Here is a 72,089-nt window from a genome sequence, read left to right as displayed (position 1 = left end):
TATTAGATTGTAAGCTCTTTGAGCAGGGACTGTCTTTCTTCTATGTTTGTACAGCGCTGCGTATGCCTTGTAGCGCTATAGAAATGCTAAATAGTAGTAGTAGTAGTAGTAGATCTAATTGGCAATTCAACCAAGTTTTCAACAGATCTGAAAAAGAAAGCAAAGCTGCATTAATTAGAGGGTCCTTTTACAAAGCAGCCCTGAAAAACGGGCTGCGGTAGTGTAGATGTGTGTTTTGGGCCCGCGCAGAATCATTTTTCAGCGCACCTGTAAAAAAATGCCTTTTTTGGGGGGGGGGAGGCCAAAAATGGACGTATGGCAAAATGAAAATTGGCGTGCGTCCATCTTTGGTCTGAAACCTTACCACCAAAATTGGCGTGCATTGGGTGGCATAGGCGCTTAAGCAGCTTAGTGAAAGGGCCCCTAAATAAGGTGGACATTTATCCAGTGGGCAATAAGCAGATAAAAAATCTTCATCCTGAACTAGAAAAAAAAGTCCCACCAATATCTATCTACTGGGATACCTGACTCTGTTTTTTTGTTAAATCTCAACTGTCTCCTTAAACTTCTAAGGATCAGTCATCTTCCGTATAGTGTTCATTTTATCTTGAAAATAGTTAGCCAGCCTCCGAGAAGAGATGGATCCAGTTTCTTCCTCCTGCATAATCTCTTTAGCTCCACTAAGAAAATTCACTAGATATCTGAAACAATTTATTTTGATTTGGTAACTCTTCACTAACCAGCTGGGAGTAATAACTTTTTGTCTTCTGTCTCATAGCTTGTTTATAAATTCTAACAGCTGTTCTCCAATTATTTCTATTTTCCTATATGCTGGTTTATGACAGTATAAATTCTTATCCTTCAAATCTGCATCAAACCAGGGGTTAGCCGTTTTATCCCAATCAAGTTTTTCTTTACTAAAGCAATTGGATCCAAGATCTTTCTTATTCCAATTCATTACTAAGGCAGTATCTATACTTTCGTTTTCCACCATTAAATTGATCCAATTTATTCCAGAATTCCATTATATCCACTTTGCCTCTTGAATAATAATAAGGCTTCCTAAATGTCTTTTTCTTACCTCTCTTTTTCCATCTCAGTATAAACTCTAATTGGAAATGGTCTGACCAAATTAAAGGTTTCCATTCTATAGAATCAATACCAATCTCCTGTGAATAATGATCTGTAAAAGCTAACAAGCAATTCTTGGCACAAGCAAGCTAAAAGCTAACAAGCAATTATTGACACTAATTAAATTTAATCGAACTTTACGCACGTACATTTAGGCACAAGATCTATGCCTAAATTTTACACAAAATTTGATAAAGGGAGTGAGGAAATGGAAGGGTCATGGATGGAACAGGGCATTCCTAAAATTAACGTGCGTTGTTAAAGAATAACAGAAATATGCAACTAGGGCCCCTTTTACTAAGCCACGAAGGCGCCTACACGTGCCCAATGCGCACCAAAATGGAGTTACCGCCCGACTACCACGTGGCTCTTGCGGTAATTTCATTTTTGGCGCACGTCCGATACGCGCGTCTGAAAAATATTTATTTTCTGGCGCGCGTAGCAGACGTGCGCCAAGTGGCATCTGACGCGCGGTCATTACTGCCAGGTCTATGGATGGTGGTAAGGTCTTAGACTTTGCCGCACGTCCATTTTCAGGGAAAAAAAAGAAAAGGCCTTTTTTACAGGTGCGCTGAAAAATGATTCTGCGCGCACCCAAAACCTGCACCTACACTACCGCAGGCCATTTTTCTGTGCCCCTTTGTAAAAGGACCCCCTAATGTAGGTGCATACATTTGCATCACATTTCAGCTAGTGCAAAAGTCATGCGTAAAGTTAGGCATGATTTCCGGGTGTAAGCACTATTCTATAAACTGCACCAGCATGGCCTAGTTCACCATTTTTTTGATATCATATGTAGAATCTAGCTCTTTATGTATACCCATTCCATTCCATTCATTATTTTATAGATCTCTGTTATATCTCTCTCTTCTCTTAGCTGAAGAGCTATAACATCTTTAGCCTTTCCTCACAAAATAGTTTTTCCATCCCTTTTATGATTTGGGTCGCCCTTCTCTGTAACTTTTCTAATTCAGCTATGTATTCTTTTTTTTTTTTTTAACAGGAAGCTTTATTTTATGAATCCACAGGACATACAGTAGCAAACATTAACAATGGAAAACCACATGATGTACAGATTCATTACAGCTGAGGAGCCTACCAAAAGTGGCTTCGTCTTATATATCAATAATATTCCCGTCTTTTTGTATTTAAATACAAAAATAGCGAACACTGATATGCAATGCGGAAGATGTTCGCTATTTTTGCATATCCTCTCCTGAAGAAGCAACGAAACAGAATTGTACGACTGTTGAGAGAGAGATTGAAAGGGAATGAATGAGACTTTCTATATGTAAGACCATTTCGTCAGAGAATTTTTGGAGGCGCCTCTCGGATGTGGATTTTTTTCCTTCCCGGATTTGAAGCTAAGTACTCTCTTTGTCATTGTTTTTTTTTACATTTAGTTTTCCCTTTTGGAAATATTTTTCATTCTTCCGACATATATTATAATTACAATCTTTTAGGCTTATTTGATATTATCTGTGCCTATAGTCAATTTATTACTGATATATTATAGCCCCACTCCGTTTTTTACTACAGATTGGTTTAGCTATTTCACTCTGTAGGTTTTTCGGAGGTGGTGGTTGGCCCATGATTGAAGCCTTAACAGGTGTGTCCACTGAGTTGGTACCCTTGGCTATTGAGGCCCTTTATTTAAATCACTTTTGATATATTCTTTGATCATAGCACAGATAATTCTTATAACGAATTAGAGCTAACTTTCTTTAGTTTCTTATCTTTTTGTCTCTAAGCAGATTTGTTAATTTTTTTGAATTTCCTACATCACAGTGTCGTGAATCTTTACGTTTTGCACTTATTCAGAAGTCTCAGCAGCCACTTTAATCAAACAGCTGCAGAGAGAGGATTGGCGGCAGTGGGCAAGAAAGAGTGGGGATCTTTTCTGCCTCACTAGATCATCAGGAGGTACAGAGGTATGCTCGGGGAGGGCTCCCAGGACTGGAGGGGAGGGGAGACATCACTCGACTCACCAACACTTCTGCAGGATCCCTGCAGGGCTCAGATCCATCCCCGTGGGATCTCCATAGGGTCCGGGTCCATCTCCATAGATCCTTGCAGACCTGTGCCCATCCCCACGGGATCCTTGCGGTACCTGCGGGATTCCTGCTAGCCCCATTCCCGTGTAGTTCTCTGGTCCAAACACTGGCCAAGGACCATGCCTACCATTAAATAAGTACAGCAAAATGTCCAGGGCCACCCAATGATAGGGGCTGCCTCAGGGCCAGTGCAATCCGGTATTTGTAGTAAACATGGCAGGGGAGTGCTGCCTCTGGAGGGTTCCACAAGTCATACTTACGGGCAGCTCACAGTTCCAGCTGAAGCCCCCCTCTCAGCTGCTAGTTCCACCCTAACACAGCCCTTGGTGACCATCTGTCCGCCTTCAGCTCCTGTGATAGCCGCCTTCTCGTTCCTGCTGCCCTGCATTTTAAAATCTTTTACCTTGAATCAGCAGCATCTGTGAAGGAGGAAGGGCTGCCTTGAGCCTCCTCTGATGTAATTTCCTGTTTCTGCAAGGGAGGGATTGTGAGGGGAGCCTGCTTCCTTCACCGGTGCTGTCAATTTGAGGTAAAAGATTTTCAAAATGCAGAGCAGTAGGAACAAGAAGAAGCTGTCATGGGAGCTGAGGGCAGGCAGGTGAGGACTGGGGGCTATGTCTAGGTCTGGAACTAGCAGCTGAGAAGGGGGCTAGGAATGGATCTTGGGGGTTGAAAAGGGGGGCTCAGATGGGAGAAGAGGGCTGGGGCTGGAACTGGGGGCTGAGAAGGGGCAGGTGGGGAAAGGGGCTAGGGCTGAAACTGGGGACTGGTGAGATAATGGGTCTGAAACAGGGGGCTGAAAAGGGGGGCAGATGTGAGAAGGGGACTGGGGCTAGAACTGAGTGCTAAAAAGTGGGAGCTGGTTGAAAAAGGGGCTGGTGCTGGATCTGCAGTATACATTGCTCAACAAGCAATCAGAGAAGGTGTATCGAGCTGAAGTGATACGGTATAGGCATGTTCAAATTTTTTTATTTATTTATACTTTATTCAAATTTACATTTATGCAATACAACATAAATCAATCAAGATAAAAAATAAAGGAAATTCAGTCAAAGCGGAAATTTTCAACATTATATCGACCACAAATTATGATCCAAGATCTAGGAAAATAACTAAAATCAAAAAGCAATCAGTTTAAGTGAACAGAGAGAGATGGCAGAAAATCGCAGCCGAATAGCGCTTAATACAGTGCCTATTACAACATTATTCTTTAGAGGTAATAAATTATTGTAGTTTTTCTGGGTCAAAGAAAATATATGATATAGAATCAATAGTGATAAGACATTTACAGGGAAACCTCAATTGAAAAGTTCCACCTAAGCGGAGAACTCTTTCTTTTAGTAACAGGAAAACTTTTCTTCTTCTCTGGGTATCCTTGGAAAAGTCTGGGAAAATCTGTATTTTTGACCCAAGAAAAGTGGAGTTCATATGGCGAAAATAAAGTCTCAAGATGTTATTACGGTCTATTTGCAGTGCAAATGTAGCAAGCAGTGTGGTTCTCTCAGTTATGACCTCCATAGAACTTTCCAGGAAGTCAGTTAAATTTGTAGCAGCTTGAGAATTTTGAGGAATATCACCCGTTCTTGCACCAGAAATATATTGTACTCTAATAATAGGAGGGAATCCCTCAAAGGGGACACCCAGTATCTCATGCACATATTTCCTCAACATTTCCAGTGCTGGGATGAGTGGAGATTTGGGAAAGTTAAGAAAACGTAAATTATTTATGCGAATTTGGTTTTCAAGGAAATCTATTTTACGCTGCTGAAAGTTGAAACTTTTCATCAACATTTCTGTTGAAGATTTCACTGCTTTAAAGTCATTGTCCAAAACATTCATTTTAATTGTATGCTCTGCAACTTTAAGAGAAATATCTTTTTGAGTTTGCTTTACCTCTGCCAGTTCTCCCGTTAGGATTCGGGCAATCTGTTGTACGTTGGAATTTAGGCCTTGTATCGCTTCCCATAAAACTTCTAGGGTAATAGCTGTAGGTTTTTTCAAATCTCCCAGCACGACAGAGGACACGCTCAGATTCACTGCAGGCAGTACACTCGCCTGCATCGGTGTTCCTTCTGGCATTGAGGAAGCAGCGGGGTCTCCGCAAACAAGCGCAGGGGACCGACTTCCGGATGCCTCGCTCCGTTCCACCGCTGAATCCTGCCTCGCTCCTGGCCTTGGGGGTACAGCCGTTGGGGGAGGGCTCAACGAGGCTCCCTCAGCGCTCAGGTCTGTAAGATTATCCGGACCACCCGTAGCGAAACCGCCAGCTCCCGTCGTCAGCAATCCCATCTCTGCCAGAGTCATCTGCCGCAATGGAGCTGGTTCCACCCTGCGCGCAGAGACAAGTGCACTGGGTTTACCTTTTTGCTTGCCCATAGCGGCAAGCGAATCTCCGTGTGCAGGTTTCAATGGAGAAAGGAGAGAGCTCGGCGCACGTCCGTTCAACTAGACGCCATCTTGGATCCAAAGACCATAGCATGTTCAAATTTTTAATTCTCACATAGGCACTATTTGGGACCTTGGGTAAGTCACTTTCCCCCAGGTTCAATTTTGGTGCAGAGTGAAGATATATGCACAAATAATTTTACGAGTCATTAATTAGCAATTAATTGACAATAATTAGGATTTGCGTGCACATTTGTTTGCATGCTATTCTATAAGACATGGCACCTAAATCCCCTAGTATGCAAGTCAAAAGGAAGCATGGGGAGGGGCAGGGGAATTCCAACAAGTTGCACACAGTTTTATTGAATACTGCCATTTCTGTGCCCAAACGCCATGAGTTGGGTGCTGGCATTTACATCAGCTGGCATAAATACCAGGGCCCAATTTTGGGCACAGGAATTAGCTTTAAGCCCTAGTCTATAAAGGACACTCAACCCACAGTACCTTTTATGGATTAGTACTTATTGCTGATTCTAGCACCAAATTTTCAGAGCCATTTATAGAATTTCTCCCCTTTGTTTTCTCTTGTCATAAAGGGCAATTTCACCAAATGGGTTAGTTTTGCGCATTCCATGTCCAGGAATGAACCTCACTCCTAAGCTAAGGCATGTGGAGTATGATCTCAAATTTACCGCTAACGCTCACCGTAGTACTTGCATTGTGCCAAAGAGAGCTTCTTCCTGGAGTTCATAAGATGTAACATGGATAGGCAACTCATCCAGGTATGCTTGGAATATCTTTTTGATCAAGCCTGTAGCACCCAAAATGATGGGAAATATTTCAGTATCTTTCAGCCACATTTTCTTGGTCTCAGGCTACGTTTCTTGGTACTTGAGAACCTTCGGTCTCTCCATGTGATTCACCAAGGGGTCCTTTTACGAAGGTGTGCCGAAAAATGGCCTGCGGTAGTGTAGGCGCGGGCTTTGAGTGCGTGCAGAATCATTTTTCAGTGCACCTGTAAAAAAGTCCTTTTTTAAAATTTTTGCTGAAAATGGACATGCGGCAAACTCAAAATTGTCGCGTGTCCATTTTAGGTCTGAGACCTTACCGCCAGCCATTGACCTAGTGGTAAAGTCTCACACACAGTGATGACCTATGCACGCCAAATGCCTCTTGGCGTGCGTCCAATATGCGTGGCAGAAAATAAAAATTATTTTTCGGCTGCGTGTATCGGACGTGTGCCAAAAATGAAATTACTACAAGAGCCACACGGTAGCCATGCGGTAACTCCATTTTGGTGCATGTTGGGCATGCGTACACGCTTACATGGTTTAGTAAAAGGGGCCCCAAGCAAATCTGGTGTTTTTCTCTTTTACTACTATATCTGTTTTGTTTTTTTAATTAAATGTTTGCATCCAGTCCTCCGAGGGACACCACCTTGTAGTGGTGGAGGGGCTTCTGTGTTTCAATGACTCAGAGGGCTATGCTGAAGGGTTACCCAAATCAGACAGGCCTCTGAGGAACAACCAGACAAAGAGTGTCCCAAACTGGGGAGAGTGGAGAGATGGTGACCTGAAGCTCGTACGCTCAACGACTCAGCTGTCCTCTGAAGTTCTGCTTTGATTACCTGAATTTCCTCTTTGCAATTGCAATTACCTTAACTGAGAGGAAGGGAACAATCGGGGATCAGCCGCCGATGGCCAGCGTTTTCTCCTCTGTGCAGCAAGTGTGGGACCGCTGCATGACGAGCTGCCCACAGATGACTAGGTTCGTGAGTCCTTTGATTAGCGCCGGCGAAGGAGCGTCAACGCTCTTGGACCTGGAAACAACTTCATCGCTCTCGAGTCATTTAACCACCATGTCCAAAGGAGTAGAGGAGTGAGTTAGGAGTCCATGCTGAAACGGAAGTCGTTTACAGCTGAACCTGAGTCGGCGGTGCCACTCCTAAACCCATAAGAGCTATCAGCTTGGAGTTTTTGGCTCCCGTGGAGGTTACATTGAATATCATCTGGAAGGCGCTCCAGGACCTAACGGTTGTAGTAAATAACTTTGCTTCAGATATAATCTTATTAGTGAGTTACATGGATAACCTAATTGAACCCTTTGAGAAAGAAAAATTGATACAGCAAATGAAGTTCTACAGGAGCGGGAAACGGTTAAGATTTTGAAAATGATAATAGACCAGAAATTTGAACAAAATGAATATTATTACAGATGATTAATATTGAGATTGTTGTTTTCCCAGAGTTCCGGGTATGACTCCTAAAGATTTCCTCAGAAATATTTCCTGAAAATTTTGTTATTTTCCTTTGTAATGATTCCGCTTAGTAATATAAATTATTACTTAGTAATATTAATTCAAAAGGAATGAAGCCTGTGAAACTGGGATTACCTTAATCAGTGGGAATTGGATTAGAGACTCAAGTGTTTGCATTGTTAAATAATTTCTGGTTTTAAAAGAGAAAAAATGAAATTAGGTGTATTATTTCTATTAATATAGGACAATAAGTATGTTTCCAACGAAATAAATTGAATATACACCGTTTTGGGTTTGAAGAAGCCAACTGGACGATCAATGTGGAATAATAATTCAGATAAATAATAACTGGAGATAATCAGGTTAATACCACGTTTTTTCTGTTTACTGTTGTTTAATTGATCTCCTTGTCTTGTTTCACTCTACCTATTTTGTGGTCTAAGGAAGAGTATAGAATTACCTGATTGAAATAATTCTTGTGTATTACTTTCTCTGTATTTCTGGTAAGTTATTTTATTGCTTGTAAATTTAAATTCTTATAAATTAAAAAAAATCATTAAAAAAATGTTTGCAACCAGCTTTTTATCAGTCGGGATGGGGATGTCCCAGGTGATCATAACCTTTTTGTTTTCTACAATTATCTTAGCATCATGATTCCAGTGCTTTTCTGGTACACTGATGTTGTAATGCTTACAGAGTTTCCAATGAATGTCCTCTTGTGTCTTTCTGTATAAAAATGTCCACCATCAGCACTTTGTAGCCAGCCACAAGATGAATAAATGTTTCTAACTCGTTCTTACAAAATCTACAGATGTCTAGGACTTGCTGTATCTGTAGCTTTTTTTTTTCACCAAAGGCATGGAAAAAGATTCTAGGCACTGGCCCCCAAATTTTGTAAAGGGCGTCTTAAGTTGTGGGCCGCATGGCCAAACTGCACACACAACTTAATTTATTAACAAGCCAATCTGCGCCGATAGTTGGTAGTTAAGAACCAATTGGTGGCACTAATTGGCTTTAACACACACAACTTTCTAGGCAGATTCTATAACGCGATGTGAATTGGCAAACGCCACTACAATATTATGTAAGCCACATTGAGCCTGCAAATAGGTGGGAAAATGTGGGGTACAAATGTAACAAATAAATAAATTCTAATGTGCACAGTTGAAAAGGGGGCATGGCCATGGGCGTGGAATGGGTGGGTTGTGGGCATTTCAAAAAATGTCTGCTATTATTGAATACACCCGATCTTAGGTGCATCTAAATTTTAGTTGCAAGAACAGCGCATGAGCATATTCTATAAACTATGCCTAAGTTTAGGCGTAGTTTATAGAATTGCGCTAACCATGTGTTTTTACAGCGCTGATTTTTAAGGCACCATATATAGAATTTCCCCCAGGAGTACCTACAGTGGCCCTTGTCACTATGGGAGAGAATCTATAAAACATGTTAACTTTTACAAGTGCTCATACATGCCAAATTTCTTCCTATGTGCTATTATGTAAATATGCATGTATCTTCCAAAGTGCATATTTGCAAGGGGGGGGGGGGGGTGCATACACATGGACAAAGCCTGTGCAAGGCTAGTATTGGACAAACTTCTACGGTTTATGTCCTGCCTAGATCAAAGGTACATATTTTAATACCCATTGGCATTTAATACATTTGATCAAAGGTACATATTTTAATACATAGTCAATAATGGCAGATATACACCTGAATGGTCCATTCAGTCTGCCCAACAAGATAAACTCATTACATATGGTATGTGATACTTCATATGTATACCTGGTCTTGATTTGTCCTTGCCATTTTCAGGGCATAGACCGTAGAAGTCTGCTCGGCATGGTCCTTGTTCTAAACCTTCTGAATTTGTCATCAAAGCCCCACTCTAGCCCATCCAAATCTGTCCAGCCGCGATCAGGACACAGACAGTAGAGCATAGGCGTAGACTGGGGGGGCGAGGGGGGGCAGTGCCCCCCCAAACGACGCGAGGCGCTGCCGCGCCATTAGTTAAAAAAAAAAAAAACACATGCAGGCACGCGCTCCTCTCCGTCCGATTGGCTTCCCTGCCCTCTCTATCTGCGTCCCGCCTTCCTCTGACGTCATTTCCTTTCGGGCGGGACGCAGACAGAGAGGGCAGGGAAGCCAAGCGGACGGAGAGGAGCGTCTCCGTCTACTCCTCTCTCTTCCTCCCTCCCTCCCTCCGGCGCAGGCAGCAGTCTTTTCCAGCGTTCCTGGCAGCTGTAGCGATATACACGCTGCCTTTGGCTCTGCCCCGAAGCCTTCTCTTCAAGTTCCTGTTCCCGCATAGGTGGGAACCAGTGTTGCCAGGTGGGCGGTTTTACCGCCCAATTGGGCGGTTTTCCGCGACCCGCCGCGGGAAATTTTTGCCCGCGGCGGGTTGCGGTTTTTTGGGCTCCTTTTTGGCTTCGGGGCGGTTTTTTCGCCGGCTTTTGCGGTTTTTTTCGCCGGCTTTTTTCGGCCGCGGTGGGCGGGGTTAATGACGTTTCTGGGCGGGGTTAGTGACGTGGGAGGCGGGGTTAGTGACGGGGGAGGCGGGGTTAGTGACGGGGGAGGCGGGGCCGATGACAGGGGAGGCGGGGCCGATGACGGCGGGGGCGGGGGTGATGACGCGGGGGCGGGGGTGTCAGGGGCGGGGTTTGAGTTTGGGCGGGTTTTGGGCTGGATTTTGGGCTCCTTTAGGCTGGAAAAAAATTTTCCACCTGGCAACCCTGGTGGGAACAGGAACTTGAAGAGAAGGCTTCCGGGGCAGACCGAAGGCAGCGTGTATATCGCTACAGCTGCCAGGAACGCTGGAAAAGACTGCTGCCTGCGCCGGAGGGAGGGAGGAAGAGAGGGGGTAAACGGAGTCACCATCTTGGACCTCGCGCCGGGGGGAGGGGTGGGGAGCAGAGGGAAGATGGATAGTACTGGGAGGGGTGGGGAGCAGAGGGAAGGAGCAAGAGATGGATGGGACTGGGAGGGTGGGAAGCAGTGGGAAGGAGCAGGAGATGGATGGGACTGGGAGGGTGGGAAGCAGTGGGAAGGAGCAGGAGATGGATGGGACTGGGAGGGGTGGGAAGGAGCAAGAGATGGATGGGACTGGGAGGGGTGGGTGGGGAGCAGAGGGAAGGACCAGGAATTGGATTGGACTGGGAAAGGAGGTGAGCAGAGGGAAGGAGCAGGAGATGGATGGGACTGGGAGGGGTGGGGAGCAGCGGGAAGGAGCAAGAGATGGTTGGGACTGGGAGGGGTGGGGAGCAGAGGGAAGGAGCAAGAGATGGATGGGACTGCGAGGGGTAGGGAGCAGAGGGATGGACCAGGAGATGGATGGGATTTGGAGAGGTCAGGCACAGCAGAGGGAAGGAGCAAGAGATGGATGGGACGGAGGGATGGTGAGCAGAGGGAAGGAACAGAAGATGGATGGGACTGGGAGGGGTGGGGAGCAGAGGGAAGGAGCAAGAGATGGATGGGACTGGGAGGGTGGGGAGCAGAGGGAAGCCTACTGGAAAGAAGACACTGCATAAAACAGAAGACACTGGGATCAAAGCGAATAGAAAAACTACATGATCAGACAACAAAGGTAAATAAAAGTTTATTTTATTCATAATTTATTAATTGAAATGTCAGCTTTTTGAAATGTGCATCTGTGATATTTTGCCTGTAAATTTCATTTCCTTCCTCCATATTAGCATATTCATTTGCATATGTATATATGCAAATGATATGCTAATATGCTCCGCCCATTTTTTTGCCCCCCCAAATGAAACAGTCAAAATACGCCTATGAGTAGAAGTCTGCCCAGCACTAACCTTGTTCTAAGTTTCTGAAGTTGTCGAAGCCCCTGAAAAACTCCACTCCAGCCCATCCAAATCTATTCAGCCACGATCAGGGCATAAACCGTAGAAGTTTGGCCAACACTAGCCTTGTTGTCCAACTTCTGAAACTGAAGCTGAATCTGCCCAGCCACAATCAGAGCACAGACTGTAGAAGTCTACGTAGTACCGGCTTTGCTTCCCAATTACCAGTGTTGCTTCCTAAACCCTACTAAGCTTCTTTGGATCCAATTCCATCTAAACAGGATTCCTTTGTTATTATACTCTTCTGTTATTTAACTTCCTACCGGCCCTGTTTGTACCTCCTGTTGTTTGTTCCCCTCCCAAGATGTTCCTTATTCTCTGTTCCGACCTTGAATTTGTATGATGTTCTTTTCATAAATGCTGTTAGCCACATAGAGCCCGCCATGGTGGGAATCTGTGGGATATAAATGTTCTAAATAAATAAATAAATAAAATTATCCCATGTAGTTTTGAATTCTGTTACCATTATCATATCCACCACCTCAAGTGGGAGGGAATTCCAGGTATCTACCACCCTCTCTGTGAAAAAAGTACTTCCTGACATTATTCCTGAGTCTCCCCCCCCCCCTCAATCTCAATTCATGCCCTCTAGTTCTAGCTCCGCCTATGTTCCTTTATAGAAAAGGGTCGTATTAAGCACCCTGAGCTCACCTATTTCTAAGCACCCTGTTTTAAAATTTCCCTTCATATGCAAGAGGGAATCTGGGAAAGAGCTCCCTGTGCAACACAGAAATGTCATAGGTCACGAGCGATGCCTGTGTGAATACTGAGCTTTTAGGAGGTAAAACTACAGCCGTGCCCACAGAAATAATTCTCCATAAAATCATTCAGAAGTATGCCAGTTAATGATAAATGTCATCTTATTGTAGTAATGAATTTTTAATCACATTACCATAATCTGATTATTCAGCTTCAAAGCACCTTTTTTCATCTCAGTTTACTCATAATTTCCTATCTGGTGCAAAGGGAAGGACCCAAATTAGGATTTATGATCAAAAGCTAAAAGCTGTACAGACAGAAGAATATCCTATTTTGCATATAAACTATTCCTGAAGTGCAATAGTGCCAAAAAAGATGCCTCCCAAGAGAAGACAAAATGTTCCCATAATTGAACAGTAATATTATTTTGACAAAAGATAATCAAATGTCTTCTGCTAGTTTTTTTTCCCAGTGTGTTATGTTCAGTTGCATTGGGAATTTCATTTAATAATTCAGTTTTCTTTTTAGAAATATTGTAAAATAACGAAAATAACTTGAGAAAAACATGTTTCACTATTTTTAGTACTAGTAGGTCAGTTCTTTGATGTTTTTCTCCTTTTAGTAGCATGCCATAACAATGCAGCACTTCAGGGGCACTTGCCTAGTCAGACCCCCTAACTCTGTTGAATGATTCTACTAGCATTGTTCATACTTTTATTTTGGTCAAGTTCGCCTTAAAGGGGGTATACAGGACTAACTTGCTGTCTGAGTAATCTGTGAGAGATTAAGAGCATAAGTATTGCCATACTGAGACAGAACGAAGGTCCATCAAGCCTAGCATCCTGTTTCCAACAGTGGCCAATCCAGGGTACAAGTAACTGGAAGATACTAAAACAGTACAATGCATTTTATGCTGCTTATCCTAGAAATAAGCAGTGGATTTTCTTCAAGTCCATTTTAATACTGGCTGATGGACTTTTCTTTTAGGAAGCTAGCCAAACCTTTTTTAAACCCCGCTAAGCTAACTGCTTTTACCATATTCTCCAGCAATGAATTCCAGAGTTTAATTACACGTTGAGTGAAGAAATATTTTCTCCAATTCGTTTTAAATTTACTGCTTTGTAGCTTCGTTGCGTGCCCCCTAGTCCTAGTATTTTTGGAAACACAAGCAATTCACGACTACCCATTCCACTCCACTCATTATTTTACAGACCTCTATCATATCTCCCTTCAACCGTCTTTTCTCTAAGCTAAAGAGCCCTAGCCGCTTTAGCCTTTTCTCATAGGGAAGTCATCCCATCCCCTTTATCATTTTTGTCACCCTCCTCTGTACCTTTTCTAATTCCACTATATCTTTTTTGAGATGTGGTGACCAGAATTGCACACAATATTTGAGTTGCGGTCGCACCATGGAGTAATACAAAGGCATTATAACATCCTCATTTTTGTTTTCCATTCCTTTCCTAACAATACCTAAAATTCTATTTGCTTTCTCAGCTGCCGCCGCACACTGAGCAGAGGGTTTCAAAGTATCATCAATGATGACACCTAGATCCCTTTCCTGGTCGGTGACACCTAGTGTGGAACCTTGCATTATGTCACTATAGTTCAAATTCCTCTTTCACATGCATCACTTTTCACTTGCTTACATTAAACGTCATCTGCCATTTGAATGCACAGTCTCCCACTCTTGTAAGGTCCACTTGTAATTTTTCACAACCTTCTTGTGATTTACCAGATTCTTCCATTACAGGAACTAAAGGAAACAGAGAACAATAAAGGTAAATAAAGGCCATATGGCCAATTCAGTCTGCCCATCCATGCAATCTATTATCCCTTCCTCTCCCTTAGAGATCCTTTGTACTTCCCCCAAGTTTCTTGAATTCAGAAACAGTTCTTGTCTTCACCACTTGAACCAGGAGGCTGTCCCACAAATTCATCACCCTTTCTATGAAGAAGTATTTCCTTAGGTTACTCCTGATTTTGTCCCCTTTCACCTTTATCCTACACCCCCTCGTTCCTGAGCTTCCTTTCAGTTGAATGAGACTTGCTTCCTGTGCATTTACGCCACATAGATATTTAAACGCCTCTATCATATCTCCCTTCTCCCACCTTTATTCCAAAGTATATGTATTGAGATCCTTAAATCTGGCCCCCATATGCTTTACAACAAAGTCCATTTAAATAGCCACCCTCTGGTCCAACTCCATCTTATTTATATGTTTTTGAAAGTGTGCCCTCCAGAATTGTACCCAATATTCTAAATGAGGTCTCACTGGAGTCTTATACAGGGGCGTTATCAACTCCTTTTCTCTACTGGCAATTCCTCTCTCTATGTACCCAAGCATCCTTGGTGACAAAGATGATACAGGGGATGGGATGACTTCCCTATCAGGATAGGCTGAAGAGGCTGGGGCTCTTCAGCCTGGAGAAAAGGCGGCTGAGGGGAGATATGATAGAGGTCTATAAGATAATGAGTGGAATGGAACGGGTCGATGTGGAGCGTCTGTTTACGCTTTCCAAAAATACTAGGACAAGGGGGCATGCGATGAAGCTGCAATGTGGTAAATTTAAAACGAATCGGAGGAAATTTTTCTTCACTTAACGAGTAGTTAAACTCTGGAATTCGCTGCCCGAAAAGGTGGTTAAGGCAGTTAACTTAGCGGACTTCAAAAAAGGGTTGGACGGCTTCCTGGAGGAAAAAGCCATAGAATGTTATTGAATGGACGAGGGAATAATACAGTATTTCTAGGATGGGTGGGACAAATTGCTTTTTCTTTTGGCCGCTGTCGGTGACAGGGTGCTGGGCTCAATGGACCCTTGGTCTGTCCCAGCATGGCAATGCTTATATACTTATGTACCTTTTGCCGTCAACTTTTCTACCTGTTTGGCCATCTTAGGATCATCACATATGATCACAACCAAGTCTTGCTCCTCTTTTGTGCACAAATGTTCTTCACCTCTTAAATTATACTGTTCCCTTGGGTTTTTGCAGCCCAAATGCATGACCCTGCATTTTTAAGCATTCAATTTTAGCTGCCAAATTCCAGACCATTCCTCTAGCTCAGGGACGCCGAGAGAGGGGGGCAGGGGGGCAAAATTCCCCGGGCTCGGGCCTCCAAGAGGAGCCCGGCGCTGGGGTCAGGCCACCGGTGCTGCAGTCCCTGGTCTCACCTGCCTGCCTCCTCGGCTCCGGGCCCCCTGCATTCAAAGCGGCAGTCGCAGATCGCCTCTCTTCTGGCCTTCCCTTCCTGTGTCCCGCCCTCGCGGAAACCGGAAGTTACATCAGACGAGGGCGGGACACAGGGAGGGAAGGCCAGAAGAGACGCGATCTGCGAATGAAGGGGGCCCGGAGCTGTGGAGGCAGGCAGGTGAGACCGCGGACTGCAGCGGCGGGGGCAGTGACGTGGGGCGGCAGCGGCAGGGGGAGCGACGGGAGGTGGCAGCGGCAGGAGGGCGGAGGCAGGGCGGCCTTGCCCCAGGCCCGGCCTAGTCTCTCGGCGGCCCTGCTCTAGCTTTGCTAAGTCCTTCCTCATGTTATCCACACCATCAGGGGTGTCTACCCTATTGTAGATTTTGGTATTATCTGCAAAGAGGCAAACCTTACTAGACAGCCCTTCCGCAATATCGCTTACAAAAACGTTAACCTGCCCAAGAATTGAACCTTGCGGCACACACTGGTAACACCCCTTTCCTCAGAATGAACCCCATTTACCACTACTCTCTGTCACCTTCCACTCAACCAGTTCCTAACCCAGTCAGTCAGTTTAGGGCCCATACTGAGAGCACTCAGTTTATTTATTAGTTGTCTACGTGGAACTGTGTCAAAGGCTTTGCTAAAATCTAAATACACAACATCTAATGCTCTCCCTTTGTCCAGATTTGTCTGACAAGACCTGCCTCTAGTGAACCCGTGTTGCCTCGGGCCCTGTAATCGATTGGATTCCAGAAACTTCACTATTTTCTGTTTTACTGAAAATTATTTTTATTAAGTCAAACAGCAGCATACAAATGCACAATAGTGTACAAACGTTTATGAGATAAATTCACCCTTACTCTTGCCCTCCCTTTCCCTTTCTTCACTTCCTCTTTCCATCCTCGTCTCCTATATATTCTGCTTCTACATAATACAATTTATTTATTTGTTACATTTGTACCCCACATTTTCCCACCTATTTGCAGGCTCAATGTGGCTTACATAGTACCGTAATGGCGTTCGCCAAGTCGGTTGATAACAAATACAAGGTTATATTGTGGTCTAATGAGGTAGGTGTGTATCAGGCACCATGAGGGTCGAAGGGAATGAAGATTGTATATTGTCCAGTACGATCCTTGGTTATGCTGTGTTGCTGGGTGTGGGGATTTACAGCGGATCGGTGGAGTAAGCCTTTTTGAAGAGGTTGGTTTTTAGTGATTTCCTGAGGTTTAGATGGTTATGGCAATGCAAATTAAATCAGTTCAAATTCAGAGCTATTTACCGAGGGGTCCTTTTAGCAAATGGCAGTAAGAAGTGGCTTTACTGTGGCCTTATATGGGTCATTCCAACATGCTAAGACCATTTTTACCAATTGGATAAAAGGCCAGTTTTTCTATTTTCCTTATCAATGGCCATGCGCTAGTTTTACCTTTAGTGTGTGACTCCCTACCACCACCCATTATATTTATTTATTTGTTACATTTGTCTCCCACATTTTCCCACCTATTTGTGGCTTACATGCTACCGGAGAGGGGTTCGCAAACTCCGGTGAGAGCAAATACAATATATATACAGTGCAATCCGCTTAAGTACAAGGGTCTGGGACTATATAGGCAGTAAGGGCTCACATGCTAGTCGTGTAACCAATTAGTGCAGAACACACTCACTCTCTGCCCCCAGACCCTCCTCCAGTGCTAAAAAAGAAGTTTTATTGTTTAGTGCAGGGGTAGTGTATGCACATCCCAAAATTACTGGATGTGCGTGCGACCGCACCTCGAGTATTGTGTCCAATTCTGGTCGCCGCATCTCAAAAAAGATATAAAGGAATTAGAAAAGGTGCAGAGAAGGGCGACGAAAATGATAAAGGGAATGGAACGACTTCCCTATGAGGAAAGGCTGAGAAGGTTAGGGCTCTTCAGCTTGGAGAAAAGGCGGCTAAGGGGTGATATGATAGAAGTCTACAAGATAATGAGCGGAGTAGAGCTGACAGATGTGAAACGTTTGTTTACACTTTCAAACAACAACAAAACCAGGGGACACAAGACAAAGCTAGAATATGGTAGATTTAAAACAACTAGGAGAAAGTTTTTCTTTATTCAGCGGTAAGTTAGACTCTGGAACTCGTTGCCGGAGAATGTGACAGCAGCTGGCCTTACGGAATTTAAAGGGGGTTTGGGCAGATTCCTGAGGGAAAAGTCCATTGAACATTATTAATTTTTTTTTTTTGGAGGGGGGGGGGGGGGTTGCCAAGTTCTTGAAGCCTGGATTGGCCGCTGTCGGAGACGGGATGCTGGGCTTGATGGACCCTTGGTCTTTTCCCAATATGGCGGTGCTTATGTACTTATGTACTTATACCTCAGCACACCCCATGGTAATCACACATTAATGCTTACCTCAGCTTTCTAAAAGAGATCCCGAGTTATTAAGTAGCGCACTGCACATCTGGGGCGTGAATGAATCCAGACACGGAGACCGTAGCTGAATAAATCGGAAGACCTTCCGATTTTCCTTTTTCAAATATTGGTAATTGCGTCATTCCCGGGCTCTGCACACCAATTCTGCCTTGCCATAGATTCTGTGACTGGTTGCAGGGGCTCTGACTATTGTGGGGTGGGTCCCTCAGTGATCATCCCACCCCTGAAGAGTGGCCTAGCATTTGAGTACCGGCACCTTTTTGATAGCAAGAATGCACTGTCTATAATGCTGACTGTAGTGCTCCAGCAGAAGGAACAGTAGAGGGAGGAAAGACAATTTTTGGCTCTCCCTGTTCCAATGCCAAATGGGATTCACAGCTTGTAACCCTCCAACAGTAATGCTGCAGCAATCTGAATTATCTAGTGCTGATTAGATCAACATAGAGTATTACAGTAGTCTAGCCATGGTATTTTCCCATGACATAGAATACTGTGATCAGATCTGCTTTCTTGATATATGAATAGAAATCAAACAAAATAAAACATGGAAAAGAAAATAAGATGATACCTTTTTTATTGGACATAACTTAATACATTTCTTGATTAGCTTTCGAAGGTTGCCCTTTTTCGTCAGATCGGAAATAAGCAAATGTGCTAGCTGACAGTGTATATAAGTGAAAACATTCAAGCATTACTATGACAGTCTGACAGGTTGGGAGGATGGGGGTGGGTAGGAGGTATGCATGGGGACATCAAAGCATTTCATTGATATTCTAACAGGATGGATGTGGGTAGGTGAGAGGAGGGTGATAAACAGAGAAATACAACTTTATGGTTTATAATGGGCTAGAAAACCCAGATCACTGGTGCAGTGTCCTGGTCTTGTAAAATGCTGGCCCACCGGGGTGGGAACCTGACTAGCACCGGCTATCTTCATGTGATGTCTGTGCAAATTGAATCTTGTCTTAAGCATCTGGCCTGTTCCTCCAATATAGCATCCTTCGTTACATTTTTTACACTGAATGACATATACCACATTGGAAGATGAGCATGTGAAAGATTCCTTTATGTTGAATATTTTTCCTTTGTGAATGACTGTGGGGTCCTGTGAGATGTTTTGGCATAGCTTGCAGCTGGATATATTGCAGGAAAATGTGCCCTTCTTTTCCTTTTCAGTCTGTGTTGGAAGTTTGCTTCTGATTAGCTTGTGTTTTAAGTTGGGTGGCTGTCGGAAGGCAAGCACTGGTGGGGATGGGAATATCTCTTTCAGTAATATATGATATATATGATATATGAAGACAGAGAGATTTTGCAGTTACCACACATAATAGAAACGATTTTTAAAGGTTGCCTGAATCTGAGGGATCAAAATGAGTCTAGCAGTATCACCTAATTCCTGACCTGTGATTTTAGGGGGAGTTCATAATTCTCAAAAGGGATTTGTTATTAGGTACCTGTTTTACTTGGGTTCAGATAGAGTGTGTCCATTCTTGAGTTGATAGTATGCAGATAATTGATTTATGCAAAGCTGTAGATAGATTGGGTTCAATGGGTATGAGTAGCTGTACATCACTGGTGCAGAATTTTGTGTGTGAATACCTAATGGATTTGGTGATGTTAATTAATATGCATTAAATATATTTCTATATGTTGGGCACCTATGGTATACCTACTAAGAAGTGTGTCCTTGCAGCAGGATAAAAAGTTTCATGAGAGGATAGATGGCTTTACTATTTTTGCCACAGTATCTCTATTTGAGGTTGCTGCAATGATTTATTCCTGCTTTCATGATAAGGCACTGGCATCTGTGTGGATTTTTGATTTAGACCCTGATGTAAATGTTTGACTCCTGTTCCAGTTCTTGAAATATGCAGACCCAAAGCTTTGCTGAGGAGCCTAAGTTTGGGGTGGGAGATTTACTATTAGTTTCACTTTCTGTGGCTAAAGATTATCTTATCACTGTTAATGTTTGGTTTGAAGTGAAATTTTTCCACCATTCCTTTACAGGAGAGAAGATAGAGGTTACCAAGATATGAATAATAACTTCTGTTCTAGAGCCTTGCCTCTTGTGAGAAAAGAATGGTACTATTTTTTTTGTATGTGTGACTACAAGTTTCTTTAAAGTTTTAGAAATGTTTCTATATGTATTTATTTATTTATTTATTTACAACATTTGTATCCCACATTTTCCCACCTATTTGCAGGCTCAATGTGGCTTACATATTTCCGTAATGGTGATTACCAGTTCCCATGGGCGTAGTTTGACTGTTTCATTTGGGGGGGCAAAGGATGGGGCAGAGCATATTAGCATATTCATTTGCATATATATATATATATATATATAGCATATTCATTTGCATATATATATATATATATATATATATATATATATGCAAATGAATATGCTAATATGGAAGAAGGAAGGAAGGGAAAAAGAGCTGGCTTTTTTGGGGAATAACCATAATGAATATGTATGAGATATCAAACCAGCTCTTTCTCCCTTCCTTCCTTCCTTCCTTCCTTCCTTCCTTCCTCCTTACCCAGCACTCCCTCTTCCTAGGATGAGGCACCATAAAAAGAAGGGCGCCAAATCAGATCCAGAAGGGAGCTTGATCCAAGACTTAGTATATATATACTACATGCCTATCTGGACTGTGTTTTTTTTTTCTGGATGCTACACACAGATCAATGCTTCTGATCAGTTATTACACCAGAGTTACAGAAGGGGTTCCTTAAGTGCATTGCTTACTGGAGTAATTGAAGAACGGAAAACCTGCATTCATGGATGTGTTCAGCTTTGGGAAAATCGCCAAGCTATCTGGGTAGGTCCAGTGTCTTTTGATTTTGTGAATGGGGGAGCATATTGGACCAGTAGCGGTATCCATGATAAGAGGCAAAGGGTCATACCATGCAGAAAGGAGAGAGGTACAGGCAAGCTGCTATGAAGGCTTTGCAAAAGAAAAAGAAAATCAGTGAAGCAGAAAGATTCTGAGCAATGATGAAACCACTGGGGTTATACACTGTACAACTTCTCTGATTGTAACTGCGGGTCTCTGGGTTTCTGGACTAGTTTAAATATCTAAGCAGCTGGTATGACTTGTCTTAAAATGTATCTTAAAGGTGGGAGGAGACAGGAGAGGATAGAGGAGAACTGAATGATATGGGTAATCACAATTTGAAATTGCTTAACAGAAAAAAATTGTCACACACACACACCCCCCCCCCCCCCCGTAAGCAAAAGTCAGCTTAGCATAGATTAAAAGAGCTGCCTTAAGAGTTTCAAACATGGCTTAAATATCATAACAGTCGGAGGCAACAGCTAAGCGAATATATGCTACATGGCTGCACGAGGAAGTGGAAATCAAGATTAACCAAATGGCTTCCTTACTTACAGTGGACTAGATAGTCTGGCTCACTCCACTCCCGAAGTTGCAGCGGCGAACGGGCGGGCGTAAAAGCAGCAGCAAGCAGCCAGGCTCGACTCCGTCTCCGTCCTTCGCTTCCTGCCCTCTCTGCGTCCCGCCTTCCTCTGATGTCATTTCCTTTCGGGCAGGCGGGATGCTGAGAGAGGGCAGGAAGCGAAGGACGGAGACGGAGTCGAGCCTGGCTTCTTGCTGCTGCCTTTACGCCCGCCCGTTCGCCGCTGCGGGCAAGAAGATTATAAGTCATCATCGTTTGAGGGGGCATTGCCCCCCCTCGCCCCCCCCAGTCTACGCCCATGCCAGTTCCGGAAAAAAAGAAATACATAATTAAGGTAGAGGAGATAGAATGGAGTAGGTATTCAGGAAGGAAAGTTCATCTTATAAAACAAATCGGGATAACTTAGTTTGAAACAATCATGAATATTAAACATAGGAAATAAAGAATTAGATATTGTGGAGACATCCTAAATCGGGTTTCGATTATACCAATTTGGACGTCCCTGGGAGAAGGAAGTCCATCTTCCAATTTATGCCGAAAGATGGACATCCTTCTCTTTCGAAAATGAGCCCAATAATATAGCTATTTATGCGCTAGGCACTAACGGATAATATTCAGCCGGAGATAACCATTATCTCCCACTGAATATTAAGGGTTAGGTGGCAAAATGCTATTTAACCAGTCGGTGGCCGTGTCAGTAGCAAGTTAATTAGCTTGGAATACTGGGGGGGCCTATGGTAACAGGCCACGATACCAGTTACTTAGTCCCAGAGTACCTGTTCAATGGAAGAATCAGGAATAAACTGCCTTGTTATCTATTTTTGGAATATTATAGATACTTTACATATTGGGTAAAAGAGCAGAGACCAGTCTGGGCTGATGACATAAAAATGTTCGAAGAGGAAAACATAGGTGAAGCAAAAAAAAAGGAATGCGGAAGCCATAGAAAACTGTACATCATAGTCGCCCACTTCCATATCAAAGATGACTTCTGATGATCGTGATGAAGGTAACATAAAATTGTTCTACCTGCACGTGAACTTATGATAGTTTTTACAGAGCCTAACTAAACTGCGGAATTCTGCTTAGAAACACTGTCTGCACTGAAACAATTCCTTGGTTATACAGATTTCTCCATAGGCAGGGGCTACTTGTGATGCTGACAGCTCATTTATTTAGTCCCTGCACATTCCTTTCATTCCCCACCGATGAACGTGGACAGATACCACAGCCAATGAAAGGTCAAAGGGTCACTAAAAGATGAAAGCATTGCATTCTGTGATTTGTAGACCTGTCAGTGCCCACCATTAGATCCCATTAGAACTAGTACAGGCCTTTGGATCCAATATACAGTACACAAGGGCCTAATCAAAATAAATCTTACACAGTTCAAAAGAGCCCCCCCTCCCACCACCACCACCACCAAATAGAGGAGATGGAACTCTTCTTTCATCCTTCTACTTATCTCCTACTCTGTCACAAAAAGATCTCTTCATTATAAGAATAGGAATGTGTATTCATTGAAATGTATTTTCTTTTCATTTAAAAAAATAAAGGTTTTATCTAGTTTTAGCATGTGTTGTTTGAAAGCAGCACACGCTAAAACAAACCCACCTCTGCCAAAAGAAAAGACCTTATTAACGTATGCGTCATTCCTATCCCCCCCAACCCTCCGTAATTTTTATCCCATCTGACCATCCATAATGGCTCCTTTTCTGTTTCTGCTGTGCTGGTGTCATGATATGCCTGACAATGCTTCTAAAGGAAAACTGAGCTACACATCTAGGTGTATTCTGTTACTGTACTGATTTTAAATGTTTTGTGATCTCCTTTGAGCTAACATAGTAACATGCAGGGGGATAATCGAACGGGGCGACCATCTCTAAGGGCGCCCATCTCTAAGGATGGCCCCACAAAGGGGCAGGACAATCCGTATTATGGAAACAAGATAGACGTCCATCTTTCGTTTTGATAATATGGTCGGGGACGCCCAAATCATGAAATTTAGGTCGACCTTAGGGATGGTTGTCCCCGGTTTTCGGCGATGATGGAAAGTGAGGACGCCCATCTCAGAAACAACCAAATCCAAGGCATTTGGTCGTGGGAGGAGCCAGCATTTGTAGTGCACTGGTCCCACTAACTGAATGGAAAAACCCTTACCTTACCGATCCGGAAAGGAACGGGCATGCATGAAGGAAATTGCATGCAGATGAGCTGCTCGCTGTTAGCTCATTTGCACACGATTTCTTTTTTCATGTTATACTAACACTGTAGGGGAAGCTTAGCCGAGATTGGGTGGCAGAGCAGGTGCTGGGAGGCGGGGGTAAGCAAATCTGTCAATGAGACTGTCTCCTCCTATAATACTACTCTCTCCTCTGCTCTGGTTACTGTTGCGCCTCACATTCCCCATTCTGTAAAGCACACCAAACCCCAGCCTTGGCATGACCTCTAGTGTCCACTACCTACATTCCTGTGCCTGCTCTGCCGAATTCCTTTGGCTGAAATCCTATGCCCATGCTGACTTCATACATTTCAAATTCTTGCTGACCTTCTGCTCTTTCATTTGCCAAACAGGACTACTACATCCAGTTGACATATTCTCTTGGATCAAACCCTCGATGTCTCTTTGCCACACTGAACTCCCTCCTCAAAGTGCCTTCACCTCCAACTCCTCCTTCACTTTCTCCCCAGACTCTGGCTGAGTATTTTCACAACAAGGTTCACAAGATTAAACTTGAATTCTCAACCAAGTCACCTCCACCCAGTGCCGTAGTGAGGGCGGCTAACACCTGGGGCGGGTCGCCGCTGCGCACACCCCCCCCCCCCCCGGGTGCAGCACAGAGCCCCCTTCCCTCAGTGCGCACCCCCCATCCGGAGTGCACCCTCCCCCCCAGAGTGCATTTTTAATTGATTTAAAAGCGAGAGGAGGGGCCGATCCACCCCGAGTCCACATCGCTGGGAGCTGCGTCGGCTCCGTTGGTTCCTTGCTCTCTCTGCCCCGGAACAGGAAGTAACCTGTTCCAGGGCAGAGTGAGCAAGGAACCAACGGAGCGGACACCGCCTCAGCGGCGTGCACCTGGGGCGGACTGCCCCACCGCCCCCCTTCCTACGCCACTGCCTCCGCCTCTCTTTCTCTTAGTCCATTCTCTCTCAACCCTCCTTCAACCCCTGCCTCCTTTTCTTCCTTTCCTTCCTTTTCTGAAATAACTAAAGAGGAAACTGCACATTTTCTTTCCTCCTTGAAACTAACTACCTGTTCCTCTGATCCTATTCTCACCCATTTACACAGCACTATCTTTCCCTCTGTTATCCCTTTTTTTCTGTAAAAATCAATTGAAGGCTTGGATAATCTCAATAATATATCCACGATAAAGCATATTCAACTATACAGTATGTTAGCGTGTGTTTTTTTTTTAGGTCGACCTTAGAGATGGCCGTCCTTAGAGATGGTCGTCCCTGATTTTCGGCGATAATGGAAACCGAGGACGCCCATCTCAGAAACGACCAAATACAAGCCATTTGGTCATGGGAGGAGCTAGCATTCGTAGTGCACTGGTCCCCCTGACTTGCCAGGACACCAACCGGGCACCCTAAGAGGCACTGCAGTGGACTTCATAAATTGCTCCCAGGTGCATAGCTCCCTTACCTTGGGTGCTGAGCCCCCCAAAACCCCTCCCCCACAACTGTACAACACTACCATAGCCCTAAGGGGTGAAGGGGCACCTAGATGTGGGTACAGTGGGTTTGTGGTGGGTTTTGGGGGGCTCGCTGTTTCCTCCACAAACGTAACAGGTGGGGGGGATGGGCCTGGGTCCGCCTGCCTGAAGTGCACTGCACCCACTAAAACTGCTCCAGGTACCTGCATACTGCAGTGATGGACTTGAGTATGACATCTAAGGCTGGCATAGAGGCTGGCATAAAATACTTTTAAAGATGTTTTTTTGAGGGTGGGACGGGTTTAGTGACCACATGGTGGAGTAAATGGAGGTCATCCCCGATTCTTACCGGTGTTTAGCATGCGCTAAAAATGCTAGTGCATCTTTGTAAAAGATCCCCTCAGTGTCTCCACACTATGGCCTTGTCCTCCCTGAGTGCCCCTTTTGTTCTTTCATAATCTGATGGTCTCACAGATTCCCTCACAGGCTTTCTACTTCTGATGTACCTGAAAAAGCTGTTACTATGAGGTTTTGCCTCTGCTGCAAGTTTATTTTCATATGCTCTTTTAGCTTTTTTTTATCAATGCTTTGCATCTAACTTGGCATTGCTTCTTAATTTTCTTCATTCGGGTCCTTTTTCCATTCTTTGAAGGATGTTCTTTTAGCCTATTTCACTTAACCTGGCTGCCATTTGCTCTTCTTTCCACCTTTGTGGAATGTATGGCTATATCACTCCACATCTGGACTAGCTCGCCGCACACCCTTTAACTTAGACCAACTTCTCATATTTATTCAACTGTACATACAATTTGCATTTAATTTATTTATCCCTATGACTTTTTACTACTCATCTTATTTATTGACTTATAAGTGCATTCACTCTGCAGCTCCTCAGTACCTCTCCACTCTCATCTCTCCCTACACTCCTCCCCGGGATCTCCGTACACTGGGTAAATCTCTGTTATCTGCACCCTTCTCCTCCACTGCTAACTCCAGACTCCGTTCCTTTTATCTTGCTGCACCATATGCCTGGAATAGACTTCCTGAGCCGGTACGTCAAGCTCCATCTCTGACTGTCTTCAAATCTAAGCTAAAAGCCCACCTTTTTGATGCTGCTTTTAACTCCTAACCCTTATTCACTTGTTCAGAACCCTTATTTTATCATCATCACTTTAATATTCCCTTATCTCTTATTTGTCCTGTTTTTCTGTCCTAATTAGATCGTAAGCTCTGTCGAGCAGGGACTATCTCTTCATGTTCAAGTGTACGTCTAGTAGAGCTATAGAAATGATAAGTAGTAGTAGTAGTCTTCGGAATTCTGGAATCTTGTTACTCTTAGGGATTCCGGAATCTTGTTACTCTTTGGGATTCTGCATAGAATTTTGCTACTCTTTGTCTGTCCTAATTAGATTGTAAGCTCTGTCGAGCAGGGACTGACTCTTCATGTTCAAGTGTACAGCGCTGCGTATGTCTAGTAGCGCTATAGAAATGATAAGTAGTAGTAGTTATCTTGTCTATGTATCTCAACTGCACTTGCCCCTTCAGCTACCTATTAAGATGTTTCATTGTATTGTACGAGCTGTGTTAGTATCATATCTATATCATATGAATGTTCTAATCTGTGCCTATTAAGGTGTTTTGTTTGTACTGTGCTGACATTGTGAGTATTATATCTATGTTATATGAATGTTCTTCCATGCTGCTATTATGGTGTCATTCATATTTTGTTGACAATTATTGCATTTCTGTTATATGCTTATTTTACAGTACTGTTAAATATTTGTATTTCTGATACTGTATCATATTAGTCCTATTACTAGGATTCAATTTGCCATCTGGAGAAGCCCCTGCCTATATGGACACTCTTATTAACCTGCCGCCCAGGAACTCCCGAAGGTCAGCTCGCTTGTACCTCAATCTCCACTACCCAGCTTTTAGTGGCATTAAATATAAGACCATCTATGCTTCCTCTTTCTCTTATCTACTACTACTGCTACTTAACATTTCTAGAGCGCTACTAGGGTTACGCAGCGCTGTACAGTTTAACAAAGAAGGGCAGTCCCTGCTCGAAGGAGCTTACAATCTAAAGGACGAAATGTCAAGTTGGGGCAGTCAAGATTTCCTGAATAGAGGTGTAGTGGTTAGGTGCCGAAGGCGACATTGAAGAGGTGGGCTTTGAGCAAGGATTTGAAGATGGGCAGGGAGGGGGCTTGGCCTATGGGCTCAGGGAGTTTATTCCAAGCATGGGATGAGGAACAGGCTGCCTCGAGAGGTCAAATTCACTCCAGATCACCCGACCTTCAAGAAGCGACTCAAGACCTTCTTTTTTGGCAGAGCATATGCTGTGAGCCCGTCTGGCGCCACATACTTCTGATCCACGACTTTCTCAGTAATAAATTATCACCCCTCCTCTCTCCCTTTCCCTCCTCAGTTATTTCTCTTTCCCTCTTTCTCTCTTGTGACCTTGTGTACTGTACTTTGTACTATTGTTTGTTTTAATAACTATTGTACGCTACACTGAGCCTGCCCGTGGGCGGGAATATTGTGGGCTATAAATGTCATAAATAAATAAATCTCAAAATTTAACTCATTTATTGTATTTATTCTTGTAGTTGGTCATTTTACTATTGTTATGCTATTAATAAAAATGTGAATTTTATGTAAAGTTATACCTGCTGTACACCAATGCGTGTGAATCGCTTCAAAGAGGTTGTTAATAAATTCCAATAAATAAATAAAAATCTCTTTCCTGCATCAGTGGCGTAGCCACAGGTGGGCTGGGGTGGGCCAGGGCCCACCCACATAGGGCTCAGGCCCACCCAACAGTAATACACATTTAGCAGTAGCTGGTGGGGATCCCAATCTCTGCCAGATGAAGACTTCCCCCTGATGGTAACGAAAACAGTACTCTCCACGATACCGGCACCTGCACATTCTCAGTTTTCAGCGCCTGCCTGCTGAAGACTGCTTTACCACCAGCTGAGATATTTTTTTGGTGGGGGTGGAGAACACTTGGTGCCCACCCACTTGTTGCCTAGGCCCACCCAAAATCTGCTGTTTGGCTATGCCCCTGCATAATACACTTAGCACTATAGCTACAGAATGACTAACATCCATCAGATAAGTGCATAAGTACATTAAAAGTGTATCACTTACCCTTGATGATACTAATTATGGCATACATGGCCATTCTCATCTGCAAACCTCCTATGAAATTCACATTGTTTGAGGACGACATCCATAAAACAATTCTTTCTACATGGCTTTAAGGGGAAAATATTAGCCTTTTCATCTCACTGTCCTTGGCGATTATATACCATTCTTAATATCAACAGTGATAAGTAGAGAACAGAAGCGTGGAAAGATGAATACATTCCCCCAGGATAACACTGGAGTAGAAAAGCAAGTCTCAGTTTTTGGTTCTAGAAAATTGAGGCTGATTTCAAGGCAAGGTCAGTAAGCTTAAAGTTTTAATAAAAATCTACACTGAAACATGACAGTGTCGCTTTTATAAAGTGCTAAGCAGTCTATTTACGGAGTGGTTCTAAGCAACTAACATGGTACGAGCGTGCAGCAACAGCAAGGTGGTTAGACACTGAACACTAATTCAAGTGTAACTAAACTTCTTAATGTAAAATAGGGCTGGAAATGGGCAGGATCCGCACCTTGCAATTAATGCAGAAATAGCTACCGCACATTAATGTGTCAAAAGACAGAGAGCTATTATACCAATTGATGTAGCTTAAAGCATCACATTATCTGCAATGCAGTTAACACACAGTCCCCCTGATTTTACACATGGGACCAAATTCTATAAATGGTGCTGAAAAATTGGCACCGGAAACGAAAGCCCATTGCACTGTTCTATAAACGGTGCTCCTAGTTATAGAATAACAGTACCGGGTTTCCACGCCTAAATTTAGGCGCAAAGATTTATACCAACTCAACCCTAGTGTAAATCCTCAAACCTTATGAAACTGGGAGACTGGGCATCTAAATGGCAGATGATGCTTTACGTGAGCAAGTGCAAAGTGATGCATGTGGGAAAGAGGAACCCAAACTATAGTTATGTGATGGAAGGCTCCATATTAGGAGTCATCTCCCAGGAAAAGGATCTAGGTTGTCATAGTTGATGATGTTGAAACCCTCTGATCAGTGTGCAGCGATGGCTAAGAAAGCAAATAGAATGTTAGGAATTATTAGGAAGAGAATGGAAAGCAAAAATGAGAATATTATAATCCCTTTCGCTCCATGGTGGGTGTCAAGGGTGTTCCAAAAGGCTGTGCGTGTTGTTACTGAATAAAGGGTCGGTACACCCAATGTGGGTGTCAGCATTTAAACCAGGTTTCAGCAGGTGTAAGTCTGGCGCTCAAATTTAAGGCATGGGCATTGATGCTAAGCGCTGGTTACCATTTTTGAGTGCCACTTATAGAATCTGGCCCTGGAAGAGGGCATCTCCAATTAGGAATTTTTAGGGACATGGTAGAAGCATATTTTATAAAGGACCCTGGGCACTTAAGTTCTGTTATAGATACTACTGTAAAAGACAAAACAGCGGAGGTGACCAAAAAAAAAGGCAGTCTACACAAAGGGTGCTAGACTCTACACGAATCATGTTTCAGTCAAAAAAAGGCCTGCATCAGAAGTCTGAAGATCTAAAAGCAGTTTATATATCTGCTCATCTGAGAGTGCAGCAGTCAGTGTCAAACTCATCCAAAGAGCTGGACGCTTACTGCAGCATTCTCAGATGAGAGACCTTGCGGTTTCACATGGTGATATCTGTGAATAGTTTGCTAACAGTGGTTTTCACCAGTTTTTATGGTACAGGAGAAACAGGGGTGATATGATACAGACGTTCAAATATTTGAAAAGTATTAATCCCCAAACAAACCTTTTCCGGAGATGCAAAGGAGGTAGAACGAGAGGACATGAAATGAGATTGAAGGGGGGCAGACTCAAGAAAAATGTCAGGAAGTATTTTTTCACGGAGAGAGTAGTGGATGCCTGGAATGCCCTCCCGCGGGAGGTGGTGGAAATGAAAACGGTAACAGAATTCAAGCACGCGTGGGATAAACATAAAGGAATCTTGTTCAGAAGGAATAGATCCTAAGGATCTTAGCCGAGATTGGGTGGCACAGCCGGTGGCGGGAGGCGGGGATAGTGCTGGGCAGACTTATAAGGTCTGTGCCAGAGCCGGTGGTAGGAGGCGGGGCTGGTGGTTAGGAGGCGGGAATAGTGCTGGGCAGACTTACACGGTCTGTGCCCTGAAAAGGACAGGTACAAATCAAGGTAAGGTATACACAAAAAGTAGCACATATGAGTTTATCTTGTTGGGCAGACTGGATGGACCATGCAGGTCTTTTTCTGCTGTCATCTACTATGTTAGGATATAGTGAGAAGGTATACAAACTGCTTTTAGATCTTCAGACTTTTGATGCAGGCCTTTTTTGGCTGAAACTTGATTCGAGTAGAGTCTACTGAAGATAAGTAATAAAAAATTTGGTAGCACCCATGGTGTGGACCGCCTTTCTTTTGGTCACCTCTGCAGTTTTGTCTTTTTCTATGTAATACCCGTGGGGTGTATCTCTTCTGTTTTTTGCTGTTATTTTGTTATTGTTTTGTTTTAATAGATGCTACTGTAGCCAGCTGTCAACATGCCTAAAATGTAGATGATCTCATTTACACTAGACATAGAGCTGGTGTAAGTGTGCACGCCCAAGTGCAGGGGGGAGGAACTCTATCTATATCTCACTCATGCACCACCCTAGTGTATAACCCCTTGCAAATATGCATTATGTAAATTAAGCAGGTCATTGCAGAATACTGCTTAAGCACCATACTAGTATTTACCTGCATATGTGTACACATACACACATTAATGCTAGCTTTCTCAACATTTACATGTGTAAAATATACATAAATGTGAATGCTTAGGTTATACTATTGTCCTTTAAGTATGTTGTTGCTACAACAGCCAGTAACTAGCCTTCTACCCCACATGTCCTTTTTGTCAGATGATTGTGTTGGTTGTTTCTGTTCAATAAATATTATTGCAAACAATTAAAATAAATTATGTTGTCTCTACATTATCTCAGACCTGCCAAGTCTCCCGCTGAAAGACTCCAACTTTTTTGAGGTCATCTTCCGCCGGGGAGCTGGAATCCCCCATTAAACAGCCTCCTTTTCCAGAGACAGCAAGAAATGCCTTCATAAAACGTCATCTCCTGCTGCCGCTGATTTTAATGTCCATGTTGATGTCCCTACCCATTCTCGTTCACATCATTTCCTCTCACTTTTAGCAGATCTGGATTTCTGTCAATGGGTTATCTTCCCCACTCATGTGGAAAGGCATACTCTTGATTTCGTTCTCTCACAGTTGAATTCTTCGCTGCCCTTCATCCGTTTTCTCTAGTGATTATTACTGATCACTTGATTATTTACTTCTCTATCATGCTTTCTGTCCCTCATTCTCAAGAATATCTGTCCCCACCATATAAATTCCCTAGAAGTCTATCTCAGATATATCTTTCTGATATTTCCTCCTCCCTTTTCTCTTTTTCCCCAGATTTTGATTTTTTTTTAATCTCTTGAGGATATGGCTACTAGTTTTCATAATGTGCTTTCCTTAACGCTGGATCTGACTGCCCCTGTGCAGCCAGTTTGTACTTCCCACTCTGCTAACAAAAAACCGTGGTATCATGGTGGGTTACGTCTTTTAAAAAGGCAATGAGCCCTTCACTACTGGAATTCTCTCCTACTCTCTATGCATTCTGAATCCTCTTTTAAGAATTCTAAAGTAGCTTTAAAAACCTGGTTATTCAATGAAGCTTTTCATTTGAGTACCTAGTTATCAAAGATGCTTGTGGTTGGTTCATCACCTGTTCCTTCCTCTTACTACTACTTGGTCCAACCCTCCATTTTAGTTATCCCCACCCCACCCCCCAATTTGTTGGTTTCCCTTAGACCTTTGTCTCTTTGTTTGATTGATTGGTTTATTTCCTATCAAATTACTGTAGATCCTTTCCTCTTTTTTTTTAGTTTGTATTTTTAGATTTGTAAACCGCTGACACCTTGAACTCTACACAGCATTATTCTCTCTCCCAGCCAGTAACCCCTTTCAGGGCCCTTCAGCTCTTCCGAGACCCCTCTATTCCTCTCTCCACTGCTCCAGTTCCAGTGCATGTCACTATCACCCAGCCTCTCTTCCCCTTACAGCCAGTAATCCCTTTCAATCACTTCACCCCTTCTTAGCACCTTTAGTCCTCTTCAAGTAGTTCTATGGTTTTTTTTTACCTTAACTACTAAACATAATAATGTAGCAGCACATGTAAAATTATCATGCCAATAACGTTATGTGACCCAGAGGGGCATAATCGAACGGGGGCGCCCATCTCCGGGGACGGCCCCGGGAAGGGGCGAAGCCAACCGTATTATTGAACAAGATGGGCGGCCATCTTTCGTTTCAATAATACGGTCGGGGCCGTCCAAATCTCAACATTTAGGTCAACCTTAGAGATGGTCAACCTAAATGTTGAGATCGCCGGACTTAGAGATGGCCGGCCTTGGTTTTCTCCGATAATGGAAACTGAAGCCGGCCATCTCAAAACCGGCCAAATCCAAGCCATTTGGTCGTGGGAGGAACCAGCATTTGTAGTGCACTGGTCCCCCTCACATGCCAGGACACCAACCGGGCACCCTAGGGGGCATTGCAGTGGACTTCATAAATTGCTCCCAGGTACATAGCTCCCTTACCTTGTGTGCTGAACCATCAACCCCCCCCCCCAAACCCACTCCCCACAACTGTACACCACTACCATAGCCCTTATGGATGAAGGGGGGCACCTACATGTGGGTACAGTGGGTTTCTGGTGGGTTTTGGAGGGCTCCCATTTACCACCACAAGTGTAACAGGTAGGGGGGGATGGGCCTGGGTCCGCCTGCCTGAAGTGCACTGCACCCACTAAAAACTGCTCCAGGGACCTGCATACTGCTGTGATGGAGCTGGGTATGACATTTGAGGCTGGCATAGAGGCTGGCAAAAAATGTTTAAAAAAAATTTTTTTTAGGGTGGGAGGGGGTTGGTGACCACTGGGAGAGTAGGGGAGGTCATCCCCGATTCCCTCCGGTGGTCATCTGGTTAGTTCGGGCACCTTTTTGAGGCTTGGTCGTGAAAAAAAATGGACCAAGTAAAGTCGGCCAAATGCTCGTCAGGGACGCCCTTCTTTTTTCCATTATCGGCCGAGGACACCCATCTCTTAATCGCGCCCCAGTCCCCCCTTCAGTACATGCTAACAAGCCCCCATGAACTTTGGTCATCCCCGCGACGGAAAGCAGTTGCCCTAGTAACCCTAGTAGCGCTCTAGAAATGTTAAGTAGTAGTAGTAGTAAGTCATCTTTCGATTATGCCAATTTGGGCGACCCTGAGAGAAGGCCGCCCATCTCCCAATTTGTGTCGGAAGATGGGCGTCCTTCTCTTTTGAAAATTCCCCTGACAGTCAGCCAATTGGCTGTAAAATACAGCTCTCTCTCTCATCCTCCTGTACCCATTGGTCAGACATTGCAGCCAATAGGCTACAAGGGGAAGTGGGAACAGTTTGTAATGTTCAAAAAAAAGTTTTTTTTGCTCCTCCCCTTTCTAGTAGCAGCTTTGTTATGCATTATTTGAGTTTATGAACATCATTTGTTCATTTTCACTTGATTTTGATACGTTTTTGTTAAATATTATTTTGATTTTAGTAGCTTGATTGCCATGTGACCTATGAACTTGTAGGTAAATGAGCTCTGATTCAGGCATGGTGGTTTCTACTGTTTTGTCTGTGAGAGAAAGTGAGGAGCTGTCTTGGAAAGGTAGTTTTCTGTTACTTGTCATCCAGGAGCTGTGAGGACAGTTTTTGTGCCCTTCTGTTATATCTATGAGCTTTTTTTTATTATTATTTATGAGCTGTTTTATATTTATCAGCTGGTTTTAAATCTTTGTTTTGAATTATTTCGTTATTTCTATTATAGGCTGACTTGGGTGCACAAATTCTAAATACGGGGAAGTATTTTATAACCCCTTATTAAGTACGTGTCCTTTTTCGTGAAGCGTCAACTATGTTTTTAAACATGATTGCACCAAATTGTTGTTCACAGTATTCACAAGCATGCTACGATGGATTAGTTTGAAACACTTTTATAGCACTTTTTAAGCACTCTGCAATGTGCAAGTAATTAGGGTAAGTCATCTATTATAGTACTGTTTATGATTGACCATTTAGTTCACCTAGATTTTATCATCTATGCATGTTTTTATATATTTTAAATGGATTTATTATTTTTATTGTTGTTCACAATTATGTCACAGTGCTTGCATGTGATATAAGAAGAATTTTTGCTACGTGTGTTTATTTTATGTGAATTTAATTTATTTTTTTAGATTTAATTTGCAAGTTTTTTTGATGCTTGTTTGGTCCATCGTGTCATAAACCCCTGACGTAGCTGTTTGGCGAAATGTGGCCATGTTGGGTAGTTGCACAATAAAAAGATTTTTCAACAGATTGGTCTGCTTGTTGCTGTTCTAGTCATAACCAAGGCAGGATTTTGTCGCTGTTTGCCAGAGTTCCTCTGACACACCATATGAAGCTTAGTAAAAGTGCCCCTATTCCTGGCCAGATCCAAGTCTCTGTTCTATCCTCATACTTCTCGATCTATCTGCTGCTTTTGACACTGTTGATCATCGCCTACTCCTTGATATGCTGGTCTCACTTGGATTTCAGAACTCTGTTCATTCTTGATTTTCTTCTTATCTCTCCCATCACATGTTTAGTGTATATAAGTACATAAGTACATAAGTAGTGCCATACTGGGAAAGACCAAAGGTCCATCTAGCCCAGCATCCTGTCACCGACAGTGGCCAATCCAGGTCAAGGGCACCTGGCACGCTCCCTAAACGTAAAAACATTCCAGACAAGTTATACCTAAAAATGCGGAATTTTTCCAAGTCCATTTAATAGCGGTCTATGGACTTGTCCTTTAGGAATCTATCTAACCCCTTTTTAAACTCCGTCAAGCTAACCGCCCGTACCACGTTCTCCGGCAACGAATTCCAGAGTCTAATTACACGTTGGGTGAAGAAAAATTTTCTCCGATTCGTTTTAAATTTACCACACTGTAGCTTCAACTCATGCCCTCTAGTCCTAGTATTTTTGGATAGCGTGAACAGTCGCTTCACATCCACCCGATCCATTCCACTCATTATTTTATACACTTCTATCATATCTCCCCTCAGCCGTCTCTTCTCCAAGCTGAAAAGCCCTAGCCTTCTCAGCCTCTCTTCATAGGAAAGTCGTCCCATCCCCACTATCATTTTCGTCGCCCTTCGCTGTACCTTTTCCAATTCTACTATATCTTTTTTGAGATACGGAGACCAGTACTGAACACAATACTCCAGGTGCGGTCGCACCATGGAGCGATACAACGGCATTATAACATCCGCACACCTGGACTCCATACCCTTCCTAATAACACCCAACATTCTATTCGCTTTCCTAGCCGCAGCAGCACACTGAGCAGAAGGTTTCAGCGTATCATCGACGACGACACCCAGATCCCTTTCTTGATCCGTAACTCCTAACGTGGAACCTTGTAAGACGTAGCTATAATTCGGGTTCCTCTTACCCACATGCATCACTTTGCACTTGTCAACATTGAACTTCATCTGCCACTTGCACGCCCATTCTCCCAGTCTCGCAAGGTCCTCCTGTAATCGTTCACATTCCTCCTGCGACTTGACGACCCTGAATAATTTTGTGTCATCGGCGAATTTAATTACCTCACTAGTTATTCCCATCTCTAGGTCATTTATAAATACATTAAAAAGCAACGGACCCAGCACAGACCCCTGCGGGACCCCACTAACTACCCTCCTCCACTGAGAATACTGGCCACGCAATCCTACTCTCTGCTTCCTATCTTTCAACCAGTTCTTAATCCATAATAGTACCCTCCTGGTGGATCCTCCTCCCCTATCAGTTGGTGTACCTCAGGGCTCTGTCTTGGGACCTCTTCTTTTCTTTATATACACTTCTTCTCTTGGTGCTCTGATCTCATCCCATGGTTTTCAGTATCACCCTTATGCTGATGACTCCCAGATCTACCTCTCCACACCAGAAATTTTCAGTAGGACTACCCCCTATGAAAAATACGTAAAGATTAACTTCAACGATATGGTGACTGAGATATAAAGTTAACTGTGGGGTGGTATGCGAAGTTAACTTTATATCTCAGTCACCATATCGTTGAAGTTAATCTTTACGTATTTTCCGTAGGGGATAGTCCTTGAAACAGCACTGACAAGGGCGAAACATGCATGTCGGACAGTAACATCAACCCCTGGGTCCGATACATCTATATAAGATGAGTATTTCACTACAAAAATTAAACGTTAATAATAATGATAAAAAATAAAAGCACTAATAGTGTGAACCAATGAAGAAAGGTGTGCAGAATTCATTGCCATTCAGTAAAACTGGTAATGTGCACAGCTGAGGTCACCAAGATAAATATACTGTTTAATGATTGTTTGAACTGGACTGACAGAAGGAGGAGATAGTGGGAGCTGATTTATAATGTAAGAAAAAGTAGAGCATAAGTGTGAAATAAAATTATTATTGCAGAAGTGGGCCTGAAGAAGGATCATGGTCTGTCTGCTCAGGAACTCAACCCCTCTGAACATTTTACAGCTTTTGTGCTTCTTTCGAAAGGGTATCATATTTCAAGGCCCTTGTGTTCCATTTTTCTATATCCATCTTTGTCTAAACTAGGCACAATTGCATCCTTAATAATGGTAAAGGTAAAAGGGTCATGGATTTGATATACTGCCTTTCTGTGGTGCAACCAAAGCAATTTATGTAAATCTCATGCTGCTCCCTTCCCCAACAGATAAACAAAAAGGGAAGCAGACCAATATTCACAATTGTATGCTTATAGACCAGCTATTAAATTATTTTAATTGATGAAGGCATACTTATTATAACTCCATAAGCAGCAGGAACAGAGTTTGGTCATTTATTAATAGCTGTATGTGACTGGTGTTCTTGAAAGCTAGATAAAATGATGATAAGGTTGGGGTCATTTTCATTAACATGTTAATTTGTTTAATTAACTTTTACATTCTGTGGTGTTTTAAGAATTTTAATGAGTGAAGTTATGTGAGACAAGGTTCTACGTTGAAGGAACACTCTTTCTCCCTTTGAAAGGTGAGTCTCTCTCGTCCTCCTTAGACTCCAATCATCGACCTGAGGTCCTTAATTTGGGTTTTCTGTGGCAGATAATTAGTGGTTGAGTTGGAATTATGCTGTTTTGTGAGTCTCATGGCCCAATTAGTAAATCAGATTGCAAAAAGGTTACTTTTTCCTGTGCTTTTAATCTTGCCAGCATTACCATTTTTTAAAATTGTATTATTAATTGTTTTTAGGACCTCTGTGTATATGTAACAAGCACAAATCTCCGAAGAGTAATGTTTTTTTTTTCTTTTCTGTGGCAGTCAACATTCTCCACAGTGAATTTTTGCTGAAAATTAAGGCCTATTTTACAGATCAGGGATGTGCAGTATATCTATAGTGGAGGGAAATATTGGTTCATTCGCCTACAACAAGAGTTCATTGGCTTGCCGCGGTGAAAGGGACATACTCAGCAAGACAGAGAGCCCCCCAAGGCAATCCACAGGCAGATGCAAACTTCAGTGATGAAGGAGAATGGCCAAGGAATTCCCAGACAAATGGACTGACTCAGAGCAGGCCACATGCTTATTTAATGATAATGCAGCAAGAGTCTCAGAGAGGCTGGGAGAGGGATGGTTGCAGCTGAAGCGCCAAAGGCAATTTTCACTTTTTCAGGCTATTCAACACCTCAGCTTTATGTGCTTCACAAATGCTAAATGCCAGAGAATAAAATGTTTAAAAAAATGAATAATAATTTATACGACAGCATGGACTGGCTAGCTGATGCTGGATGAACCATTTCATTACTGATTTATGAGTCTCTTTTTAGATACCTAAACAGACCTAAGAAATTCCACAGTAACACTGTGTCGTTGTCGATAGTACACTGAAACCTTCTGCTCAGTGTGCTGCTGCGGCTAGGAAAGCGAATAGAATGTTGGGTATTATTAGGAAAGGTATGGAAAACAGGTGTGAGGATGTTACAATGCCGTTGTATCGCTCCATGGTGTGACCGCACCTTGAGTATTGTGTTCAATTCTGGTCGCGCATCTCAAGAAAGATATAGTAGAACTGGAAAAGGTGCAGCGAAGGGCGACTAAAGTGATAGCGGGGATAGGACGACTTCCCTATGAAGAAAGACTAAGGAGGCTAGGGCTATACAGCTTGGAGAAGAGACGGCTGAGGGGAGACATGATAGAGGTATATAAAATAATGAGTGGAGTGGAACAGGTGGATGTGAAGCGTCTGTTCACGCTTTCCAAAAATACTAGGACTAGGGGGGCATGCGATGAAACCACAGTGTAGTAAATTTAAAACAAATCGGAGAAAATTTTTCTTCACCCAATGCTTAATTAAACTCTGGTATTCGTTGCCAGAGAACGTGGTGATGGCGGTTAGCTTGGCAGAGCTTAAAAAGGGTTTGGACGGTTTCCTAAAGAACAAGTCCATAGACCACTACTAAATGGACTTGGGAAAAATCTACAATTTCGAGAATAACATGTATAGAATGTTTGTACATTTGGGAAGCTGCCAGGTGCCCTTGACCTGGATTGGCCGCTGTTGGGGACAGAATGCTGGGCTTGATGGGCCTTTGGTCTTTTCGCAGTATGGCATTACTTATGTACTTATGCATATCTTAGAATTCATAGCACCAAAATGTCCAACTGTTTTGCACTTTCAGACCTCAAAAAATGCATTGGACAGTGCAACTGTAACACAGGTTGAATGAGTATCACAACTTTGAAAGTAATCCTGCTGGCTACCAGTGACCAATGTAACTGTTTCAAAACGGAAGTCTCATGAACAAACTTGGAAACACCAGCAACCATCCTAGCCACTAAGTTCTATACAATTTCTAAAGCCTGTACATCTTGCAGCTGAAATTACCCAAATACAGGAGTTCTTTTACTAAGCTGCAGGAAAAATGGCCCTGGCTTGATGGACCCCTTGGTCTTTCTCAGTGTGGCATTACTTATGTACTTATATGTACCACAGGGCTTACAAAGGGAGCAACCGAAGAGTTAATATCACTATTTTTCCATGCCACAGCCCTTTTTCCCCGCAGCCACTAACCCCTCCCCCCCAAAAAAAAATGGCCACGCAGTGAAATAACTTTCACTGTGTGGCCATGCGGCGGGGAGCCCTTACCACCACCCACTGAGGTGGCGATAAGGGCTCCAGTGCTAACCTGATGGTAACCCACACTGCCTGATTACTGCCACACTAGCGACTTCTGGGGGGTTTCTTTTCCCCCAGAAATGGCGCTTGCTCGGGGCAGGACTACTGCCGGCGGTAGCCCCGAAAGATCGAGCAGTAAGCCAGTGTTATGGATATTTAATGACAATAATATTGTCGGATGTCAACAGTTATTATAAATTAGATGGGGACCCTACATCAGAGATTAGAAAAAGCATAAGGGAAGTGACTGAATCAAAATCGTTAGTGGAGTTTTGATCCTGTAAGGAATATCAGTTTTTGAGTCCTGATTTTCCTAAGACCCCAGTCATACACATTTTGTCTCAGCTTCTTAAAAGGCTGGTTACTTGCTTAGGATGTCCTATCATTTTTAATAATAACTCTATACTGGAAACAGTGTTTAAATGGATACATTTTTATTGTTTCATATATTAATGACGCAACTCGCTTCTTGAACATTTGAAGTGGTACATTTGTTCAAATTGTTCAGTATCTGATTACACTTGATGCCTATGTCCATTCCTGGAGGAGAAATGTAGAACTCAAGACCTGAGCCCTGTTTTGTACTGATGGAATTTGTTGGCTCCTTTAAACCAGTGTAGCCTTGACAATTTTTTAATCTCTTTCAATATATTTTTTTATTTACAGACTTTTGGGGACGGTGATGGGAGGGACGGTTGCTCTTCATTAGCAAATCTTTATATGGATAAGTCTGAGAAGCATCAAGCATTATGAAGTGGAATAGCAAAGGTCCAGCCATTAATTTGAGATGCAATGTGATATTGACCAAATCACTCTTCTGGATGGTGAAGGAAGATCAAGGTTTTTCTTGGTTTGAATTTAAATACTACTGTATTTTCTAAATCTATAGATGAGAACACAATATTACAGTATAATAGCAGTCATCAAGTAGATTTGAAAGATGGCCTTCTTTACTCTCAATTTTGAAGTATCCCCTGGATTCTGTATATGCCGCCCAGATTTGGCAGCCTAAATTTGGGCATGATCCCAAGATGTGTGTGCAAATTTATTAGTTAATGAACTGTTAGTGAGCAATAACTGGCCACTAACAACCAATTATTCATGCTAATTGGCATCAATTAGGATTTGTGCTTGCATCTGGCTGCATGCTATTCTATAATGCTTGGTGCCCACATTCCTTAGCGCACAATGCAAAAGGAGGCATGGCCATGGGAGGAGCATGAGTATGTCAGGGACATTCCAGTTGTGTGCATTGTTACAGAATAGTGGGTTAGCAGGCACAACTTGGGCGCCAAGATTTACACCAGGTTTCAACAGCCGTAAGTCTGGTGCTGTTTATAGAATAGCACTTACACAGTAACATAGTAAGTGACAACAGATAAAGACTTGTATGGTCCATCCAGTCTGTTCAACAAGATAAATTCATTTTACTTGATATGTGATACTTTAGAGTTTGATTTGTCCTTGCCATTCTCAGGGCACAGACCGTATAAGTCTGCCCAGCACTCTTCTTGTACTAAAATTTCTGAAGCTAACGTCAAGCCCATCCCTATCAATTCAGTCACAATCAGGGCGTAGTCTGTAAAAGTCTGCCCAGCACCGGTTTTGCTTCCCAATTACCAGTGTCGCCACCCAATCTCCGCTAAGATTCCGTAGATCCATTCCTTCTAAACAGGATTCCTTAGTGTTTATCCCATGCATATTTGAATTCCAATACCGTTTTCATCTCCACCACCTCCAACGGGAGGGCATTTCACGTATCCACCACCCTCTCCGTGAAAAAATACTTTGTGACATTACTCCTGAGTCTGCCCCTCTTCAACCTCAATTCATCTCCAGAAAAGGTACGTTTGCGGATTAATACCTTTCAAATATTTGAACGTCTGTATCATGTCACCCCTGTTTCTCCTTTCCTCCGAAGTATACATATTCAGGTCAGCAAGTCTCTCATACGGTTTGCAATGTAAATCCCATACCATTTTCATAGCTTTTCTTTGCATCGCTTCCAGTCTTTTTACATCCTTAACTAGTTATGGCCTCCAAAACTGAACATAATACTCCAAGTGGGGCCTCACCAACGACTTGTAGAGGGGCATCAACACCTCCTGTTGGTCATGCCCCTCTCTAAGCAGCCTAGCATCCTTCTGGCCACGGCAGTTGCCTTGTCACATTGTTTCTTCATCTTCAGATCCTCGGACACCAAGACCTCAAGGTCTCTCTCCTGAGTGATGCTTACTAATCTCTCCCCTCCTATCTGGTATCTCTCTTTTGGGTTTCTGCACCCCAAGTGCATCACTCTACACTTCTTGGATCACTCCCAATTTGAGGCGCGAGGATTTACACCAATTGAAACCTGGTGTAGATTATCATACCTAAATAAGGTACAGAGCTGTCTTATTCTATAACACTATGCACAAATTCTAGGAATGCTCCTGACCCATCCATGCCCCTTCCATGGTCATGCCCCCTTTTTGGATCTGCACGTAAAAATTTACACACACATCTTTATAGACTACTGATGACAAAGATTCATGTGTAACTTCAAATTGGTGCCAGTTAGCACCAATATTTGAATGCTAGTGGCCTAGTGGTTAGGGTGGTGGACTTTGGTCCTGGGGAACTGAGGACCTGAGTTCAATTCCCACTTCAGGCACAGGCAGCTCTTTGTGACTCTGGGCAAGTCACTTAACCCTCCATTGCCCCATGTAAGCTGCATTGAGCCTGCCATGAGTGGGAAAGCATGGGGTACAAATGTAACCAAAAAAAAAAAAAAATTGGTCAATTAAATTCCATGTACAAATTGGGCATGCGTGCAAAATTTTGAGCTCCATATGTATGTTGTTAATTGGCCTCTGTGTTACTATTCAAGCCTCCCAAGATCTTTTACTGTAAGATCTTAGTATCTCGATGTATAACCTCAGCACATCAATACATCCTGAAGTCCCTTTATAGTTCTGAAATGTCCTTTATTGAATAACAAACAGTTTACTCACAAATCAGAAGAGGTGCCTCTTAGCACAGAGCCTTCGTATTCTACAAGCTGCTGTAGTGGATGGAATCAAGCAGTTCTACTGCTTAGGTACTACTACTACTACTACTATTTAGCATTTCTATAGCGCTACAAGGCATATGCAGCGCTGTACAAACATAGAAGAAAGACAGTCCCTGCTCAAAGAGCTTACAATCTAATAGACAAAAAATAAATAAAGTAAATTTCCATGTCGCTGCATTGTATCTCTTGATTCAGTAACTTATATGTTTCTTGATCCCCTCAAAATGAAACTTTTCATTAGCTCTAGAGAGAATAGTGGAACTCAAACCTGAATGTTCAATAGGTTTATCGCTGATATCCGGCTGTGAGTATATTGCGTGCTACCGCTCTTAGGACATTATTTGTTATATATATTCTTTAAAAAATTTTCCTTGTATCTTGCCTTGACCATATATTGTGGTCTAAAAGAATATCATTTATTTCCTTAAATTGTGAATTCACTTATGATATTTGCTTTTTTCTGACATTTTAGTTGTAACGACTGAATGTAAAATAAAAGTTAATAAAAATTAAAAAAAATAAATAAATAAATAAAGTAAGCAAATCAAATCAATTAAGGTAGAAAAGCAGTTACACAGGCAGAGCAGCTCACAGATGGGATATGATATATGAGGTAAAAAAAAAAAAAAGAGTACTCTCCAGGGAGTCTAAGAGGACAAGTGCTGACAGAAATAAGATGGAGACAGCTACCCAGTCAGTCAGAGAGAGAGAACCTGGACAGGAGAGGTGGGGGCTCCCTCAAGCCCAAAGAACAAGAGGCCAAGATGACCAATGAGAACAGAGCCAAGTTAGGCTGAGCAAAAAAGGTCTAGCACACCAATAATAAGTTTCCTAAACAAGTGTGTCTGCACTACGTGTGAACTGCATTTCGCATAATGCCTTGCTTATCTAACATCACAGCGACCTACAGTAAAACATTAACACATTTCAGGAACCTATCCCAACCAGGCAAGGCTGTCAAAGGACAGAACAGTTACTATGCAGAACCAGCCTCTGTGGGGGATATAGAACCCTCATTTCTAATTATCTGCAATTTTGTCGAGCCCATCCATTTCTAGCCCAGGCATAGCAATAACTGATCTTTAACCTGGCCAATTCCTCATGTTCCTTTGTATTTCCTGCTCAGTCAGAACTAGGATCTGGCAGCATGTCACTTCATTTCTAACTTCTGTGTATTATCCCCTATTTTTCTGTCTCCCCCTCCCATCATGCCTAACCCCAACAGTCCTTGGCTGGGGCCATGCACCTGGGTTCCTTTCAGAACACTGCAATCATGGATTCTAAATCCAGTCAATTGGTATTACCTGTATGTAATCAACATGCCTCCCACGCCATTGAGGGTTATAAACATTGCCTGCAGACATCCAAATATTGAACTGGAGGCCTTTATGAGAGAATACTAAGTCATATCACTTGTATTCCAAAGCTACAATCAAAGTCCACTAAAATATTAGATTTGTGTAGTCACCTAGGTTGATTAAGGATGCAACAAGAAATATTTGCATTCAAAGGCACAACAATGTATCACTAATGAATATATGCATAACTCAAATAAAAGGTATAGAATGGTATCTTCTCTGCCTGAGTTACCTTAGATGATAATACATCTACTAATCTCTATATATAAAAGGCACCACCAACGTTCTAAATGAAGCCTCCAGCCGGAAGTGTGAAGGGGGAGAGGTATCCGGTTTCCCCATGAGTGTCTGCCCCGCCCTCGCTCTCTCTGTAACACAAACAGTGAAGGAAAACACAGCAAAGCACGAAATCAAATCGCTCTCTCTGTAACAGTGAAGGACTCAGAGGGGGGAGGGGAGAGAAGGCAGAAGCCCTCACTATCTCTGAAACACAAACACAGCACAGCAAGAAACTTAACACTGAAGGATTCGACTCCCAGGGGGGAGGGGACAGACAGCACAGGGGAAGGGAGAGAGGGCAGAGGGCAGGGACACACACACTCCCACATGCACACAGAAGAAAACCTTGCTAGCCCCCGTTTCATTTGCATCGGAAACGGAGCTTTTTTACTAGTATTTTAAGAATTTTCATTGATTGCCATTGTCAATATTGAGTAATGAGTGATATGACCATTTAAAAATAAAGACAGTCAGCAGTCACTAATATGCTAAAAGCCATCCATCTTCTAATTAGATTTCATTTATTGATGGACGAAGTAATTTGAGGAGCACCTGAGCAAAATGAGATGCGGGAATACAGTATGTACAAAACATATTGTTGATTCTCTATAAAAGAGACCTGAATTTCAGATCCAGACCAACTTAAAAAAAGGAAAATTTAGTGTAAATCAAAGGCTTAACACCTGAAGGGAATTGTCACAAAGGATTATACAGAATGGTATCTATTGAAAATTGCATGAGTACTTATGCAGTCACAGACATTGTATCCAGTCTTCAAAGGGAAACAGCCCAGGTAGTTTGCCTTTGAAAATATTTTATAAAAAAAACATGAGAGTCTAAAAGAGGGATGAAAGACAAAGAAAGGGAAGGTTGCTACTTGTGTATTAAGGGCTAGATTCTATATATCCCAATATACACCCCCCCCCCCCCCCTCTTCCCACTCCCTACCTCTACCATCTTCCTCCCTTACCCATCTCCTCCCTTATCCATCTTACTCATCCACATTTTGTTGTCCACCTCTTCATACACTATATTACAACTGTTATCCAATCTTTGTTATCCTGCTTATAATCGAACGAGAAAAACGGCCAAGTTCCGACCTAAATCGGGAGATGGACGTTTATCTCACAAAAACGAATAACGCGGTATAATCGAAAGCCGAACTTGGACGTTTTCAACTGCACTCCATGGCGGAAGCATACCAAGTTCACGGGGGCGTGTCGGAGGTGTGGTGAAGGCGGGACTGGGGCATGGTTATCACCCGAACAGAGATGGACGCCTTTCGCCGATAATGGAAAAAAAGTATGCGTTTTTAGCTAGAATTTAGGGCACTTTTCCTGGACCCTGTTTTTTCATGAATAAGGCCCCAAAAAGTGCCCTAAATGACCAGATTACCAGCAGAGGGAATCGGGGATGATCTCCCCTGACTCCCCCAGTGGTCACTAACCGCCTCCCACCACAAAAAATGATGTTTCACAACTTTTTATTTTCACCCTCAAATGTCATACCCACCTCCCTGGCAGCAGTATGCAGGTCCCTGGAGCAGTTGTTAGGGGGTGCAGTGGACTTCAGGCAGGTGGACCCAGGCCCATCCCCCCCTACCTGTTACAATTGTGCTGCTTAATGCTTAGTCGTCTAACCCCCCCAAACCCACTGTACCCACATGTAGGTGCCCCCCTTCACCCCTTAGGGCTATAGTAATGGTGTAGACTTGTGGGCAGTGGGTTTTGAGGGGGATTTGGGGGGCTCAACACACAAGGGAAGGGTGCTATGCACCTGGGAGCTCTTTTACCTTTTTTTTGTTTTTGTAAAAGTGCCCCCTAGGGTGCCCGGTTGGTGTCCTGGCATGTGAGGGGGACCAGTGCACTACGAATTGTTAAGAATAAAGGGGTTCCAAGCCCCCCCAAGAAGGCTAGAGTGACCTTAGTCTGACTCCATCTCTAAATAGCACTAGTACTGGGGTAATCAGGGGTTTGTGAAGTTCTAAGAGAAATTGCCACTGAGAGGGACGCTAGGTCTAAGGAAAAGGTACCAGCCTTATGACAAACTGGTATCAGATTACAAGCTATACAATGCAGTGAAAGATAGCTGCTGGATGCAACAAAAGCATTTGTACTTACAGCCTTTCATCATTAAGTGAAGCCCACAAACCATCATTTAGAATGAAGAGTTTATTTGCATATCAGATTTTAATCAGGTACATTCATCAGACAAATTCTGGATTCAGCTGACCGGAGCTCTGCTGCTTCCGAGGCGTTGGAGAAAAGTACTCTCGAGGGCTTGCATGCACCCTGCTTTTATACAATTTGGTCACTATACAAGTCTATGGAGAGCTCTAATATTGCTTAATCTATGAGTCATGCCCTCCGGCCAGGTGCTCTTCCGTTTTAGTATTGCAACTTGTTGTGCAACTTCCCCTTTTGTAAACACTTCCTTAGATACGGACATCCAAACATCAAAACATGAACAAACAACTTTTTTATGAAGATATCTAAATTTGGATATATTAGGTTCAAATCATCTGAATGCCATCTTATAAGGACAGACTCCGTGTTATGAACCAAACTTCTTATCAATTCTGTCTTTAATTTCTACATCATGTGTGTTACACTCAATTTGGAAGTTGCACCAGGTTTCAAAGCTATGTAGCTTGGCCTACCACTATTCCAGTGGATAAGATCTTGCAGGAAAAGCAAGTCCTTGCTCAGCCAGTCATAGATTTTTAAACCTAGCTGGTATTTTTACAGCCTGAGTCCTAAAATCTGGCCTTCCACCCTTCCGATGGGCATCCAGTGAGGGCCTCTTGCTGTACTATAATTATACATTCCCCACTTGTCACCCCCTCTGAGGAGGGGTGACACAAAGCTCGTCAAGCTTGTCATCATCTATTCCAGAAGGTGGTAAGCTATCAAACGAGAGGGGGAGTTTTGCTCTTACAAATTGTTAGAAGGTATGGTGCAAGATAGGAAACTTCATTCTCAGGTGATATATTATTTGGGCATATGGAATTCCCTTTTTATTACCCAATCCCTTGGGCCTAAATCTTGATGTTACCCCTCTTGAGGTAATAGCAGTTTCAGGTGGATCATACTAATAAACACTTTCAGGTCTTTCTATGGCTTCTATTGTATCTGTAGCATAGTGCATGGGGAGATAATCTAATGTATGTATCTCAGTGGTCCTCGGAAGGAATAGTGGTTTTGATTAAGCATTGTTATGGTGGCTCAACAAATATATGGTTAGTACTCAGATTGCAGGCTGTTTTAGGTTGTAGGTATTCAGAATCCTTAAACAGGTCGGAATGCCTGGACCTTACTATTACTCATCATTAGCATCCAATCATGAGCACTAAAAAGTGGATAGCAAGTATGAGGTTGCCTCATACAGCAAAAATGGTCAATCCTAAGAATATTTATATTAACAAAGGTCGTGCATGGATCTTGACATATGCATAATGACCTGGAAGTATGGGAAGCATTTTATATATCCGTTACCCCACTTGGAGCTTAGTCAAACCTACAGAAAGACATGCAGCTTAAGTAAGCCTACACCAAAGTTAAACAATTGCATAACTGGTTGATACTAACAGAGTTTACACCTACATTATGATATCTTAGCCAGTATTAGGGTTTGATGTTACCCTTGTATCTGAGCAATATCAACTCCAATTTAAATTACATTAACAGAAATAACAGGGAAACTCTTAGAAAAACAATTAGAACAATAAAGGAAATAATAGGAAAATAAAAATAAAACCTTTTCAATATATAGACAGGATTACTGCTAAACTGAAAATAAAACAAAATATGAATCTATAATGTCCATAAACAGCAACAGTAAATCTCAAATTAAGTATCAGTTCTAAAGTCTCTTTCATCGATCATGGTTGAGGCGGTGGAAGCGCTGAAGAATCTGGACGGAGATCTGGGAGATCTAACAGGGCTGGGTTTTCAGGCTGGCCTGCTGAAGGAAGTGGCTGGTCTTGAGATGGTTAGGCTGGTAACATCTGGTTCTGCGGCTGAGTAAACCCGTATATCTTTCACATGGACCCAAGACTTGTGATCCAGTAGTTTGCAAGGTGTAAAGATTATTGCCACAACCTTGGGGGATCTAACATCATTTGGGCCTGGATAGATCTTGAAGACGTACTTGTGGTGTACAAACTTGGATCTTTCCATCTCTTTATTCTAGGCATATACCATCAAGTCCATCAAGCGTCAGAGGCTGGCAAGGGAATAAGCAAAATAACTGTATGCCTGAATGATACATTGCTATATCTTGGTGGGCATAATCAGTGTGAACTGAATAAGCAAAAATAATATATAGATGTCAAGAGACATAAAAGACAATGTAAACATGGAACAAAACAGTGCTAATTAAGTGCAAAAGCAAAAGGGAAACCATAAGGGAAAAGCAAAAGGGAAACCATAAGGGTTCAATAACAAAAAGCCAATTTACATAAATAGCAATAGTATACATGAAATTATATCTCCTGATTGGTAGGGATCAGAGCTTCAACTTCAACCCTCTTAATACTAGGAATTGGGATTTGCATAATATATCCCCACTTCTGGCTTGCATAACGTGCAAGACAGATTGGTAATTACTACGAAGAGATGATCAAATAACAATAATTACGTATATGAAACAAAGGAAAAGGGGACAAAAAAAACCCAACAATAAAAATTGATTGTTCAAGGTATTGAGGTATGGAGGGTCAGGAATATGGTGCACAAAAATAGTCAAAAGGCACAGGCAATGCGATGCAATCTATCGCCAGTAGGTATGAAATCTTCACCTGCGATGACTAACATTCACCAAGGGTTGAGCCCTGAGCTGCAGGAGGCCAGCAGGACTTATAAGTTAGATGATTCAGGAAAAAGGGTTGCTTAGGAAATAGTCATAATCAAAGCAGAAGACAAATGTGCAGAAATTTAAAACTCATAAATAGTCCAGGTGATGGAAGTATATTCTGGAATCACGGTCGCTGTCTGTTGTAATAGAGAGCTCATACGTAAAGTGACATGTAGGTTCTGGAAAAGATGAGCCTGCAAAAATATTTAATATAGCAGAATATTTAAGAGACCTCATTTGGACAAAAGAAAAATCTCATTGGAGAAGTTGGTGCTTCTTTTTCTTGCCAGAGGTCAGTTGTAGCAGAAGTACTAAACTGGAATAGAGGCGGTAGATCAGGAATTGGATTAGCAGTCTTCACTCATCCTACAGGACTTAATAAATAGAGATGAGATACGAGTAATGCCTAGTAGTTAAATCTTAGCACAGGATCATTAGAAAGAAAAGTCAAAGAATGCATTGCTAGTTCCATGGGGCACCAATAGGAGGAGCGTAGTTTCAATATATAAAATCATAAGTTACAAGTAGAAAACAATTTTTCTCTGTAGATGAGATGTTGCTGGCACAGGAAGTCAGCAGAGTCTGAGGAAACATTGTGGTCAGAGTCTGCTCCAGGAAAATGCAGCCTTTAATATGATATTTAGAGAGATAGAGAAAAGCCAATATCAGAAATGTAAAAACTATATATTTCTATGAGGCCTCCTCACGTGACCTTTACAAGGTTAAATAGGTCAAATGAGAAGGATAATAACCTATAGTCCTCTGTAATAGTTCACAGCCAATTTGGAAACTGATCCTTTCTATGCTTTCACAATTTGGGCCCTAAATTATGACAGCATATCAAGATTCACATTCAGCGGGATAGCTAAAAATAAGCTTATATATTCCCAGGAATCAATTTACAATTTAGAGTATATTTGAAATGTAGAGGATAAGCAGCTTTATAAGCAGCAAACAAGTAGAAACATTTCTTTAAACATTTTAGTAAAATTCAAAAATCAAAGATATAATAACAATTTTTATTAATGCAATAAATGCATAAATTGACCAGTATGATATGTTCATATAGACCAGTATGATAAATGGAACAGCTTGTAAACCTACATTGTAGGATAACACAGAATCACAGAAAAACCCATCTAGTTATTAAAAATCCGAAACATGTAATGAATTCCTGTATCATATACTGAGTCCAAAGCATTTGTAAAGATGAACTTTAGAGAAAATAAGAACTACAAGGGTTAATCTCTGTCATTCGGTCTTAAGGAAATCACGAAATAACGGTGTTTCCTGTGTCTAATTTGAGTTTACTGCTCACTGCAAGCATTGGATATTATGGTGACTGAAAATAGGGCTATACATCAGTTCAAAACTGTAAGTTGAAGTTTTTATATTAATACTTCATGCTGGTGTAATTAGTCTTCATAGAATTAATACTTCAGGAGAGGAAAACAAGGTTATTACTTTATCTGCTTCCAGAGGTACGGTTCTCAATGAAGAGGAAATTGGCAATTGTAGCTAGTCTTATCTGAACATAGCTCTGAAATAATAGCAACCTGAATTTATTTAGTTCAGATTTACTAGTTAATTATGTTATGCAAGGGTTAATCTCCGAACCCTATTGCATAGATAATAAGGTAAGCACTGTAGTATTATGGAATCTGGAAATGAATTTTAACTGAGCCATTTGGGGTTTGAGAACCATAAATGCTGGAACTCTATACAATAATATATCTTAAAACTATAAATCTTTAAGAGGCAGGGAAGGAAGTTTGAAAGTAGTAGATAAGACGTGAAAAGCAAAATTAAAACAATTAATTCATTCTTACGGAACACATCCCCAATAAAAAGCCAGGGAGTGAACATCAGCACTAGTTATTTTAAACAACGTCACAAATAAACAGTGTTTTTGATGGCATATAATATAGAACCTTTCATAGTAAATACCTGGAATAATTAAGCAATTTTCAAAGAACACATACAAAGACACACACCTATAAAATTAAAACAAAAAAGTGCTTGCATTTCCAGTGAAAGCAATTTACCAGAAGTCAAAAACAATCAGGTATTTAACATCACGTCACAGACACAGTTGTTGTCCCACATACAGAGGTGTGCTTCTGTACTAAGGACAAAATCTTAGAGCTAATCCAACATACCATGAAAGTATACAACGGCAAGCTTCATAGTAACACATACAATAAATGAAAATATACTCACGCTTCGTGCAATGTAATCTCCAGTGCAGAAAATCAATTGAGAAAAAGAACAGTTGACGGGATCACTATGCCCTTTCGAACTGTCGGTGGCATAGGGAGGTCAACCGCAAAATAGGTTGTTTTCGGACGGAAAGTCCTTACCAGAGGTCAGAATAGATGTCAAATCACCAATATCTGGTGTTGGGTGCGGAGAGGAAAATATGATATAATGGGTAGTGAACAACATCACCCAATATGTATAATGACGGGACCTAGTGAGCAAGTGGTCTACAAATAAGCTTCAGACCTGTAATTTGCTAGTACAAGGTCAGTGGTTCAAAAGGCAGCTTCAAAGATAACAGAGAGACCTAGAAATGATAATGTACTAAAAGTTTACAAAAACATGCGATTATTATCCTGATAGTAGAACATGCAGAGACATAACATATTCATACACACGCATCTATTAATGTATTCCAACAAAGGGACCCAAAATAAAAATTACCAATTGGCGGGAAGCTCAACGCTTTTACCGCAGATTAAATTAACAGACAAATGACAGTCACAAAGATAAAAGGAGAGTTTAAGAAAAAAGTACAAAAAGTGAATGGTGTCAGCTATTATGTATCCTACTTTAAAATCGAGAAAACTGTTCCCCAGGGTAGGCTTCTACAACTAGGATTCTGCTCTATTAGCTGCCAAGATTCAGCTGCATTGGCCATGATTCACTCCAATGGTAGAACCCTCAAAGGAGGGGAGACTACTACCCCTGAAAGTGTTCAGGAAGCTGCGAAACTAGTTCCCTGAACTCGGAGAACAGATACCCTATGGATTTTCGCTGGTTAGGAAGATTCTGCTCTATTGAAATGAAGATTCCGCTCAATTTAACTAACCTCCACAGGATATTTTTAATATACAACTAAAATTTTAGAATGAAGATTCTGCTCAATTCAAGTGAAGATTCCGCTCTATTCAACAAACAACAATACACGTAGTAATTTAGAATTGCCCGAGTCAACCGGTACACAATCGCAACGAAAGTCGCTAGACGTCTCTTTATTAACCCCGCGCTCATCTATACAAGTAACCCTTATGTGGGCAATAATGCCGAAACCGCAGGCCACTCCGAAAATGGAATGGAAGTCTGCTCCTACTAATAGAGATACCGTCATCCACAGAAGGATCACCTACGATGGATGTAAGCCTCAGGCATCGGTATCATAGCCAATAGTTATAGCGTGACACTGGTATATAAGAAAGGTAGGAACAAATAGTAGAATAAAAGGGAAGAGCCCCTGAAACCTACTTCAGAGATAGCAAGAAACAATAATAAATAAAAAAAAAGAAATAAAACATGTGTAAGCTCTTCGGGGAAGGTACAATCCAAAAAAAAAAAAATCATTAGTTGGAACACATTAGCCAGAACCAAAAATGGCAAAGACATCACTTGTCATGCAGCAATGGAAAATAGAATTTTGCAGCCAACAATCCAGTGAAAGGAAACATAAGGCAAGAAAATGTAGATTAAAAAAGGCATTATAACATGTGTAGTCTGGAGCTATACCCCTAGAATAAATGAAATAAAGGCAAATACATATTAAATGCTTTTGGGGCGGGTACCGGATAGGTTGGAAGTAGCATCTAAACAGGAAAATATAAGAGAAGCATATATTATAATAAATTCTCAAACAGGACGCCAAAATCATGGTGTAAAGATGACAAGTTAATACCCATAAATATGACAAATTAATACCCATACACTCAGAAAAGGAACATAGTAAATAAAATAAACCCGAATGCGATGGCAGGAAGCTTTTGTGCCTAAACAGGTGAAAGGGGAAAAAAACAAATTAAAACATGTGATTCTTACACCAAGAACTTCCAATGATACGGCATAAAACATACATACTAGTCAGTGACTGAAATGGTATGTCTAAATGATGACAAACAGAACAGCTGCAGCATTAGAAGGAAAGAGAAGGTGGGTTGGGTTATAAAGAACCAACAGGAAATTACTGAAGAAGTGAAGCAACGCTGTATTCTCATGGCACGCAGCCATCATCTTCTCAATCGGAAAGGTAAAACATATTTTATATGCATATCTGTTAAGGTAAAAGCAAAGAAATGCTGCTATATCATATAAGTTATACAAGGGGTTATCTAGCTCTTAATGTAACAATAAACCATTATAATTTAAAAGTGATTGTCATTCTCAGGACGTGGAAATATTCATCAGGAAATATTATAACATAGCTCATTATTACAAGGGTTTAAAATAAGCCAGTCCAGGCTGTATGCAGTCGGAGGACGAAAACCACAATGCAAACGAGGAGGTGCAGTATTTCCTGTAGATAACGTTATAAAAAAAACTAACACGATAGTACGGTGCAGGGGCTGTTACTTATATTTCTTTTAAACGAGTACACCGTTAAAACAGAGCACAAGAAACCAGAACTATATGAGTATCGGAAGTGCAAAGCATATGAGAATCTTATCTAGAGAGTGAATAAGATCCCCCACATATCTAGCGCAGTATAACACGAACAGTAAAATGTCCATATATAGTACAAGCAATAGAAGCTGATGGGCGGGGACAGCATAACCCCTAGCTTATAACGGGAGCAAGATATAATCTATATAGCGTCTAAACAGCAAACTGTAAAGGTATGTTTCCTAATTATGTCACAATAAATACCCATTTCAAACTACAAATTCAGGGAAACCTAGGCAATTATATATGAAATTATGCACAGCTTGGGAGAAAGAAACATCTGCTGGCATTGTCAACAACAGGAAACCTTAATATAAAAGTGAATCCAAAAACCGATTACACAAGCTAGATATAGCCCAAAAGCAAATTTCAGATAGGAAAATAAATGACAAACCTTAAACATTATTAATTAAAAATATAACATTATCCCAGAACAAATTGTAAAATAAAAAGGTGTGTTAACAGCTACTAGGACAAGTACAAATATAAAATTACAACTGAAAATAGTAGCCAAAAGACCTTTTGCAAGGAGAAAGTATAGGTGGAAGTGAGATAAATTTAACGGTCTTACAGCAAATTTACTTAGAGAAGCAGTAACCACGGGAGCTTAACACAGATAACTGTCAGGATTCATGCAGGACTTTTGGGACTTTTAGCAAAGACAAAATACAAAAGGTAGAAGGCTTAGAGCATAGTAACAGTTTCATATATAGCGAGTATGGCAGAAAGGTGCCGAAAGTGGCAGAGACGGGGTCTATGCAGCGAAGATTAAACCCGGAAGCATCTAAAGTGGCTGCGGGGAACGGAGACAGAATACAGACCGGGACTTCTCAAGTGGAGAGTTATAATATCATGAAATTTTCAGACGGGAGTTTCCAATGCAGACGGGCATGGAAATAAGTGCGGTTTATCAAGCCTAAAGCTGTATAACAGGAAGGAAGGGGGGGTTCTGTGGGCTGTCAGTTTTGAAGAGTAGTTTAGAAAACACACAGAATGATTTTAGGATTTCAGGGAACTGCAGTGAATAGGAGCGCAGACAAAGTTAGGAACATAAGATAACAATCGTTAGACAGACTCACAAAAGGACAAGAACAGAAAAACAAATGTGCCAGCCCAGGGCAGAAGGAGAAAGCGATAAGAGAACCGAGGAAGAAGGCAGAAAAACAGAGGAGTACCAGAGGAAGGGGTTAGAAAAGGAGCGAACTGAATACCAGTTCCCAGTACCCCTCAAATGGGCACTTTTCACCAGGGTATATGCCAGTCCAGTGAAATAAAAGCAGAAGAATAGGGTTAGTAACAGTAAGTTACACAAAATAGGCAAGTGAAAGCAGAAGTGAAAAGGTGGGGGCTGTCAGTTTTGAGTTGTCAGTTTTGAAGAACAGAGAAACAGGCATAGTGTTTCAAGAAATTTTAGTGGTGCAAACCAGGGTAAAACCACCGGGTCAAAAATGACAATGACAAATGGTCTGCATAGATGCAGACAAAGAACAGATGACAAAACCAAGTACGGAGAAAGGAGCGGAGAAAGCATAGAGTGCACTGCAGGAGATGCGAAGGTTATAGAGTTCACTGGCAGTAATAGAAAAGTATAACGGAAGAGCAAGTGGCGAGGAGATAACCACAGGAAAAAGTGAAATCATAGAGAGCAGGAGCAAAAACTTAAATAAGGGACATGAAAGAACAGAAAGTAGATTCTGGGTAAGACGGAACAGAACTGTGTCTGGATCAGACTCAACCCAAGATCTTCAGACATATAAGTACAGAGAAGACATAACAGAGAGAAAGCACTGCATCCCACGAATACAAGTGTATTGAGGGAAAGACAAAAAAGGTTAAGAACAGGAAGGAGGCGGCGAAGGAACCGCACAAGGGAAAAGAACAGAGGAAGTCAGAAGGGCAAGTAGGGGAGTTCATAGGTAGAGACAATAGATGTGAGAATAAAGGAAAACCGAGAATAGAATGGGAAGGGAACAGAAACGCGTCTGAAGCAGGCAGAACATCTGTAGTGAGCCAGAAAGCATACAGAGAACGTAGGGGTATAAAAGAGGAGAGAAGAGAACAGGAAAGAGAAAAAGAGAACGCGCAACCTCTAAGGATCGTTGAGCCAGAATGCTCGCATCAAGACCAATCCAAAGAATTGAGCGTGATATAAACAGTCAGCAAACTCCAAATCGCAGTCGCCTGGATTCGTTGTTATGCACCAATCACACAGCAAGCACACTCAGCAAGCACACTCTTGCGCACATCACGCAAATCAAAAAAGATGGACAGGATAGAAGAAAGAAAAGAGGGTGAGAAAGAACAGAACAGAATATTGAAAGACAGAAACGAAGGCTTGAACGCAAATATTTATCCCCACTGCGTTCAAAAATTAGGGAAAGAAGGACAGTATTGGGGGGCTATTGTGTCAGATCAGCGAACCGGGGTCACCAATGTTAAGAATAAAGGGGTTCCAAGCCCCCCCAAGAAGGCTAGAGTGACCTTAGTCTGACTCCATCTCTAAATAGCACTAGTACTGGGGTAATCAGGGGTTTGTGAAGTTCTAAGAGAAATTGCCACTGAGAGGGACGCTAGGTCTAAGGAAAAGGTACCAGCCTTATGACAAACTGGTATCAGATTACAAGCTATACAATGCAGTGAAAGATAGCTGCTGGATGCAACAAAAGCATTTGTACTTACAGCCTTTCATCATTAAGTGAAGCCCACAAACCATCATTTAGAATGAAGAGTTTATTTGCATATCAGATTTTAATCAGGTACATTCATCAGACAAATTCTGGATTCAGCTGACCGGAGCTCTGCTGCTTCCGAGGCGTTGGAGAAAAGTACTCTCGAGGGCTTGCATGCACCCTGCTTTTATACAATTTGGTCACTATACAAGTCTATGGAGAGCTCTAATATTGCTTAATCTATGAGTCATGCCCTCCGGCCAGGTGCTCTTCCGTTTTAGTATTGCAACTTGTTGTGCAACTTCCCCTTTTGTAAACACTTCCTTAGATACGGACATCCAAACATCAAAACATGAACAAACAACTTTTTATGAAGATATCTAAATTTGGATATATTAGGTTCAAATCATCTGAATGCCATCTTATAAGGACAGACTCCGTGTTATGAACCAAACTTCTTATCAATTCTGTCTTTAATTTCTACATCATGTGTGTTACACTCAATTTGGAAGTTGCACCAGGTTTCAAAGCTATGTAGCTTGGCCTACCACTATTCCAGTGGATAAGATCTTGCAGGAAAAGCAAGTCCTTGCTCAGCCAGTCATAGATTTTTAAACCTAGCTGGTATTTTTACAGCCTGAGTCCTAAAATCTGGCCTTCCACCCTTCCGATGGGCATCCAGTGAGGGCCTCTTGCTGTACTATAATTATACAGAATCCTGGCCCCTCCCACGAACAAATGCCTTGGATTTATTCGTTTTTGAGCTGGGCGCTTTCGGTTTCCATTATCACTGAAAAACAAAAACGCCCAGCTCACAAATTGTCGAATAAAACATTGACGTCTATTTTTATCGAAAATACGGTTCAGTCCGCCCCTTCACGGACCTGTTCTCGGAGATAAACGCCCATGGAGATAGACGTTTTCATTCGATTATGCCCTCCATGTAAGCCGCACTGAACCTGCTAATAAGTGGGAAAGCACGGGGTATAAGTGTTACAAATAAATAAATAAATACATATAGCATCTCAAAAATCTGTGCAGAATGCATTTCTGCCTAGGCGTATTCTATAAGTGGTACCTCGATTTAGGCATTGAATATAGAATACGCTTAGTTGGTATCCCAACACCTAGAACTACATGCGTCTATTTACACCAAGGGAATTATGGCATAAATGTTGGCGTGTAGATTTAGGCACAGAGGGGCATATTCTATAACAGTGCATGTAAATTTTGGAATGCCCACAAAATATCCATTTCGCCGCAAATAATCATGCCCCTTTTTGGCTCCATGCTTTAGAATTTAGACGCTGTACATTTAGCGAGTTATGCAGTAAATTCTAATTATTGTCAATTGGTGCTCATTATTACTTGTTAAGTGCTGTTAGAAACACTGGTTTGTTAAGCCAATTAAGTTGCAGACATTGTTATAGAATACGTTTAGATTTCAGCACGGAACCTAGGCGCTACAGGGAATCCTGGAGTAAATGTTCTTATATGACACTTACCCAAAATGATAATATACAAACAAGGGCAATAACAAAAACTGTCCTGAAAAAGGGAAATAACATCTTACCATCAGCTTTGCCCTTCAACTCAAAATATAGCATAGTGGCTTCCCTGAGTAGAACATTGAAGAGCTCTGGGCTAAAAAAAAGAATATCCCAAGAGGGTTAGAAGCCTCTCATCTTCCCCTTCTGAAGAATGGTCAAGTCATGTACACAATACCCAATTGTGAAATGACCATGGGTAATAGTGAAAGGGGTAGAAACTAACAAGAGCATCAGACAAAATCTGAAGGACATCTAGAGCTCTCCCAAAGTACCCCTTGACTCTAAATACAATGAGAAACATAGAGGAAACTCAAAGAAAGACTTGAGCAGCACTTCCAGCTAGGGAAAGTAAACTTCATTTATTAACTAGTTTAACTATAAATAGTGTAAAACCTTGTTCCCCATGGTTTTAAACTTGAATTTTCTGTCAGAGGTTGAAACTAACTGTTACAGTCTAGAGCATTAACAGAGAGCTTCTAGAAGGCATAGCAGGGCCTAGTTCAGTCTTCATAAAGAAAATAAAACCAGACTTTCCCCTTTCCCTGTAGCTTTAAGCTTGAACTTTCTGCCAAAAATTGAAATTTAGCTGTTACAGCCTAGAGCATTAAAAAGGATAGTAGCAGAGCAGGATCAAACTGTCTGACTTAAAAAGAAAAAGTTATTTTCTGATCTTTCCAGAAGGAGAAAAAATAGTGGTTCTGATCTGAATTAGGTGTTAATTAAAGCATTGTGAGGAAGGTAGAATATCTACAAAGATCACTAGGGCAATCTGATTACTGTATTAACTATTCAAAGAGCTGGTTGAAGCAGTCCCCTTAGAATCAAAGCTATACAGAAAGGAAAGGTCCCAGGTAACCTTCCTTTCTGAGGAGTTCTGAGAGAAAAGGACATTTCTCTGGGTAAGTGATCATTATTTTGCTTTGTACTTTGGTGATTTAAACACTGGGATAAAATATAAATTTTAGGCTTACTGATAAAATCAGGTTGATTAAAAAGAATCTTTATTAATTAGTTTAAATAGTGTAAACCCTTTTCCCCTTAATTTTAAACTTGAACTTTCTGTAAGAGGTTAAAACTTAACAGTTATAGTCTACAGCGTTAACAGATATTCTCTAGAAGGCACAGCAGGGCCTAGTTCAGTCTTCTTCCTACCCACCCTCCCCAACTCCCTCCCACCCCTGGTTCATCTCTTCATTTATAGCAATTCCTAATTTATTATTCTAATTAGGATAACAAGAGGGGTGTTTGTCATTACAGAGTATTTTCATCTGCAAGTAATTGGCTTTAATAATTTTATACTTGCAGAGAATCAAACATTAATTATGGAATATACCATTAAAAACTTAAGTCTCTTTATATTAGTCTAGTATCCCTAGTACCAGGGGTGTATCTGAACTGCGGCGGTAGGGGGGGCCAGGGCCAGAGTGAGGGGGCACATTATAGCCCCCCCCCCGCCGCCGCCACCGCCGCCGATCCCCCTCCCCCCAGCCGCTGCCATTGCCAATCTCCCCCCGCCGTTGCTGTCGCCTACCTTCGCTGGCAGGGGACCCCAACCCCCGCCAGCCGAGGTCCACGTCCTCCTGCCGCTGCCGGCTGCCTGTAAAAGAATTCCGTCAGCTGGCGGGGGACCCCCAACCCCCGCCAGCCAAGCCAAGGTCCTTTCATTTCTTCCACTAAAGCTGGCGCCGAAAGTTTCTTCTGAGTCTGACGTCGCTGCACGTTGTACGTGCAGGACGTCAGACTCAGAAACAGAATGAAGCTCCCCTGCCAGCGAAGGTATTGGTGTACAGTTGTGGGTAGTGGGTTTTTTTGGGGGGGTTGGGGGGCTCAGCACACAAAGTAAGGGAGCTATGTACCTGAGAGCAATTTATGAAGTCCACTGCAGTGTGCCCCCTAGGGTGCCTGGTTGGTATCCTGGGATGTCAGGGGGCCCAGTGCACTATGAATGCTGGCTCCTCCCATGACCAAAGGGCTTGTATTTGGTCATTTCTGAGATGGTCATCTTTGGTTTCCATTATCGCAGAAAATCAGGGATGATGACCATCTCTAAGGATGACCTAAATTTCAAGATTTGTGCATCCCCATCCGTATTATCGAAAACAAAAGATGGATGTCCATCTTGTTTCGATAATACGGGTTTCCCCGCCCCTCCACCAAGACGTTTTGCGAGGACGTCCTCAGCAAAACCTTGGCGTCCCTTTTGATTATGCCCCTCCATATCTTTTTTGAGATGTGGTGACCAGAATTGCACACAATATTCAAAGTGTGGTCGCAGTGATACAAAGGCATTATAACATCCTCATTTTTGATTTCCATTCCTTTCCTAATAATACCTAACATTCTATTTGCTTTGTTAGCCACCGCAGCACACTGAGCAGAAGGTTTCAGGTGGTCTGCTCATGCCACATTTGTGGCCACCTGTCTTGCTGTCTGTTTCACTGTGAACTCAATCTATGCTGTTGATGAATCAGCTGAGGCTGTGCACAACAGGCACACAGGTCTCTGCCTCTACAGCTTTCACAATTGGCTGACGCTGTCACTGCACTTACAAGCAACTGCTTGAGACTCAAACAGCTCAGCCGCTGCTGATGTGTTCTACCGTCTTCTCAATTTTGCGAGCTCTCAGCTTCCCCTAATCAGCCGAGACCCCATAAACATTTGCCAGCTCCATGTGCAGTAATGGATGATGTTTCCTGTCCCTAAAGCTGATTCAGTTTTGAAACATGGCCCTTGTGGGTTTGAAATAATTTGCAAAAATAGCATTATAATAGCAATGGATAATCTGGTGCCCTCCAATAACCTGTAAAATAAAATGCAGTATCATGTGCGATGCCTTTTTGAGATTCACCATCGGTGCAGTCTCTGCTGTTAGGCTTTGTTCAATTGATATTTGTATAAAAGAGAGACTTGCCTCAGATTAAAGTATTTAAGCAGCATGTTTCCTTATGATTGCACCCTGCTGAGGTTGATTGTCTCTCCGTATGGGGCTGAAGTGGATTACAGCATAAATATCGCCTCCTTTATGTCTCGTGCCAGCTCATTTATTTCCACATTATAAAGAGAAAGACAAGGAGCTTATCTAAAGTTCTTTTTAAAGAAAAAAGAAAAAAAAGAGGTCTAGAACGGTAAAAGAGAAAGCTTCAAGAGATGCTGTCTTATCTGTTGGACATCTATGCCAGAGTTATCCTGGCATGGTTAAGGGGCCCTTTTATTAAGCCGCGTAGGCGCCTACGTGCGCCCAACGCACGACAAAATAGAGTTACCGCCCAGTTACCACGCATTCTTTGCGGTAAATTCATTTTTGGTGCGCGTCCGATATGTGCGTCTGAAAATATTTTTTATTTTCGGGCGCGCGTAACGGATGCGCGCCAAGTGGCATTTGGCGCATGTAGGTCATCACCACGTGAGTCTTTACCGCTAGGTTCAATGGCTGGCGGTAAGGTCTCAGACCCAAAATGGACACGCGGCAATTTTCATTTTGCTGCACGTCCATTTTCGGCAATAAAAAAAGAGGCCTTTTTTTACAGGTGCACTAAAAAATGGATCGGCGCGCACCCAAAACCCACGCCTACACTATCGCAAGCCATTTTTCAGCGCGCCTTTGTAAAAGGACCCCTTAGTTTTGGAAATGGAGTTGAGCCAGCAGGTTTTGAAACAAAATTCTGCAGAGAGTTTCCTTGTGAAAATAGGCTCAGAGTGGAAGAGTAGCGTAGTGGTTAAAGCAACTACTACTACTACTACTTATCATTTCTATAGCGCTACTAGACGTACGCAGCGCTGTACACTTGAACATGAAGAGACAGTCCCTGGTCCACAGAGCTTACAATCTAATTAGGACAGGCAAACAGAACAAATAAGGGATGACAAAGAGTAACAAGATTCCGGAATCCCAATGTAGCAAGATTCTGTGCAGAATCCCAAAGAGCAGCAAGATTCCGGAATCCCACAGACTACTACTACTTATCATTTCTAAAGCGCTACTAGACGTACGCAGCGCTGTACACTTGAACATAAAGAGATAGTCCCTGCTCCACAGAGCTTACAATCTAATTAGGACAGACAAACAGGACAAATAAGAGATAAGGGAATATTAAAGTGAGGATGATAAAATAAGGGTTCTGAACAAGTGAATAAGGGTTAGGAGTTAAAAACAGCATCAAAAAGGTGGGCTTTTAGCTTAGATTTGAAGACAGTCAGAGATGGAGCTTGACATACCGGCTCAGGAAGTCTATTCCAGGCATATGGTGCAGCAAGATAAAAGGAATGGAGTCTGGAGTTAGTGGTGGAGGAGAAGGGTGCAGATAAGAGAGATTTACCCAGTGACTGAGAAGCACAGAAGCTCCTTGTGACTTTGAATGCGGTTTTTTTTTTCACCTTGTGTTACCTAAGTAAAGATTAAATTGTAAGCCCTCCTGGGCAGGGACCTACCCACTGTAATACCTTGACCTGAGCTTAGATGTGGTAAAAGCAAGTAATTAAGGGGCCCTTTTACTAAGGCGCACCAAAAAATGGCCTGCACTGGTGTAGGCACGTGTATTGGATGTGCACAGGTCTATTTTTCAGCACGTCTACAAAAAAGGCCATCTTTGGAGGGGGGGGGGCTGAAATGGACGTGTGGCAAAACAAAAATGAGCACGTATCCATTTTGGGCCTGAGACCTTACCGCCACCCATTGAATTAGCAGTAAGTTCTCATGCGTTAACCAGGCGGTAATCAGCGCGTGTAGCCTGCCAATTACCCCCCGGTTAGTGCCACATGGTAGAAAATAACAATTATTTTCCGCTGCGCATTTTACACGCACTGCAAAATTAGAATTACCGCCCAGGTCATGAAGTAGAAGGGCGGTAGTTTTAATTTGATGCACGTTTTACGTGTGTAGGCGCCTTCAATATCAATTATAATGTTCTATTATGCATTATGTTGACATTGTAAATAGTATAACACGCCATATTTTGTATTGTTTTTTTTTATATTTTTACTGCTGTAATTGTCTATTGCTCATGTTTGATTTATTCATACTGTACACCACCTTGAGTGAATTCCTTCAAAAAGGTGGTAAATAAATCCTAATAAATAAATAAATAATGTCTCCTGTTGAGACCTTCAGGTACAGTATTTCTCTATCCCCTGAGCCCCTGAGGGCTCATCCTCTTTCAACCTGAGGCAATGTAAAGTTAAGCAACATGCAAGTGAGAAGGATTATGTGAGCACTAAACGTAATACATAGAAATAAAACAAAACAAAGAAAAGAAAATAAGATGATTCCTTTATTATTGGACTAAATAGAATTATTGATGAATTTTCAAAGGTAACCCTTCTTCTTCGTATTAGAAATTCAGACATGAGCAAATGATGACGTATATCAGAATATATCTGTGAAACATAAAAGCATTTCAATGACAGTCTTGTGGGTGGGTGGGGGGGGGGGTGAGAGACAGGGGTACATGGATGGGTGATCAGAGGGTGGCAAAGCAGTATAAATTGTTTATAATGTAATAGGAAGGTGAGATCTTTGTTTAGTCCTCTCTGGTGGGTGCCAAAATATTTCATCCTTTTAACTTCAAATGTTTTACGTTCCTGGATGGTTTTGAAAATTTCTTTTAGTATTCTCTCCATTAAGTCGTTAGTGCAGTGCCCTGGTCTGGAAACAAATGCTGTCCTGTGAGCACTAAAGAAATGGAAACACTGGCAAATTGTGGGGGCAATTTTCAAAAATGTTCAAGCGTGTAAACATAGGAGTGGCCTAGTGGTTAGAGCACCAGTCTTGCAATCCAGAGGTGGCTGGTTCCAATCCCACTGCTGCTCCTTGTGATCTTGGGCAAAAGTCACTTAACCCTCCATTGCCTCAGGTACAAACTTAGATTGTGAGCCCTCCTGGGACAGAGAAATATCCAGTGTGCCTGAATGTAATTCACCTTGAGCTGCTACTGAAAAAGGTGTGAGCAAAATCCAAATAAATGATTACCTGCATAAAACTGACTTTTTTAATTCCCCTCTTTAGCAGATATGCCCTGCAAAAACATTTAGCTGAAGCCAAGCTACGGGAAATCTTTTTTCCACATTTTCTTGGTCTCAGACTGCACTTCTTGGTATTTCAGGATCTTTCCGAGTAATGTCTTGGGACTGAAACTTCTATGATTAATGCCATCCTAGTGTTTTTTTCTCTTTTACTACTATGTCTGGTTTTCTTGCATCCACATTTTTATCTGTTGGGATGGGGATGTCCCAGGTGATCATAACCTCATTATGTCCAGTGTGAAGTCATCCTTGTCACCTCTCGCTTCACACTCTTATCACCTCTTGCTTAGATTACTGCAACTTGCTTCTCACAGGTCTCCCACTTAGCCATCTCTCTCCTCTTAAATCTGTTCAAAATTCTGCCACACAACTTATATTCCGCCAGTGTCACTATGCTCTAGTCATATTAGCCCTCTCCTCAAGTCACTTCACTGGCTCCCTATCCGTTTCTGCATACAGTTCAAACTCCTCTTTTTGACCTATAAGTGCATTCACTCTGCAGCTCCTCAGTACCTCTCCACTCTCATCTCTCCCTACACTCCTCCTCGGGAACTCCGTTCACTGGGTAAATCTCTCTTATCTGCACCCTTCTCCTCCACCCCTAACTCCAGACTCTGTTCCTTTTATCTTGCTGCACCATATGCCTGGAATAAACTTCCTGAGCCGGTACGTCAAGCTCCGTCTCTGGCCGTCTTCAAATCTAAGCTAAAAGCCTACCTTTTTGATGCTGCTTTTAACTCCTAACCCTTACTCACTTGTTGAGAACCCTTATTTTATCATCCCCACCTTAGTAATTCCCTTATCTCTTATTTGTCCTGTTTGTGTGTCCTAATTAAATTGTAAGCTCTCTGGAGCAGGGACTGTCTCTTCATGTCCAGTGTACAGTGCTGCGTGCATCTAGTAGCGCTATAGAAATGATAAGTAGTAGTAGTAGTAGTAATAGAGTTTTGATTTTATGTCCAGTGTGAAGTGAATGCAAAAGACAGAGTTTTTACCTACGACTATTGAGTTAAGCAGTGGAGCACAGCTTGGAGAGATCTGTATGGAAAAGGGATCCTCAAGAAGTGAGGCTGGTACATGGGAAACCTTTGACCCCAAAGGACTGGTGATTGTGAAAGGGATTACAGACAGAGATAAAGGGCATGTGTGGAATACTACATAGTTTAAGCAATACTGGTAAAACCGAAAACAACAATACAGACCATTAACACAATTCAGCATAAATGCAGCAGCAAAAGACACCTGAAAACATCATTGATCAACAAGATGGTCTGGCAGTTAACATTTCAACATCTACTTAAATGATGTGATGTTCTGTTGACTTTTCAAAGAAAAAGGCAGTTTATTCCACATCCAAGGTCCAAGTCACAAAAAAAGTACCAGCTCTTGTAAGTTGTAATCACAGACGTCTTAAGTCTGGTATAACAAACAAACCAGCATTAGCAGAACGCAACACCCTTGATGGTACATAATGCTGAAGAGCTGCATGCAAATAGCAGGGAGAGTGATGATATAAACCCTGATGGACTAGGAAGAGTTTAAATTGAATTTGCTGTGCCACAGGCAACCAGAGCAGTTGTTGCAAAATAGTAACATAGTAGATGACGGCAGAAAAAAGACCTGCACGGTCCATCCAGTCTGCCCAACAAGACAACTCATGTGTGCTACTTTTTGTGTATACCCTACTTTGATTTGTACCTGTGCTCTTCAAGGCACAGACCGTATAAGTCTGCCCAGCACTAACCCCGCCTCCCAACCTCCAGTCCCGCCTCCCACCACTGGCTCTGGCACAGACCGTATGAGTCTGCCCAGCACTATCCCTGCCTCCCACCACCGGCTCTGGCACAGACCGTATAAGTCTGCCCAGCACTAACCCCGCCTCCCAACCTCCAGTCCCGCCTCCCACCACTGGCTCTGGCACAGACCGTATGAGTCTGCCCAGCACTATCCCTGCCTCCCACCACTGGCTCTGGCACAGACCGTATAAGTCTGCCCAGCACTATCCCTGCCTCCCAACCTCCAGTCCAGCCTCCCACCACTGGCTCTGGCACAGACCGTATGAGTCTGCCCAGCACTATCCCTGCCTCCCACCACCGGCTCTGGCACAGACCGTATAAGTCTGCCCAGCACTATCCCTGCCTCCCAACCTCCAGTCCCGCCTCCCACCACTGGCTCTGGCACAGACCATATAAGTCTGCCCAGCACTATCCCTGCCTGCCAACATCCAGCCCCGCCTCCCACTACCGGCTCTGATCAAACTTTGCAAGGCCAGTCACCAGCTGAGCCACCGAGTTCTGGACCATCTGCAACGCCTGCAAACAAGACTTTGACAAGCCTAGATGCACAATATTGCAGTCCAAAATACTAAAGATCATGGCCTGCACAACTTTTGAAAATCAGTCCTAGGCAGTGCGTTTTTTGTAGCAAAAAAAGATGCCAGTACTCAAATGCCAGGCCACCCTTCAGGGATGGGGTGATCACTGAGGGACCCACCCCACAATAACTAGGACCCCTGCAACCAGTCATAGAATTTGTGACAAGGCAGAATTTGTGTGTAGAGCCTGAGTGCTTTTATTACAACTTGGGGACCATGGGTCAATTTTAGCAGACAATGGAAAAGGTGTTGGTACTCAGTACCCCGAAGTACCCCCTCAAAAAAAGCCCTGGTCCTAGGTAGCAATGATTAAGCTTGCTCAGCAGTCGTAGTTGATAATATGAATGCCAGCCAAGGAAATGGTTGAGGGAAGCTCTGTTGAAGTCTCAGAAGAAACAAACAAAATCTCCGTTTACTCCATATTTAATCGCAAACGGTTAACAGTCATCCCTTGCAGAATTCCCTCAACCTCTTGTGTCTGTAATATTGCAGTTGCTATGGACGATTGTAGTGGAACAAAAAACAACTCGGCAAAAAACGCTAAGCCTTGAGGAACCCCAGTTCATTTCACATGAATTTTTGATTCTGCATCCCCAATTCGTGCAATGCTCAAAACCACTGCAATACAGCTCCCACAAGGTCACATTCCTTCAAGCACAACAGCAAAATATGATGGTCCAAAATATCAAACAAGCTACATTACCAAGTAATCCAAATGCCTATCTAGACAACCCAGCAATTCATTCACTGTGGCAGCAATCAATAATTTTTTTTTCTGTTACATTTGTACCCTGCGCTTTCCCACTCATGGCAGGCTCAATGCGGCTTACATGGGGCAATGGAGGGTTAAGTGACTTGCCCAGAACAAGGAGCTGCCTGTGCCTGAAGTGGGAATCAAACTCAGTTCCCCAGGACCAAAGTCCACCATCCTAACCACTAGGCCACTCCTCCACTGTTGCTACTATTTGAGATTCTACATGGAATGTTGCTATTCTACTAGCAACATTCCATGTAGAAGTCAGCCCTTGCAGATCACCAATGTGGTCGCGCCTGACGTCCTGCACGTACGTGCAGGACATCAGACTCACAGAAACAGAAGCCTGCGCAGCCTTCTACATGGAATGTTGCTAGTGGAATAGCAACATTCCATGTAGAATCTCCAATAGTAGCAACATTCCATGTAGAATCTCCAATAGTATCTATTTTATATTTGTTACATTTGTACCCTGCACTTTCCCACTCATGGCAGGCTCAATGCAGCTTACATGGGGCAATGGAGGGTTAAGTGACTTGCCCAGAGTCACAAGGAGCTGCCTGTGCCTGAAGTGGGAATCAAACTCAGTTCCTCAGGACCAAAGTCCACCACCCTAAATCAGTGCTATGGGCCATATGCTTATGTCTCCTGCAAAGGCAAATCAAATCCATTTGCAATCAGTTTAAAAAAGTGAGAAAAGAAATACAATTTTAAAAGTAAAGAGGTAGTAAAGTGGAAGGGGGAGGGAAGAAGAGGAAGGAGCAGGCACATTGCTGAACACAATGCAGTGTCTACCTTTCACCATAGGCTGCTTGAAAAAGATGTGTTTTGTCTTCAGTAAAATAGGTTGAAACACCACATATCCAGGGCCACCAAGAAGGGGGGGGGGCAGGGGGGCAAAATTCCACAGGGCTCAGCCTCCAAGGGTGGCCCACCCGGTGCTGTCATGGGTCTTCTGCTTCTGTTCGCTGCAGAGGTGAGTTATCGCGCTATCATGTTAACTCTGCTCTGCCGGCCACAGCCTGGTCCTTCTTCCTGCCGCGTCCCGCCTCCTGTGTAAAGTACTTCCTGTTTGGATGCGGCAGGAAGAAGGGCCTGCAGAGCGGAGCAGGAGAGGAGACAAGTAAGCGGGTCCGGAGGGGTGTTTGCCCCGAGCCTGGCTTTGTCTCTCAGCGGCCCTGCATATTTCTGTATCTGAGTGATTGTTTTGAGGGACCACTACACCAGCATCTTGAAGGGAAATACCTTGTCTGTCGCTCTCCTTCTTCCCCCAAGATTGAGCCTATTCCTTTGAGAAGAGTCTGTGTGCACTGAGCAGTGAGGGCAGAGGACCGGGAATAAACAAATGTTCTTTGGGGTCCTGGGGTATGAATTTGTCAATTGACCAGCCTGCAACCATAACACCTCCTATACATAAGTACCTACATTCCCCACTGGACATTGAATTGTCAAAATGAAACTCCCAGGAGAATTTCCATTTGAAAATTCACTTGCAGGCCAATATGTATAAAATACTTAGTGCCTGATAGATTCCACAAAGACCAATTATTCCCTACATCACCTAGATATGGATATCATCTTCTCTAACTGAAGATCTAGAGACACAGCTGTATGCAGTTCTGCTTTTTTGTATAATTTAATAATACTTCATTCATAGTAATTCTACAATATGTCAGACTTTCAGTACATTAGTCCAGGAAGTAATAAGATGGGAGAGCAAGATGTTATTGAAACCTGTAAGTTGTGCAGAGAACTTGAGTACATGGTGGCTATAATTAGGTTCATAGTCATTTGCTCTTTCCTTGGTATTTCATTTTAGTATGGCTCATCCTCTCTCTATTAATGTGTCTGCAAGGAAATACAAAACCAAGATAGCCAGTTTGTCCATGTAATTTTAGAACATCAGCTATGCAGGAATGAATACAACGATCTGTGATTTGCAGCTTTCAAAAAGACCCTGTGCTGGAAATTTTATGTATTGAATTTCCATATGACTTTCCTGTTGGGTGTGAGACAAGAAAATAGTTTTTGTCCACATGAAAATGCTATTGTGGTAATTACTTAATGCCTTGGACTTCATTCCTAGTTGTCAAGGGCCACCAACTGGTCAGATCTTTAGCACACTCCTAATGACTGTACATGAAAGAGATTTGTACGCAATGTACCTTAGGGATATTCTGAAAGATTGACACATTGGTGGCCTTTAAGGACTGGGGTGAAGACCAAGGGGTTGATATTCAAAGTTAAATAAATGGCTCCTGGCCGGTTAAATCACTTGTTTGGGGCTAAACAGTCTTTTCAGCAATTAACAGGTTAGTGTTGTTGAAAATGACCGATTAACACCTATCTCGAACCTGGCTATTTTGGGGGAATTCCGATTTGATTGTGCTACCTCAAGAGTGACTTGTAGAGCAATTGACGGGTTAGCACCAATCCGACATTGGTTTGAGAATTTCAAAAATAACTGTATCTGGCGTTATTTGATTAGTGAATTTGTACCAATTGACGAGAAGCTGGAAGTCTTTCAAGGTTGCTGCTCATTTTGCCACTATTTCTCGAGCAAGCCAGCTAAATATAGCTTGAAAATGTATGCAATGGCTGACACAAAGACAATCTATACAGTAAACTTGGAAGTGTATATAGGTCAGCAACCTGAAGGTCATTTCCAGCAGAGCAACAAAGCGGAGGATATTGTCAAATGTTTGATTCACCCAATTTCTGGAAGCTATAGAAATGTAACAGTTGACAATTGGTTTACAACTTCACCTTGGCAATGGATCTTCTCCAGCATCATACGCTCACTCTTGTTGGTACAATAAGGAAGAACAAGATGGAACTGCCACAACAATTTGTGAATGGCTATGAAAGATCTGAACACACAATTATGTCTTACATTCCCAAGAAAAACAGAAATGTTATTCTTGTTTCAATAATGCATCATGATGCTAAGATTGATCCAGAAACTGGTGATAAGTGAAAATCAAATATCATTACATTTTACAATAGCATGAAAGGCAGAGTTGATACTGCAGTTCAACTTTATGAAACTTACAGGTTTACATAGAAATGTCGACATTGGCCACTTACAATTTTCTTTTCTATATTGAACATTGCTGGTGTGAATGCACAAATCATCTCTCATGGCAACAGAAAAGACATAAGTAGATGTCATTTCTGAAGTGTTTATTGCTTGAGTTGATCAGCAATCAAGTCAACCAATGCCGGGATAATCCACAGATACTGTGAGGTATCGCTACATTCTAGGGATGGCCATTGAGTGACTGTCGCCTTGGAAGAACCACCAGCAAAGATGTCACTGTGTTGCTGTGTAGAATGTCTGAGGTCCCAGGATCATAAAACAAGATACAGGTGTTGGTCTTCTAGCAAGAGACTGTGTCTGGAACATGCTAACACTCTGTGTTCGATTTGCATAGCACAGAATGCTACTGATGATGACAGAAAGCAATGAATTACTTACAGGCTTATTTTCGAAAGAGAAGGGCGCCCATCTACACAAATCGGGAGATGGGCGTCCTTATCTCAGGGTCGCCCAAATCGGCATAATCGAAAGCCGATTTTGGGCACCTCAACTGCTTTCCATCGCGGGGAAGACCAAAGTTCACGGGGGCATGTCAGCAGCATAGCAAAGGCGGGACTGGGGCGTGCTTAAGAGATGGGCGTCCTCGGCCGATAATGGAAAAAAGAAGGGCGTCCCTGATGAGCACTTGGCCGACTTTATTTTGTCCATTTTTTCTTGCGACCAAGCCTCAAAAAGGTGCCCGAACTGACCAGATGACCACCGGAGGGATTCGGGGATGACCTCCGCTTATTCCCCCAGTGGTCATTAACCCCCTCCCACCCTAAAAAAAACGTAAACATTTTTTTTGCCAGCCTCAAATGTCATACCCTGCTCCATGACAGCAGTATGCAGGTCTCTGGAGCAGTTTTAGGGGGTACTGCAGTGCACTTCAGGCAGGCGGACCCAGGCCCATCCCCCCTACCTGTTACACGTAGTGGTAAATGTGAGCCCTCCAAAACCCACCACAAACCCACTGTACCCACATCTAGTTGCCCCCTTCACCCCTTAGGGCTATGGTAGTGTTGTACTGTTGTGGGGAGGGGGGTTTGGGGGGCTCAGCACCCAAGGTAAGGGAGCTATGCACCTGAGAGCAATTTATGAAGTCCACTGCAGTGCCCCCTAGGGTGTCCGGTTGGTGTCCTGGCATGTCAGGGGGACCAGTGCACTACGAATGCTGGCTCCTCCCATGACCAAATAGCTTGGATTTGGTCGTTTCTGAGATGGGCATCCTCGGTTTCCATTATCGCTGAAAATTGGGGACGACCATCTCTAAGGTCAACCTAAATGTTGAGATTTGGGCGTCCCAGACCGTATTATCAAAAAGAAAGATGGACGCCCATCTTGTTTCGATAATACGGGTTTCCCCGCCCCTTTGAGGGGACGTCCTCAGGAAAACTTGTGCGCCCCGTTCGATTATGCCCCTCCACATCTTTTCTGAGATATTTTGAATGCATGAAACCGATTGAAAAAGGGTTTTAAAAAAGTGGGACAAATTCCCAACCAAATTAAAAAAAAAAAAAACTGAAAAGTTTTGATTTGTGTATATTCCCAATGTTTTCCACAGCCTGCATTATAAGAAAGCTGAACAGCTTTGCTAAAGGCAAAGAATAGAAACCCAGACTCATTAGTGATAACAAGATTTAAGAAGAAGACTTCTGCACCTCAATGGGATTTGAAATTAGTTCTTTCCCTTTGCAGCGCTTACAATAAAGGTACAGTTTAAATTGCTTTCTAGAAATATTATTGGTTGGCTACAAGGAGTTTGTAATTTAAAACCCAGTGCTTCTAATTTGTTGTGACTATGTATCAACAAGCAACATCTACCCTCACTTCAGATTCAACAAATAAACAAAGGAATGTGTGCAATGTATTATTAGCACATTTTAATGAGTATAGTTGTCTAAGTCCCACTAAAGGGAAAAATGGGTTGCTAAGATTCTTAACATAATAAGTTCCAGCA

This window comes from Microcaecilia unicolor, chromosome 4, assembly GCF_901765095.1.
Source record: "Microcaecilia unicolor chromosome 4, aMicUni1.1, whole genome shotgun sequence".
In the NCBI taxonomy this organism is placed as follows: domain Eukaryota; kingdom Metazoa; phylum Chordata; class Amphibia; order Gymnophiona; family Siphonopidae; genus Microcaecilia; species Microcaecilia unicolor.
Note: the sequence above shows the minus strand (reverse complement) of the source record.